At 45.6% G+C, this 71678-nt stretch overlaps 1 protein-coding gene across 3 annotated transcripts; it reads left to right on the forward strand.

Annotated features, from left to right (window-relative positions):
• Nucleotides 1-11658: 11658 nt before the first annotated feature.
• Nucleotides 11659-43734, forward strand: CTCFL (CCCTC-binding factor like). 3 transcript variants are annotated; one of them, XM_077160416.1, is made up of 10 exons: nt 11659-11748; nt 12310-12884; nt 13240-13465; nt 20198-20368; nt 20726-20898; nt 23106-23226; nt 23876-24025; nt 25911-26071; nt 37044-37161; nt 42294-43734. In XM_077160416.1, the coding sequence occupies exons 2-10, from the start codon at nt 12321-12323 to the stop codon at nt 42455-42457; spliced, it is 1848 nt and encodes a 615-aa protein (XP_077016531.1). In that variant the 5' UTR covers nt 11659-11748; nt 12310-12320; the 3' UTR covers nt 42458-43734. The 3 variants fall into 3 exon arrangements, with proteins under 3 accessions (XP_077016531.1, XP_077016535.1, XP_077016544.1); XM_077160420.1 differs by having other exon boundaries at nt 42297-43734; XM_077160429.1 differs by having other exon boundaries at nt 20726-20859.
• Nucleotides 43735-71678: the final 27944 nt, after the last annotated feature.

Raw genomic sequence — 71678 nt, forward strand, 5'->3', positions numbered from 1 at the left:
GAGCTGTCTATTTCAGAGATTCACCTTCCACCCTCAGGTAACTTATCACGGAGATTCCTTCAGTCAAGAGAGTTCCACTCTCAAGGGAAATCTGGAGACAAGGTGCTCCATAGAATGTCTTCTCCCCTAGAGGTGTGACACCTTCCCACTCCCCCCAGTGCTAGGGTACATCTCTGGGCTTTCACCATCCTCCAAGAAAATTGGTTTATCCTTTCTCCCCAGCTCCCCATGGACTCATGCAGGCTCTACCTAGGCTTATTGTCCACTACTCAATTAGCTCTTTCCTTCGTTCTTTCCTTCACAAATATTAAGTCAGCCCCTCCCAAGGACAGCACACTGTGATGGCCCAGAAGACCCAAACATGGAGAGTCAACTGTACTTGCCCCAAAGGAGGGGCATCTCAGCAAGCATCCCACAGACACAGAAGACCAAACAATCTCTTTTCACAAGTCTTCTTACCAACCTAAACCTATCCCGGATTCCAAATGAAAACTGACTTCTCCATTTCCCAGAGTGGTGATTCTGAATCTTAATTTTGGAACATGTATCAATAAAAAGCCAGAGGTACTTTTGGCAGTAAAGCTAAACCATGAATATGCTTTTAGCTTCAGTTAGGGATTCTATTTTATATTGTTTTGTTTTGGTATACAGCCTTTATAATTTCTACAAATCAAGAAGTTAAAGAAATGTTAGATGCTTAATATGTTAAGCTAATATAGAGAATTATGCTTATGGATCATCTGAGCCCATTATATTTATTTTGAACCCTCAGCTCTTACAATCAAGTAAAATTATTGCATAAAATTATTGCCCAACTATTTGTTTGGATTTGCTCATTCAACAGACGTGTGTAGAGTGCCTCACACATGTCACATTGATTGAGATACTTGGTAGAGATGGAACAAACAGTAGAAAGAAAAGCAGAAAGAATCTTTGCCCTAGGAGAGCATATATTTTAGTTATATTTAACATAAAGACCATGAGTCTTCAATTTTTTGAATTTTTGGTGGAGATGCCCGGAATTTTTAAATGCTGAGAAAAAACTCAAGCTGATAAGGAAATGGAGGATGCAATTTTAAATAGGGAAGCTGGGCAAGGGCTCAGAAAGAGGGGAGTTGAATAAAGATTTGCAGGAGGGGAAAGAACAAGCTGTGCTACTATGTGGGACAATAACATTCCATGCGAGGGAAGGTCAAGTGCAAAGTCCCTGAGGCAGCAGCTTGCCTGGGGTGTCCGAGGAACAACAAAGGGCGTGTGCTAGGGCAGGGTGAGAAGGGTGAGAGGGTGAGAAGTCTTAGAGGAGAAGGGAGGGGAGGGGGCACTCTCATTCTCATGGTCCCTGAGGGACATTATGGAGGCTCTACATGGGGAATGAAAGTGTCTTGAGCAGAGGTGGCTTGGAGCCAGGGAGTAGGGGAGGTAGACATGATCAGGTTCTAGAGACATTTTCAAGGTAGAGCTAACAGGATTTGCTGAAGGCATGGGTGCAGCTGGGAGAAAGAAAAGATACTTCTAAATATTGGACTGGAACCTCTGGAAGGATCCTTATTAAACTTGATGGGAAGACTAAGGTGGAGCAAGACTGGGGGAAAGGTCAAGAGTTCTACTCAAGGTGAGGTATGTTTACCCACTGGAGGAGACAGGGAGTAGGCAGATGGATGAAAGAGTCTGGAGTCAAAGGCAGTGCTCAGACTGGAGATGCACATGTAGGAGTCATTGTGCACACACAGGGCACTGAAAGTGTTGAGATGGTATGAGGTCACCAAGATCGCCTTCCTGAGGGTCAGGAAGAGGAGGAAGGACCATACAGAGTGGCAGAAGACTAAGCTGTAGCCAGGAAGGAAGAAGAATCAGACCACGTAGGTTATCCAAGATGTAAGCTGTATTAGTTTCCTACAGCTGCTGTAACAAATGACCACAAACTGAGTGGCTTAAAACAAACAAATGAACTCTCTTACAGTTCTGGAAGTCAGAAGTTTAACACAAGTCAGTGGAGCTGTGTTCCTTCTGGAGGCCCTAAGGGAGGTTTTCTTGACTTTTCCAGCTTCTTTAGGCCACCTACATACCTTGGCTCATGGATCCCTCCTCCGTCTTTAAAACCAGCAGTATAGCATCTTCCAATCTTATTTTCTCTTCTTCAGTCATCACAGTACTCTTTCCTGACTCTGACTATTGCTATAAAAAAAAAAATGGGTGGCTATACTGGGTCACCCAGGTAATCCAAGATCATCTCTTCATCTCAGGGACCTTAACTTAATCATATCTGCAAAGTCCTCTTTGCCACTAAAGTAGCATATTCACAGGTCCCAGGGAGTAGGATATGGACATCTTTGGGGGCCAGTACTCAGCCCACCGTGCAAGTGAAAAAAGCATGTGAAAAGAGGAGCGAGTGACCAACAGCATGGCATGAGAGCAATGCAGTAAATGCAAAGCTAAGGCAAGCACTGAGAAGAGAGCAAGGTTCCAGCAATGTGGGGTTCATCAGTGGCCATGACAAGAGCAAAAATGGAACAGCTTCTGCATAAAGCAGGACATCCCCAAACTGTCCTTTAGTGCTGGACACTGTCAAGTACCTATACAACTTCAGGTTTTTATACTAAAATTAGCAGCCTCTCATTAGCATCTAATTAGGAACGATTAATATAATGATGCCAACAAATTTAGTCCCTTTTCTAATGCTAAACCTACTTGAAAAATATAAGACTATAACACATTGTTCTATGACAGAAGATATAGGGATGTCATTTTTTAAAAGGAAGATTTAATTTTACAACTAGCAAAAGAAATCTAAAAAATAAAGATTGAAAGACTTGCAGAATTCCAAGGACACTTGAATAATTTTATAATAAATAACATCTGTTGCATAAATAAATGAAAAAATAATAAAATAGCTAACATATACTTCACATCTACTATATCCCAAGCACTGTTACTTTTAAGTACTTGGCATGAATTATTTCATTTATTCTTACACAAATATCGCATATATGTATACACACATATATATTCATATATATAATGAAATTATGCAGGTAATTATTCTCAGTGTACAGGTACAAGAAAATAGAGATTCAGAGAGGGTGAGTGACCTGTTAAAAGCTACACAGCTGGTAAGCTGAATACCACTTTTACTACCCTGGTATGCTGCCTCCTGATGCTGAATGGCGTTAAAAACTTGGGCTGTAGAGACAAATGAGGCACCATGCATAAACCTCAGACTTTAAATTTTTGATCCTCCCCGAATTTTCCCCAACAACAAAAAAGCAGATCACCTGGCATTCCAGGTCAAGATGGCGGCTTAACAATGTGTGCATTTTAGTTCGTCCTCCAAAACAACTACTAAATAACCAGAAACAGTACAGAACAGCTCCTGGGGCCACGTCAGTGACCAGACACACAGCATACCCCAAATTGGACCAGCTGGACCGGCTGCAAGCCCCCACAGAACTGTGAGTTCCCCAAGCCGCAGCAGCTGGCGCCCCTCCCCCACAGGCTGTTTCCCAGAGGGGAAAGGAAAGAGATTTTACCAGCAGCAGGGACTGAGCATAATCAAACGCCAATTGTGGAATTAATTAACAAATTCTGACTACTAAAAATAGGCCCCCAGCTCAGGGGATCCTGGTCAAAGCGGAGATTGCTCATTTTTGCCCCGGTGCCAAGGGGGCAGGGCTGACGGAAAAAGGGAAGAAAAAAAAAGAAGGAAACAGGTTTTTGTGGCTGTGTTTCTACAAAGGCTTCACTGCCTTTGGATAGAGTGGCACTTCTCAGGCTGCAACGGCCCCAGGCATAGGCAGAAGTGAGCTCTTTTGGGGGCTTGTCTGGAGCCTGTGCCTGCCCCAGGGGAGGGGTGAAGCCCAACCCAGGTGGAATCCCTCCCTCAAGGAATTCAGACACCAGGGCTTGGTAATTTGAAGCTATTAAAACCAGCCTACAACCTCTCCTCTGTCTCCACTAAGCCTCCAGCAGGGAGAGTCCACCAAAGTTAAAGGTACCGCATTATCTTACACTGGTGGGACCTGCAGGCAGACGAGCGCCACATACTGGGCATGATAAGAAAAACAGAGTCCAGAGACTTCACAGGAAAGTCTTTCAACCTGCTGAATCTCACCCTTAAGGAAAACCAATGCAGGTGATTCTTTCCACCTGATAGGAGGCCAGTTTGGTCTGGGAAAACCCAGCTGAGGTATATAATATCTAAACAGACCCTCCTAAGCGGAGGGGGTGGGGTGGGGGGAGGCACCATACAAGCAGGGCAAGAAACAAGAAAACAAGAACTGAAGAATTCTCCTCTGTTAAACAAAACTTAAGCTAGAGGTCCAGATAAAGCTGAACTGAATGTCAAAGAACAGATAGACAACAAATTTATCCAATAAGAAAACCCTAGGTAAAAGAAGTGCAAGCAATCTCCAGAATAAACTAATTAAGGTAATTAAATGCCTAGATGCCAGCAAAAAATAACAAATCACACTAGGAAAATTGAAGATATGGCCCAGTCAAAGGAACAAATCAACACTTCAAATGATATACAGGAGCTGAAACAATTAATTCAGAATATACAAACAGACATGGAAAACCTCATCAAAAACCAAACCAATGAATTGAGGGAGGATATGAAGAAGGCAAAGAATGAACAAAAAGAAGGAATGGAAAGTCTGAAAAAACAAATCACAGAACTCATGGGAATGAAAGACAAGGTAGAAGAGATGAGAAAAACAATGAAAACCTACAATAGTAGATTTCAAGAGACAGAACATAGGATTAGTGAACTGGAGGATGGAACATCTGAAATCTGACAAGAAAAAGAAAATATAGGGAAAAAAATGGAAAAATATGAGCAGGGACTCAGGGAACTGAAAGACAATATGAAGCGCATGAATATACGTGTTGTGGGTATTCCAGAAGGAGAAGAGAAGGGAAAAGGAGGAGAAAAACTAATGGAGGAAATTATCACTGAAAATTTCCCAACTCTTATGAAAGACTTAAAATTACAGATCTAAGAAGTGCAGCGTACCCCAAAGAGAATAGCTTCAAACAGACATACTCCAAGACATTTCCTAACCAGAATGTCAGAGGTCAAAGAGAAAGAGAAAATCTTGAAAGCAGCAAGAGAAAAGCAATCCATCACATACAAGGGAAGCCCAATAAAACTATGCGCAGATCTCTCAGCAGAAACCATGGAGGCAAGAAGACAGTGGGCTGATATATTTAAATTATTAAAAGAGAAAAAACTGCCAACCAAGAATTCTATATCCAGCAAAATTTCCTTCAAAAATGAGGGAGAAATTAAAACATTTTCAGACAAAAAATCACTGAGAGAATTTGTGACCAAGAGACCAGCTCTGCAAGAAATACTAAAGGGAGCACTAGAGACAGATATGAAGACAGAAGAGAGAGGTGTGGAGAAGAGTGTAGAAAGGTAAAAAGAAGGAGAATCAGATATGACATATAAAATCCAGAAGGCAAAATAGTAGAAGAAAGTACTACGTGTGCAGTAATAACACTAAATGTTAATGGATTAAACTCCCCAATCAAAAGACATAGACTGGCAGAATGGATTAAAAAACAAGACCCATCTATATGCTGTCTCTACTCAAAGGACATGAGGGCAAGGACACAAATGGACATTTACACACCAATGTTTATAGCAGCATAATTTACAATTACCAAGAGATGTAAGCAGCCAAAATTTCCATCAATAGACGGTTGGCTAAAAGAAACTGACATTTACATAAGACGGAATATTATGCAGCTGTAAGACAGAATAAAGTTATGAAGCACGTAACAACATGAATGGACCTTAAGGATTTTATGCTGAGTGTGATTAGCCAGAAACAAAAGGACAAATACTGTATGGTCTCACTGATATGAACTGACATTAGTGAGTAAACTTGGAATATTTCCTTGGTAACAGAGACCATCAGGAGATAGAAATAGGGTAAGATATTGGGTAATTGGAACTGAAGGGATACAGATTGTGCAACAGAATATAAAAACTCAGAAATGGATAGCACAATATTACCTAACTGTAATACAATTATGTTGAAACACTGAATGAAGCTGAATGTGAGAATGATAGAGGGAGGAGGGCTGGGGGCACAAATGAAATCAGAAAGAAAGATAGACGACAAAGATTGAGATGGTATAATCTAGGATTGTCTAGAGTGTATAATGACAGTGACTAAATGTACAAATTTTAAAAATGTTTTTGCATGAGGAAGAACAAAGGAATGTCATTACTGCAGGGTGCTGAAAATAGATGGTAATTAATATTTTAAAATTTCAACTTATGTGTGAGACTAAAGCAAAAAATGTTTATTTGGTACGAGATTTATATTTTGACTAGTGCATTTCCTAATATAACTTATGTAGATAGCTTGGTTGAATAGCATAAGTACATGGAACCTTGGGTAAGACATGAGATTTTGTTGATTTGTCAAGCTAGATGCCCCAGTGAATCCCAGAGTGATTTGCTCAGTGAGCAGAAAAGTATATGCAAAGTCCCCTTTGGGGAATGGTGAGAACGAGGGAAAACTCAACTTCCCCAAGTCGAATTCTTGATATTCTCACAAGCAGTGTGGGCAACCAAAGCTATAGACTGAGCCCCTACTCTTGGGGTTTGTTCATACGAAACTTAACCCCACAGGGGATAGGTCAAGCCTACTTAAAATTAGGCGTAAGGGTCACCCCCAAGAGAAAGTCTTTTGTTGCTCAGATGTGGCCTCTCACTCCAGCCAACGCAGCAAGCAGACTCACCACCCTCCCCCCTGTCTACATGGGACATGACTACCAGGGGTGTGGATCTTCCTGGCAGCGTGGGACAGAAATCCCAGAATAAGCTGAGATTCAGCATCAAGGGATTGAGAAAAACTCTAGAATGAGCTGAGACCCAGCATCGAGGGGTTGAGAAAACCTTCTCGACCAAAAAGAGGAAGAGTGAAATGAGACAAAGTGTCAATGGCTGAGAGATTCCAAACAGAGTGGAGAGGTTATCCTGGAGGTTATTCTTATGCATTAAGTAGATAACATCTTGTTAACCAAGATGTAATGGAGAGGCTGGAGGGAATTGCCTGAAAATGTAGAGCTGTGTTCCAGTAGCCATGTTTCTTGATGATGATTGAATAATGATATAGCTTTCACAATGTGACTGTGTGATTGTGAAAACCTTGTATCTGATGCTCCTTTTATGTACCTTGTCAACAGATGAGTAGAACATATGAAATAAAAATAAATAATAGGGGGAACAAATGTTAAAATAAATTTAGTTTGAAATGCTAGTGATCAATGAAAGGGAGGGGTGAGGGGTATGGTATTAAATTTTTTTTTCTGTTTTTGTTTTATTTTTCTGTTGCCTTTTTATTTCTTTTTCTGAATTGATGCAGATGTTCTGAGAAATGATCATGATGATGAATATGCAACTGTGTGATGATATTGTGAATTGCTGAGTGTATTTGTTGGGAATGTTTGTGTTTCTTGTAATTTTTTTTTAATTAATAAAAAATTAAAAAAAAGAAAAAAAGCAGATCACCTATAACTGCACTAAATAACGTATGCAAAGGCAAAAAAGAGTCCTTCACATTTACCCCTTTGACACTCCACCTCCCAAGCTAATTTCCATTAATGGGCTCCACCCTTCAAAATTTTTTTCCTCCAAGATGCTTATTTTCATACTCACTTAATTAGTTTAAATTTCTTTTTAATTTCCACTTAATTAATTTAACTTTCTTATTTATTTCCAAATATTTCTTCATATATAAGCAGGACAAGGTAGAGGTTATACCAATAAAGTCTGGAATGTTCTGGAAGACATATGGTACACAGTCAAATTCCCCACACCCTGCCTCTTCCCTCCTTGCGAATATTCCAGTTTTAAGAGTTCTCTCCTGTGCCTCATTTGTTCCAAAATACACGTCACCCCAGTTGGCTTCAAAATCCATGAGTCCTGCTAAAGTACTCGAATGAGAGTACGTTGTCTCTGTGATCATACCAAAGTTCAAAGTGCACTGATGTGTATCAAGACACTGTTTTCTGGCATGTTCCAAAATGGACACTCCTTTGCAACCCATTGGTTGAAATCAGAGTGATCACAATAACATTTTAGGCAAAAGGGTTAGGCGTTTATGGACTTTTAGGTACAAATACCTTTATAACAGTTCGAGAAGCCAAGCTTATCATACATGTAAGAGTGGATTAAAAAACAGTTTACATACCAGTTGCTAGTCAGGGGCCAGTAATAAATACAGAAACAGCCATGCAGAAGAAAAATTTGGTATCTACTCTCCAATTTGAATAATTGGCAATATAAATAACAAACCTTCTGGTTCTTTTTCCTTAGAATTGAGATGATTTTAGTAATGTCTACAGGTAGGTGGTACTGACATATTTTCATCAGAGCTCCCTACTAGCCTCCTACGTGTTAAATTCTCTTTATATTAGTGCAAGAAAAGACCCGTCATCCATCTTGGGAAACACATTTAGTGCCAAAATTGGGCTCTGGGCTCCCAATTACATATCAGGAAATCCTCTATGGACCCCACTTCCAAACAATGTAGAGTTAATTATTTACACCTGAGCTAATTATAAGCACCCTTAATTATAAACACCTGTTGCATGGATGGACAACAACTGAATGAAGTAAAGATTTCCTGAAAGACTTCTTACGAGGTCAGAGACAACATTTACCTGTTTAGGTAAATATCACTGTGAAGCCAAGAATAACCACTGTGACATTTATTTATGTAAGGCTGGAGGACAGAAAAATCAAACTCACCCTTCCTGTATGCTAGAGAAGCAGTAAAGAAGAATGGTTATGGGTTAACAATTTGATAAGACTTGACAAAAAGTCTCTGGCACAGGGGTTAATTGCTCTTTTCAAAACTAGACTAAATGCAAGTAACTTCCTTACACTCTATCCAAGTACCATAAAAAATGGGGATTCGAAATTTAACTGGTAGACCCTCCAGGTACAAATGGGATCACATCTCTTTTTTTCCCTATGGAATCCTTTAAGATCCACCTGCCTCTTGGAAGGAAATCCAGCACTTGTATGTTGAGGTCCCCCCCACCTCAACTATTTCCAAGAACACAGGGAGGCTTACAGCATCTGCAGGAAGGGGTCAGTTCAGGTGCCACAGTCCAGAAGAACGAGGAATGGACACACCTCGGGAGGTGGTGGCTTCTCGTGGCCAGCTGCAACCCCGAAGAGCCGGCAGTGCTGTGACCAGGCCTTGCCGTTCTGGATTCTTCCATAGACTGCCAGAGATGAGCCCACTGTCTCAGTATTAGGTTTGGCCTCAAACCAGGCTCCAAATTCAGCACTCAGATCTTTCAGACTCATCCACAGGCATGGTCCAGGATGGCAGCCTGGCTCTGGAACCTATTTCAATCCCAGCCCCCCTCACAGAGCCTGGAGGTGGGCAGTTTTCCTCCTGCATGGACAGTGGGGCTGCCTGGGCACAATTTAAAGGGGTACTACCTTTTGGGAGTGTCCCCTCCACCCAACCTTTACCTTCTGAAAGAGGCTCCCCTCGATGGTGACAAAGGGACAGCCCTTCAATGGGGGGCTCGCCATCAGCTTCCCAGATGACCTCATCCCTACCAGGGGGGCTTCCTTCAATGATCCAAGGGGAAGGATTCACAAAAGTCAAAAAAATAAAGTTAATCTTGGGTGCAACTTCCCACTTCAGAAGCAAAGTTTAGAAAACTGTAGATTTGTGGCGCCTGCTTCATCTCCCTCTTGCCCTTTGAGCCTTTCCACCCATGTCACCCCGTTCCCCCTCAAGGCCACAGCTCCTCCTGCTCCCCAATCCTTCCTTCTCTCCCTCCAAGTCTAAATCAGTTCTCCCTTCCCATGTTGCTCCTCTCACTGGCCTCATGTCCCCTTTAAGAAACATTTAATCGGTACCTGAAATGTTCTAAACATGAATTTATAATGCAAATACTAACAAAACTTTCTAGCCACACGATTGTTACAGCAATAATGCGAAATTACCCAAGAAGGCGCTAAATAGATGGTGATTGCTCAAGCAGAAAATCTCATCTAAATGATTGAAAAGAAGTTATTGTTACACACTATTTTCCCAGTGACCTTCAAATATTTATCTTCTCCTTATAGTGCATATACTGGAAAAGAAACCTCGGACTTAATGTGAAAACTAGCAATCCAAGAATCCAACTAACAAAAGCATTACTACTGGTGCACAAGGTTTCTTCTAATACTGAATTTATTGCTATCCTTTGTACTGCGGAAAATGAAAAATATATACATTTGAGAATCTACCACGTGCAAGAATGTGAGTAAAACACAGATTGCTACTAGAAGCTGTGGAGAAAGGGCAGACATTTGGAAAACCCTCTCGTGAGCATAGAAAGCTCTCTGGCTGCGGATGGGAGGAAAATCTTGACTACCAGTTGTGGGAAGACATGCTTACATAAAGGAAGGCCAAGTGAAGGCAGTTTCTCTGCCACTGTCCCTTTTCCAGCCTCCACTGGTTTTAAAGATCTATCACAGCCTCTTCCCCAAGACTGCTTTCTCCTCTGAGTGAACTCTTCCCCTTGCCCTCTTCTCTTCATTACCTCCTCCTTCACTCTCCACTTTCCCTCACTCTCCAACCTGACTTAGATGTTCTTGGGAAAAAGTGTATAAAGAGCTGGAAAAGGATGGAGGTTTTCCTGTGGTCCAGCCCTCTCCCTCACCATGTCTCAGCCCCTCTTCCCTCCATTTCTGCTCCCCAGGTTAGTTTCTTCTCTATTCGACATCCCTCCCTCCCCCTGCCACCCCACTTCCTTCATTCTGATCTCCCTGTTCCCTTTCCGTCAGTGTCTCTGCCTTTCTTGTCTGAACTCCTCTCTCTTCCGTGTTTCACTGATGCTCCCTTTCCAGCCTCAGGGTTCTTGGAACCAGGAGGGTATCTCCTGGCACCTCCAGTTCCCACCACAAGACTACTTGCCCTCAGAGCCCTCCGCATTTCCCACTCAACTTCTTTTTGTCTTTCACTACCCCACCCCACCCCTCCCCCACATTTCTCAGGCTCCCTCTGGCTCCCCATCAGGCTGCCCTTGTTACCCCCTCAGGTCTTCTCCGCCTCCACATCTCCCCCACCCCATCATCTACCCGTTTCCCTCAGGTCTCAGGAACCCCCCATTCAGGGTCCCTCCTCCCTCCTCCACTGCCACCCTAGTCCATCCTCTCTGTCTACCCAGTCGCTTTCTGGACTCTCACCCTCCCTTTACTCCCCTCGCCCTCTTTGTGAATCTTCCCCTCTTGGGTCTCTCGGTGCCCTCTTGGGGTCCCTCCTTCCCCTCTTGGGGTCCCTCCTTCCCCTCCCGCTCCTCCTCCTCCTCAACCACCTCCCACAGTTCCTACCCTCACAGCGCCCCCTTCAGGTCCCTCCTGTCCCCTCCATTTCCTCCTCATCACGCCCCCTCTAGTTAGCGTCCCCTTCTGGTTCCTTCTGTCCCTCTGCATCCCTCCTTCCCCGACCCTTCAACCCTCAGCGCCCCCTTCAGGTCTCCCCTCCGCCCCCCACCCCACGCCGTCCACCCTCCCCCTAGCTCCCCGACCCTGCCCTGGCCCCGCCCCTCGCACGCGACCTCCCTTCGCCTTTCCCTCCACTGCGCCTGCGCCCCCGCTGCCTTCACCCTCGTGCTGCAGTCGCCCGAGCAGTGTGGCTGCAGCACGCGGAGGGCCGTGGCCTGAGGCGGAGCCCACGCAGGACGGGGCGGGCCAGCAGCGAGGCCACGCCTCCCGCGGTGAGGGCCCCGCCCCGGGCAGACTCGCCCCTCGTGAGCAGGGCAATGGAGCTTGGGCACGGGACGCGAAAGGCGGGCTGGCGGGCTGGCAGCATGGAGAGACCGCAGGGGGAGGGGAAGGGGGAAGGGGGAGGGGTCCGCTGGCCAAGTCTGTGTGAGCAAAAGGCCACTAGGCCGAAAGACTGTTGGGCTCAAACATTGCTGTCTAGAATTGTGCGTTTGCTGAAAACTTGATGAGGCTCAAGTCTTCCAGGCCTGGAGTGTGCATTTGCTGAAAGTCTGCTTAGGCCCAAACCTTCCAGGCCCAAAAATGTGCATTTGCTGAAAGCCTGCTCCAGCCCAAACCTGTTAGTTCTAGAATCCTTTGGACAAAAGCCTGCTTTAGCCTAAATCCTGTTTATACTCAACCCCTCCTGGGCCTAGGCTGGGTCTACTTAGTCCTGACCCCTAAGAGGCCCAAAGCGTGTTGAGGCCAGAACCTTGCTATGGCCCTGACCAGACCAAAAGCCTGGGAGGCCCAAACCCCACGTGCCTTACATAGACTCCTTCTTTCTCGGACAGGCCAAGTCATAATGGCGGCCACAGAGATCTCTGTCCTTTCTGAGCAATTCACCAAAATCAAAGAACCGGAGTTGATGCCAGAGAGAGCCCTAGAGAAGGAGGAGGGGGAGGAGGAGGAAGAGGATGGAGTGTGCAGAGTGAAGGAGCGTGCAAGCCCCAGCGGGTTGGAGGCTGCATATACCAGTGGGGGCCTCCAGGCTGGGATCCTGGAGGGAGAGCTGGAGCTGATTCCCACTATCATGGAGGAGAGTGATAAGCACATCCTGACTCTACAAACGGTGCATTTCACCTCCCATGACATGGAGCTGCAGGAGATGGGCTGGCTGGCACAGCACCAGGAAGGGCTGCAGGTGATGGTGCAGCAGGCCGAGAACGAGGTGCCATCGCTGCTGTGGCTCGGTGAGGCACCCCAGCCCACCCTGCACCAGTGTGTCACCCTTAACATCCAGGAGGAGATGTATTCGCTGCAGGAGATAGAGGTGACGCAGATTCGCCTTATGGAGGAGAACAAGGAGGTGGCCAGTGAAGACAGTAAGTTCGCAGAGAGCCTGGCTGAAAGCCCCGGACTGATGGAGGTAGAGTAAATCTGATACAGGATGGGGAAAATGAGAAGTGTTATTTTTAAGTTACCCTTTGTGCAGTATTACATGTGGGCAAGCTATTTTGCACTTTAAAATTAAATGCAGTAAAAATACTTCCCAGGAAAATCCTGGGAGACTGTATGTTCTTTTGTTAAGTCTATAGAAAGTTTACAAATCAGAGTACCACAAGGTGATGCTAAGTATGCTGGTTTCAGTGTGTACTATTGGGCACTTCTTTATTTTTTTTTTTTTCATTATGGAGTCTATTGTTTCATCAAAGGAAAGTGTTTAATGAGTCTTTAATTAATGGTATTGTATTTGTTTGAATACTTTTTTTTTTGTTTATTAGATTGAGAAAAGTCAGGAGGACCAGCTATTGGTCAAAGGAGAAATTGCTGAAAATACAGAAGAGCAGCTCTTTCTTTCTATAGAGCTGGAGCCAGGAGATGACGGAAGAGATGAAATTGCTCTGGCAGTTTCAGACTTAGACGTGAAAAAACAGGAAGATGAGCCTTCATCCAATCAAGCAAATGTTGAAAAAGCCAGCGCTACAAAAACTCGAAGAAAGGCAAAGGGTAGGCCGGTTCATCTGGTGTAAGAGACTGTGCATAAAACTAGGCCACTGGTTTTCTTTATGGGAAGGGGCTGGTCATTGAAGTTTTAAGCGGTTGCTTTCAAAATGTCTGGAAATGGGAGAAATTTTAAACTAATTTTTCTGTTGTGGATCAAATGCAAACGAGTTTTTCATTTTGCACACAAATGTTTTAAAAGCATAATGGAAACACTCCCACAAAGTGTTGTACAGGTAAATAGGGGTTTGAGCCCTGGCCTCTGCTCCCCAGTTTACAGTCCCATGAGGCTGTGGGTGATGGGGGGAGCCCCTCACGGAGGCGAGGTCTTGTTTGGGGACTAGAGAAGGAGCCATGGCTCCTTGAGGAGGCAGTAGAGGTGGCTTCTGGGAGAGGCAGTGTCCAGGGGAGGCCTGGAAGAAGATGAGGAGCCCACAGAGAGTCGGGATCATCCTTCAGGCAACCAGAGATGGCTAGTGCAGTTCCGGAAGTGTGTGGCTTCATACCTGGAAGTGGGCAGCTCTGCTGTGGCTGGCTGGGGAGGTCGGTGCTTGGAGAGGTAGTTGGTCAGATTAGGAAAGACCTGGAGCCCATACTAAAGCTCTTCTGTCAGCCCAGGTTATCTCCCAGCAACCCACCAGGAGAATTTGACCCTTAGAAATTATTTGGGGGGGGGCTTATGTATTTTTAAAATACATTTTTATTTCGTTTCCTGCATATTTAAATCGAGTGAATCCCCCCTCAAAATCCCAGTTTTTAGCTCATTTTTTTTACAAGTCACATCTGTCTGCACAAGGGCACACCCGCCCACGCGCCTGTGCCTGGCAGCGGGAGTGGAGCAGTGGGACCAAGGCTCAAGATGAGTTTTTGCCTACATAGCCTGACCCACCAGCAGCGTTTGCATTTTGAGCTTTTTTCTTGGCCGTTGAGGATTTAACTTAAACACTTATACTTTCTTACTTTGTTCTCTAGCTGCACATGTGCAAGATGGGCCATGGTTTGAGATGCAGTAAAACTGGGGACAAGGCCGGGAGAATGTCCCTCTCACAAAGCTGTTGAGCTCCTGTGTTTGGACATGAGTGTGTCAGTAAATGTTTCCCGAACGATGTAAACAGTATAAGGATGTACACACTTGGAACCAGTTTCCCCTTCAGCTTTAGACTGGGGAAACCTCTAGAAACCTGGCCGTATGCTTATGGGGACTCTGCAGTCCTGGGGTCAGATCTCTTTGGCCACCTGGGTTGTTGTCTCAGCTCGCCAATTCAGCTTTTGCTCCATGCAAAAGGATTCTGGGAGAGAAATTTATTGGAGAAAAGTACAAGACTCAGTAGTGTACAAGGAAAGGGAAGTCTCTAGAGCAGCCTCATAAAATGTGAAGGAAAGGAGAGACTAAAGTCCTCTGTAATCCCTCCTCCCAGATATAACCACTCTTAGTGTTTTACTGCAGCTTTTCCAGTCAAAAAGATTTCCTTCTTCAAGCACAGTGGCCCGGGCACTGTCTAAATTGCTGGTAACTGCAAGGAACTTTTGCATGTTATTTTTTCCGAGCTCTTTGATTGGTCTTCACATTCCTACATCCTTGCTATTGTCTTAAAACAAAGCATATAGGGATTGTGGGTCTTTTGTAATATAAGACATGAGGATCTGAGAGTGCTTGTGATTGGCTTGCAAAGTGGTATTGTGCCACCAATCTCCATAGTCTGACCTTGTAAAGTTTTCACTAAATTGCTTTTTAGACACATGTATACCTTTTTAAAGTACTGAATTTACCAAAGATAAGTCTCATGTCACTCAGTGTCAACTGATAGTGTACAGATGCCTTGTAAAATATCTTATTAAAAGTTAAGTGACTATATATTGTTAAATGACATAATGCAAAAAAGGTTGTGATTATAAAATATTAATAAAACATACATAAGGAATAAGAATAATATAGAGCGGTGCAACGGTGACTCATGGCAGAATTCTCGCCTGCCATGCTGGAGACATGGGTTCGATTCCTGGAACCTGCCCATGCCAAAAAATAAAGAAGAAGAATACAGCAGATGATGCTTCAGTGCACCTCGGACTCAGTCTGGAAAAGAATTTACCTTTACCTTTGAAGTACTCTCGATGCCTTCTTTGGCATGGGTAAGAGGGCAGAGGGGAAAGGTGGTAAAAGGTAGATACTACCCTTCCCCTCTGCCCTCAAGTTGTATGTTCATGATTTTCTTGCTCTTTATTATTCCAACACAAATGCTTGCGTCTAGATATATTTTGTTAGATTTGCTATTGTGTTCGAAACTCATATAAATGGAACCATACTGTGTGCATTCTTCTGTCGCTGTTTTCTTCATTGACTGCCATAGCTCTAAAATCCATCCATTTTGTGATGAGTGGTTTTAGTTTCTTTTATTTCCATTCCCATTACTTTATGATATTTCATTCTCTGTATCATAAGTTACTCATTCCGCTGTCGGTGGACATTTGGATTGCTTTTAGTTTTTGCTAGCATTTTCCGAAGCCCGTGTGCAGGAGTCCTCCTAGGGTGCGGCCTAGAGACGGCTGGGCACCAGGTGTGCAAAGCGCTTTCTAAAACCACTGGCTCTCGCCTCGCACCGAAATTGAGAGCTTTTGTTTGTTGACTGCCTGGTGGGGTGTTTTCTGTGTTGTGTTTAGCCATTTTTCTGTTGGGCTGTTGGTGTTTTACTTAGCAATCTGTAAGAGCTCACTACATTTTCTGGAAATTCTTTGTTCTTGTTCTCGTTGTTGTTAAGTTATTTGTGTTGCAGATATCTTTTTCCAGCCCATGGCTTTGCTTTTTACTCAGTTTATGGTGTCTTTTTTTTGGGGGGGGGGGGGAGCATGGGCAGGCGACAACTCTGCCACTGAGCCACGATGGCCTGCCCTGTTTATGGTGTCTTTTGATAAAAAAAAAAATAGGAAGAAGAAGAAGTTTCTCATTTCATGGTAGTATAATCTATCAACGTTTTCCGTTCCGGTTCACTTTTTTTTTCTTCTGGTATCTTGTTTAAGAAATCTACCCTTAGCTCAAAGTCATAAATGTATGATTCTATAATGTCTTCTAAAAGCTTTAAGGTTTTGCCTTTCATACTTAAATCTTTATTCCACCTGGAACAGATTTTTGTGGGGAAATGAGGTCCATATTGTCAGTCTGTGCTTATTGTTTCTTTCTCAGTCAATATTGCCAGAGGACTGTCTATTTTATTAATCTTAAAAAAAAAAATGACTTCTGGCTGCTTGGTTTTTCTCTATTGTACATTTATTGCTTATTGCATTGATTTCTGTGTATACCTTGGGCTCCTTCTTTGAGGTTAATCTGCCATTTTTTTCTAACTTCTTAAGATGGCTACTTACTTGGCTCCTTAATTTCCAGCCTTTCTTCTTCTCTACAGAAGCACTTAAGACTATAAAATTCTTTTAAAATATGTTTTATCCATATGCCACCAATATTTGATATTTTATCATTTGTTTGTTTTGACTTTCTAAAATTTTATTATGATTTCTTCTTTGACTCTTGATTTATGCAAGTGTTTCTTACCTTTCAAACACATGGGATTTTTCTAGTTAACTTTTATGTTATTGATTCCTAACCTAATTGCATTGTGTACAATGTGCTGTGTATCCTTCTGTTTTAGATATATCTTCCGTGAACACCATATAACTGTGATTTCTTTTTAATTTCTGGCTGACAGCCTTTGCTTCTATTTGGAGTATTTAGTCACTTGACATTTATTATGTATCTGATGATATATATTATATATACATACTTGTGTATGTATATATTGTGTGATATATAGACATATTTCTTAAGATGAAATTCATGTAAAAAAATCCATCATTTTTGCCACTTTGAGTGTACTGCTCAGTGATTTTAAATATAGTACAGAGTTGTGCAACCATCATTGCTATTTAATTTCATAACATTTCATCACCTCAAAAAGGAACTCCTTACTCATTAAGCTGTCAGTCCCCACGTTCCCTCTTCAGGTCCTGGCAACCACTTGTCTATTTTCTGTCTCTACAGATTTTCCTATTCTGGACATTTCACGTAAATGGAATCCTACACATACAATATGTGGCCTTTTGTGTTTGGCTTTTTTGACTAAGCATAATGTTTTCAAGGCTTATCCACACTGTAGTATGTATCAGTGTTTCATTCTCTTTTAAAGCTGAATGACATTCCCTTGTACCAATGAACCATATTTTATTTATCCATTCATCAGTGGATGGACGTTTGGGTTGTGGCCATTTTTTTGTCTATTATGAATATGCTGCTCAGTTAAATTTTCTTCATGAGTTTTTCTTCTCAATTGACCTGTCTTCAGGTTCACTGATTCTTTTCTTCTGTCTGCTCAGAATCTGCTGTTGAGCCCCTCTGGTGAATTTTTCATTTCGTTTATTGTGTTTTTCAACTCCAGCATTCCTAGATGGTTCCTTTTGATAATGCCTGTCTCTGTTGAAATTCTCTATTTGGTGAAGCCGCATTCTCATGGTTTCCTTTAGTTTTGTAGGGATGATTTCTTTGAATATTTAAAATTGTTGATTTGACGTCTTTGTCTAGTAGAGACCAAATCCAATGTCTGAAGTTCCTTAGAGATTATTTGTATTGTTTGCTTTTTTCCACTTCAGCCGTATTTGCTTGTTTCTTTGCATGTTTTGTAAGTTTTTGTGGAAAACTGGACATTTTTAATATTGTAATGTGGCAAATCAAGAAACCAGAGTGTCCTCTTCCCTAGATTGTTGTAGTGAGATTGTTTGGTGGTGTTTCTGAACTAATTTTGTGAAGTGTATATTCTTTGTTAGTTGTGGCCATTGTCTGTTCTGTTAGCTTAGTGGTCAGCTAATGATTGGACAGGGATTTCCGTAAATACCCGGAACCAAAAGAAATCCCCCCGTCTCGGCAGAGGAGCTGTGGGTCAGTGTAGGGACAGACAACTCCACCTCACCCTTCTCTTCCTGCTTCCGCAGAGCCTCAGGGTCAGCCAGAGGTGAGAGCTAGAGCCTTCCAGAACTTTCTGGAGCTTGCACAGAGCCGTGGGCCTTCTTGATTTCCAGAAATATGTCAGCTTTTCAGAGTCCTTATTACCTAGTCTCATTTCCAGACTTTCTTTGCAAGATTTCTCTTCGCCTGATGTTTGCCCCACCTGTCATCCGTTGCCTGTGAATGTGTCTGGTGACCACCTCCACAGCCCCCTACTCTCCCCTCCCCCAGTAACTTCTTTAGCACTGGGCAGGTTCCAGGTTAGGGGTGATAAAGGCAAGCCCTTTGAGCCAGTCTTCCAGGGAACCAACTGACTGGTCAAACTCAGTAATTTTTGGAAATGAGGTCTGTTCTGCTTCTGCCTTTACAATTCGGAATGTGGATTGTTATTTTCAAAGCCATCATTGAGCTGGGGAGTGGAAAGTGAGAATTGGAAGTTAAAGTGCTGCGAAGCTCAGTTTTTACCAAGATTCAGTGATTTTGTTGTTGTTTATTAAGCATTCTCCTAGTTGCTACAAGCTTTGATTCATATGCAGAGCAGGAAAAAGTTGATTCTGATAGTTTTTGCCTGTTTTCATTGCTTTTATGGAGGACAAACCGTTGGAACTCTACTCTGCCCTTCTTGCTAATGTCAAAGCTCCATTCTGTTATTGATCATTCTATAGTCTGAGGTCTTTGCAGGCCTAGTTCTCCTGTTTGCTTTTTGCTGCTGGTTCTTGCTTGTAACACTTTGTTATTTATTATGAATCTTTTGTTTTTTTTAACTTTATCTGTGGCAATTTTATCTTTGAAGCCTGGGATGAAAGCAGCTTCTCTGAGGGATGATTTGTATTGGCTTCTGCCAGAGACTGACAGAACCATCTTAAGAACCACCTTGGAAATGTCCACTGGGGCTTCAAACCTTTGGAATCACCGTCACAGGGGAGAGTTTTCCCCTGTTCTGGTTCTAGATCAGCACTGTCCAATAAAACTCCCCATGACAGTGGATATGCTCTACATCAAGACTGTCCAGCTTGATAGCCTCTAGCCAGATGTAGGGTTTTTTGTTTGTTTTTTGGGGGGGGTTTTTTTTGGTTCATGGGCTGGGAATCAAACCTGGGTCTCCCACACAGAAAACCACACATAGCTTTTGAGCAATTGATATGTGACTTGCAACCAAAAAACTGAAATTTAATTGCATTTAATTTTGATGACTTTAATTTCATATTTAAATAGCTACATGTGGCTTGTTGCTACTGTTTTGGACCATGCCGTTCTAACCTGCTTTCCTTGCAGTCCTGGGGCTGGGGCATGAGGTGCTGTCGTGGGGGTAGGCTATCTTTAATTCACCTTTATACTAAGAGCAGTGCATCCCATTAAGGCCCCATCTTAAGACGACTCCCTTCTTGGACTCCCTGCTTTGGAAAGACGCTGAGCTTTGACTTGTGTCCGCCTGTGATCTCCAAGGCACTCTAAAACATTAGGAGGCTTTTTACCCCTAGCATTTTTATTCCGTGTTTTCAGATGGTCCACGTGGCTAGAAACTGATGTCAACCAGTGTTTTAGCAGTGAAAATGTGTTGCTTGTTGTCCAAGAGCATTTTGTCCTGAGCTGCTTAAATCAGCTCATACATAGACATCGTGTTTTCTGTGGTTCCCACGTTAAGCTAAAAAGGGATGTGTCAGGTCACTTCCATTGGTTTAAATGGAATTTGAACAGTTTCTTCCAAAGAGAGATTTTTATAAACATATGAACTCTATGTCTTCTTCCTGTAGGATCAAAGCAAACCTTCCATTGTGATACCTGTGTATTCACCTCTTCTCGAATTTCAAGTTTCAAACGTCATATGAAAACTCACACCACCGAAAAACCACACATTTGCCACATCTGTCTGAAAGCGTTCCGTACCATCACCCTGCTGCGGAACCACGTCAACACCCATACAGGTGAGCGGGCAGGGCCATACAGGTGAGAGGGCAGGGCCATCCAGGTGAGCGGGCAGGGCAGTGCACATCCCTTGAAATTTGTACGTTAAGGTTTAGGCAGACTTTGAATCTACCAAGTTCTACATTGAAAGAATGGCTAATATACACTTTAATTTTATCTTTTTTTCCCTTGAATTTTGCTTAAAATCCTTGAAGTTTACCAAGATTTTCTCACGTGCATCTGTGATATTTGTGGCGCAAAGTCTCTTTTTAATTGCAAAAGCATTTTGAGACTTCATGTAGTTATAAATTTCCAGGATATATATATATTTTTTGGTTAGAACTTGTTTTAAAAGCATAAAATTTGTGTTTTTACAGGTACAAGGCCATATAAGTGTGGTGACTGTGACATGGCATTTGTCACCAGCGGAGAGCTTGTACGACACAGACGTTACAGACATACTCATGAGAAGCCCTTTAAGTGTTCCATGTGCAAGTATGCTAGTGTGGAAGTAAGTGCACACTTCCACACACAGCTTCCCACAGCCTCTGTGAGTCCTTACAACAAAGGTCCTCTCAATTTATGGAGAAACTGCTCTGCAGTGTTTTTTCCTAAAGACATTATTCATACAAAATTGATGCAGGAAGTAATGCGTATTCTGTTTTCTAAATTTGAAATAGGAAATTGGATTTCTGTTTTTCTTTGATTACCAGATAATGAAAGCAATACGTAAAGGTGTACAGATTGCAAGTAAAATTACTTGTGTCCAGGAAATAATTCCCAGATTTGTTGCAAAGTTCTACCTCAGCCGCTTACGTAACACTCTCTCCCACGGAGTCGAAGTGTGTTTGTGTTGACGGAAAATGCAGATGCAATCTGAACTTTTGCTGAGTTCTTTTATGCTTACCTCAGTGCCAATTAGTCAGATACAAAGCAGCTTTCTTGAAAACTGAGGCACAACTATTTTCCACCCTTAATTACAGCGAGACTGTCCTTTTCAAATTTCGGTTATCACTAGTCACATGGTCATTGTGACTAGATCATTTTATTTATCCCTCCTAATGGGTCTGCTGTATTACTCTAAATGAAAGGATGGTAGAACCCTGTACTTTATTTATAAATTTCTGTTTCCTACCAGTTAATTTTTTTATGGTTCATTGTTTATAGGAAGCAGGCAAGATCCTCGTTTTGAGCCCAGTTGGAAAGGAATAAACCTAACCTCAAATGGAACTAAGTTAGAGGGGACAGCTGAAGTTTAAATATAGTAATGATGCAACTGCATTTCATAAATTAGGGCATTTCACAGACAGGGTCAGGATTTCATTCCCGTATTTTTTTCCTGTCATTGCTATTTTTAAAAATTATTTCTCATCTGTGGTTAAGGTCTTGACTGTATTATGAGACTAGCATGTGAAGGTGTCCTGCCAAGTTTTCACGTAAAACTCTCAGGCCTATTGAGACTTTCTACCCTTCTGCAGTCTGCAACTTGAGGGGGTTGTTTGTCTTGGCATGGGACCCTCTGCTGCTGCCGTCCCTGTCCCCCTTTCTACAGTTTCTGTCTACTGTAAGAGAGCATAGGCTATTCCCTGCCAGCTGTCTACTCTAAGAGGGCATAGGCTATTCCCCGCCAAGCCGTCCATCTACACACAGGCTGGCAGGGGATGCCACTGGTGCATGCACATCACTTCGGAAAGCTTTAGAGCTGCGGGTCCCGCCTCGGGCAGCCGCCCAGAGGGGGTTTATGCGTGGCTCTGTTTAGTCCCTCACACCGCTTTACTCAAGCGCTCTATGCTATAGTTTTAAAAAACCCTTTTGTTTTGCTTTCCAATAGACATGAAGACATCTCCTTTTCTTCAAGTCTTAAGTTGACCTTTTCAGTTTGCATCTTGTTTTCCCTTCTAAGTCTTCTCTTTCTCTTGAACGTTCTTCAGGCTCAAGCGTGCCTGTTGTGTGTTCTGGAACCAGAACCAAGTGTAACCTCGCTAAAATCACGAGCAGGACCACTGAGGGCTTTTCTAGTAACTGTAGCCCAAGGACAGTGGATTGCCTTCTGTTTCCTGCTAAAAGCAGAGAATGACCTGCAGTAAGTGAGTGTCCAATAAGAATTGTTCTAGAAGGATATAGAAGAACCAGGGGAAAAAATGGTCAGTTGCTTGTCTTTTAACTGATTATCTGGAAAATTCAATCAAGTTAGAATTTATTTTCTCTACTTAAAAGCTAGTTCTTATCAAGAAACCGCTAACACTTGGTACCTCTGCTTACTATCAAGACAAACCTTCCTCAAGGCACAGGCCATTGTTCTCTGGGACAGGCAGGTTGGGGCCCTCAGGACTTGTACCTTATGTGGATAGCCCGTCCATTAAGGAGCTGATGTGTCAAGGTACTCCCTTTATCTATGCAAAAGAAAATTTTCTAACTTCTGTGTTTTTTGCAATATGATACAAACGCCACAACATTTCTAACGTATGTTGCCTTACAAAAAAAAAAAAAATCACGTATAACACTGAGCAGCTAGATTGCAGTTCTCCCTTTGCAAAATGAAGTTGAATATGAATGTCTCTTGAACCTGCTGTTCTTTAGAATCTTATGCACATCCGTCGAATGATAAAACCACCTGCAACAGAAAATTAAAATGGTGACTTCCCTGATTTTTCGTGCGTGAAATCTGCTCTGATTAAATACATTAAAATCTGATTACTAGAAATATTTCATAATGCTGATTACTTTAAGGCTCAACAACTTTCATTTGTTCGATAGGCAAGTAAATTGAAGCGCCACATTCGTTCTCACACCGGGGAGCGCCCTTTTCAGTGTTGTCTCTGTAGCTATGCCAGCAAGGATACCTACAAGCTGAAGCGCCACATGAGAACCCATTCAGGTAATGGCTTTTCATGTTTAGAATCAAATAAGTAGATGGTATAGTTTTTGTTTTTTTTTCAAGTGCCAGAGCTTTTAAAACACAACTCTGCAGCGGCAAAATTAAAATTTGAATATAAAAAAATTTCTTTGTGCCATTGGACCTGGGGATTTTCTTCTATACTTCAACATTTATTTAGCATTAAAGAGGCCACATAAATGCTTTGCTCTCACCCAAACCGTTACAAGCACCCACTGTAAGGTATTTGCTTCCATAGGTTTTTCAGATATTCATGTCAACCCCTAAATTAATCGTTCAAGGCAAAGTAAAATTTGCTGGTTTCTGAATGCGCTCGCTTTATCATAGGAGATTGTGTATGCAAACTTCTCGGTTCTTTTTACAACCCCTGGATATGAACTTTTTATCTGTCTGGAACTGATGAGGTGGGAGGGTCCCAGGCCTTAGAAGGTCACCCGTCTGGGCACCGCTGCCAGTTCTGTACTTGGCGTCTGCTGGATTTAGGAGGATTGAACTACTTGGGGGGTTAAACACAGGTGAGTGGGGTTGGAAAAAGGGCCCGGGGCACAAGAGGAAAGTTCTCAGCGACTTGCCAGGATCCACCTGGACAGGAAGGCCACTCTGGGGGTTGCTTTTGTTGCCCGCCTGCCAGGGGAGAAGCCCTACGAGTGCCACGTGTGCCACGCGCGCTTCACCCAGAGCGGGACCATGAAAATCCACATTCTGCAGAAGCACAGCGACAACGTCCCCAAGTACCAGTGCCCACACTGCACCACCGTCATCGCGAGAAAGAGCGACCTGCGTGAGTGTTTTGGCTTCATGGCCTTACTTTTTCTGCCGCCCTGGCCGGGTGGCCCGGCCTGCAGCCTGTGACCTGGCAGCGTTTTGAGTTTCGCGCCTGCAGGGCCGCGGTTTCCCAGCACTTCTCTGTGGGAAGTTTTCTTCCGAGGTCCTGTGGTGCCACCTGGTGGCTGCACTGCACAAGTGCATTTTCATGGCATGTTTCCAGAGCCCTGGCCTTGCATTTCCTCCTGATACCTGTTGTCGTGTGCTCCCACAGACTTGTTAGCTCATAAAGCACTTTTATGAGTATTATTTTACACCACATGAGATTAAAGTTAGATAAGGAAACTGGGGCAAAGAGACATCGAGTGAACTGGCTAAGAATACATGATCAGGAGTGCTGGAGGCAGCCAGATTGGAGGGTCTGCCTTTTTATATAGCATTCCCTCCAGGGGTACTCAGCAAGCATTTCTTAAGCACTTGCTGTGATCCTAAAAGGTGCCAGGAGCTAAGGGTATAAAAATAAGAACCAAGGCATAGCTGTCCTTTAAGGAATGCCGTTCAGTGAAAGATGCAGGCATGTGAAATGAAAAGCTGTATTAACATAACATAAGATCCACTGTAGAGCAAGAAGGGAACACAAATATGACTCTGCTGGTCAAACTTAGGAGTTTGGGGTTTATTCTACCTTCAAGAGAAACCAGCCGATACTTAGCATGGGGGAGTGATAGGAAAGGAGTGAGTGAGTGACTTTGGAACCTTCGGATTCCTGGGCCTCCCTTTTCCCATTATCATTTATTCTCTTTCCAAAATAGATGATGACATTGTGATATTCAAAATATGTTGACAAAAACTCAAATTCGCCAGTTTGCCCAGAGAAATCCTGAAGAAGAGTGCACCATTCTGATACACTTGTGAAGTGCGGAGGTGTTTATCAAAGTCCTACCTTTCCTTTTCCATCTTGAACATTCTGTCATTGTTACCATAACTACCAGCACAAACACGCCCCAGCACGGCTTCGTAGAGCACAGGGGTCATGAGTGAGGTACCAAGAAAGGATATAAGATTTTGGGCACATGGCAAAGTAATATGGCCTGTATCCCATCCCAGTAGGTGGCACGTTTCATATTCCCCCATCACAGGCTTTGTATAACACACTCAGTTTTCCCTCCTGTTAATATATGAGAAATCAAGCCCTTTGAATGACTGAGGCAGGATGTGTAGGGTGTACCTCACTCCAGAATTGGCTATTTTTATTTGGCCTCTTATGCAAAGTCTCACTAAGCTGCTGTGCTTCGAATCCTGATTGGGCTGAGCAGAAATGGTTCTGGAGCTTGTCCACTTAGACCAACCCAGAGCCTTGACTTCTAATAGAATGCCTGGGCCTTTTTTTTTTTTTTTTTAGCTGTTAGTCTTAAGGCTAAAATATAAAGGTTGTATCTTTGTTATGTAAAACCACCTTAACATTATCCTGAAAATCCACCCACACTGTGGTAAGGTTCTCAAAGTGCTTTGTTAAAGAAATACTTTAACACAAGTCCAATCTGACTTACATTTACATAAAATTTAACTCCAGATTGAAATGACATTGCAGCATACTATTCATTTGTAGCAGTAGGTCTCAACAGTGACAATTTTACTCCCCAGGAGACATTAACCAAAGTCTGGAGACATTTTTGATTGTCACAGCTGCGGGGGACACTTCTGGCATCTCGTGGGTAGAGATCAGGGAGGCAGCTAACCGCACTGAAATGCACAGGAACTCCCCCCCCCCCCCGCCATAGGAATTAGCTGGCTCCAAATGCTAGTAGCACCAAGGTTGAGAAACCCTGATTTAGGGAGTTGGGGAGCTCAGCCTAACAGAAAGCACTGCCCTTCAAGCACATAGCATGTCCCTGTTTTAGGTGTCCATTTGCGTAACCTGCACACATACAAAGCTACAGAGATGAAGTGCCGCTACTGTCCTGCTGTCTTCCATGAACGCTATGCCCTCGTCCAGCACCAGAAAACTCACAAAAACGAGAAGAGGTTCAAGTGCAAACTCTGCAGCTCTGCCTGCAAGCAGGTATTGTGCTTCAGTTAATTGGGGGAGGTTGTGGGAGGCAGTGGTATGTGGAGTAAGGAGGGGTTGGAATGGGGTTCTCTGTCACTCTGAGAATATTGGGGAAAAAGTCATGCTTTAATAGACCATTCAGAATAACCACACATAGCCAGAAGTCAATACTTTTAAAGAAATAATTCTCCGAGTACGGTTCACAGACCCACATGGGCCCATGGGAGTGGAACGATTGTCCTGATAACGCCAGGACGTGATGTGCCCTGTGCGCCATGGTGACATGGTGACACTTGTGCTGATGGCGCGGGAGCCGAGGTGGCCCCTGAGCACGTCAGTGCTGTGGCCGTAGCGCCAGACGGGACCGCCGTCACTGTGTCTTTTACTCTCATACGCTTGCAACAGAAGCGGCAGTTCTACTGAAGAATGTTCTCGATGAAGCCGTACAAGTCCTTAGCTTTGTTCAATCTTGACCCCGCATACGTGTCTTTTTCCTACTCTATACGATGAAATGGGAAGTTCGCATGAAGCAGTCTTGGCATCTTCCAGAGCCCAGCGGTCATCCCTGCAGGATTGTTTGAGCTTAACCAGAAAGCCCCATGTCCTGGACCCCCATTTCACAGAACCCCATTTTTACCGGAAAAAACGACTGGCAGACAGACTTGGCTTACCCAGCTACTGGTATTTGACAGATGCTCTCTTGGAAAAGAGCAGAGTGAGCCATTACTACAAGGAAATATTCATTCCATGATAAATTTCAGCATTTAAGAGAAAGTCAGAGAAAAGACAAAAAAGAAAAGGGAAAGAATTTTGGAAAACTTATAACTGCTACTGTGAACTTAATGGCTTTCTGATACTTAGACATTTCTTATGAGAGGAGGTAAAAAAAAAAAAAGCGACTTTTAAAATGTTGTATAATGAAATGAATCACAATTCAGAGGTTCTCTGTCACTCAGTAAACTGATGTTTTCCAAATGACCAATGCATAATGTTATAAGTTCAGGCTTAGGTAAAAGAACCATTCAAAATACATGACAGACCAACAGATTTTAATGTGAGAGAATACAGAAGTTCATTACATGGCTTCTGAATCCCCATTGCAATCAACCTTCAAGACACTACCACTTGTCACCTTTAGATGTAATGTCAAAGAGGAATGTTCGCAGTTAGTTGAAAAAGCTCTCCAAGTTCTTCCTTTTCCAACTACATATCTGTGAGGCCTTATTTTCTTCATATACTTCCAACCACTTGCCCCAGAAGACTGAAGGAGAAGCAGAAATGAGAATCCACCTCTCTTATTTTTGGGGGTGGGGTGGGGTGCATGGTCCAGCAGCTGTCGTATTTTAATAGGGTTGCCAGATTGCCAGATTTAGCAAATAAAAGTACAGAGGACTCAGCAATTCCACTCCCCGGCATGTATATCCAAAGGAATTCAACTCAAACAGATACTTGTATATCAATGGCCATAGCAGCATTATTTACAACAGCCAAAAAGTGGAAACAACCATGATCCATCAACAAATAAATGGATAAGCAAACTGTGGTATGTACATACAGTGGAATACTATTCAATCATTAAAAAGAGTGAAGTTCTGATGCATTCTAAACGTGGATGAGCCCTGTAAAAATATTATGCAAAGTAAAATGAACATGACACAAAAGAACAGTTTTGTATGATTTTTCTTATTCTAAATATCTAGAAAAAATAAATTCATAAAGACAGAAAGTAGATGAGAGGTTACCAGGGAATGGGGGGGGGGGGGATGGCATAGTTATTGCTAGTTTAGTACAGAATGTAAGTTTTAGAAATTTTGAAATAAGTTAAAAAAATAAAATAAAATCAGTGATGAAGGATGTGGACTCTGGAGCCAAACTGCTTAGTTGGAATTATCATTATTTTGCGATCTTGGACAAGTCATGTGGTCTCTGGGCCTCAGCTTTCTCATCTGTAAAATAGGGTGATGGTTATAGTATTTGCATCATAGGTTTCAGGGGGACTAGAGGAGTTAGCACGCAAAAAACCCTTAGATCAGTGCCTGGTCTGCTGTAGGCACCAGGTAAATGTCAGCTGTTCCTGCTGCTGAGGACAGAGGTGCTGGTGGGCAGGTGGCTTAAGTAATTGGAAGAGTCAGCCAGGGGAGAGAAAGGGATTGGGGCTTGAGCAAGGGTAGGTAAAAAATTTGTGAGAGAAAGCTCCGAGAGCCCAGCTGAGGTTGAAAGCAATAGATTTCATTTGTTATAAACACACACAGGTCACCCAGTTAAATTTGAAGTTCAGATAAACAACAAATAGTTTTAAAATATATGTATGTCCCATATATTGCAGCCTGTGTTTTACTAGCCACCTTATTTATTTAGCCAGACATTAAAAAAGATTTGTAGAAATATAAAACAGTGCCATTTTTTTCTCACTAAAAATTTTGTTTTGAAAACTAGATAATATTTTCTACAGGAGCATGTTATTTATGTTAACATGTAGTTGGTTGGTTGTTATTTTTAAATGAATTGATAAGTATTTTTTTAATTCTTCAGTTTTAATTTTTAAGATGGTAAGTATTAATAGATTTCATCTCCAAAACAAAAGCTCTTTGGAATCCTCAATAATTTTTAAAAGCGTATAGAGGGGGCGGGCCATGGTGGCTCAGACCCGGGTTCGATTCCCAGTGCCTGCCCATGTTAAAAAAAAAAAGCATATAGAGGTCCTGAGACCAAAGTTCGAAAGCCATGCTTTGAAACGTTGTGTAGATGTTTGCCCCTGCTTAGAAAAGGTGGAAATCTATACTTACTTGAAGTATGGGCTACAAATAGTAAATACTTTGAATAGAAAAGAGACATTTTTTTTTCCAGAATAATTTTTAATGGAAAAAAAACCCTACAAAACAACAATAAAGGTTTTATATCTATTCAAAAATGATATAAACACTAATTACATTTAACAAGATTCATGATATAATTATTTTGGGATAAGGTTCAGACTAGAAGTTGGGCAGGTATACTGTGTAAATGAAAATATTCATCATTTGATTACATGGAGGTATCTAAAGATGAGTATAAATTTGGAAAGATAAAATTAAAAACAAGATGACTAAAAACGGAAAAATACCAACAAGGCTTAAAATAACTGAAAATACATACTTCTCAGAAATAAGGTTGAGGATGTGAAGAAATAAGGTATGGGGGAGTTCTTGTTTACTACACTATTGGTGGTTGTATTATTCAGTATCTCAACCTAAGACTATTTCATTTTGGTCCAACATCCAAAAGAAGGGAAACAGTTTGGAACAGCAAAAGTTCACTACCAAATGTTAACTTTTCTTAGCAACCATCTGTATTTTCTCTTCTAAGCAGAGATGCTTTGGACATGAACAGAAGGAGATAGTGGCAGTATCCTCACTTTTCTGCATAGGTGTGAGAAGCTGAAGACAATTGAGAACCAATGCTGCTCATGCTTCAACAATCACATGAATCTCTGCAGTCTTATAAAAATTCAGTTCCTGATTTAATAGGTTTGTGGAGGGCCCTTTGAAATTGCCTTTCTAGCAAGCTCTTAAGATGTGTGAAACAAAGGGCATATGTACCTCACACTGAAAGTTGCAAGGTCGTGTTTTGGTCTCCACTTTTTTATGGAAGTGGTTTTCAAATTTTTTTTCCTTTTTTTTTTTATTAATTAAAGAAAAAAAAGAAATTAACACAACATTTAGAAATCATTCCATTCTACATATGCAATCAGTAATTCTTAACATCGTCACATAGATGCATGATCATCATTTCTTAGTACATTTGCATCGATTTAGGAAAAGAACTAGCAAAACAACAGAAAAAGATATAGAATATTAATATAGAGAAAAAAATAAAAATAATAATAGTAAGAAAAATAAAAAAGAAAAGGAAAAAGAAAAAAAAGACACAAACAAACAAACAAACAAACAGACAAACAAAAACCTATAGCTCAGATGCAGCTTCATTCAGTGTTTTAACATGATTACTTTACAATTAGGTATTATTGTGCTGTCCATTTTTGAGTTTTTGTATCAAGTCCTGTTGCACAGTCTGTGTCCCTTCAGCTCCAATTACCCATTATCTTACCCTGTTTCTAACTCCTGCTGGTCTCTGTTACCAATGACATATTCCAAGTTTATTCTCGAATGTCGGTTCACATCAGTGGGACCATACAGTATTTGTCCTTTAGTTTTTGGCTAGACTCACTCAGCATAATGTTCTCTAGGTCCATCCATGTTATTACATGCTTCATAAGTTTATTCTGTCTTAAAGCTGCATAGTATTCCATCGTATGTATATACCACAGTTTGTTTAGCCACTCTTCTGTTGGTGGACATTTTGGCTGTTTCCATCTCTTTGCAATTGTAAATAATGCTGCTATAAACATTGGTGTGCAAATGTCCGTTTGTGTCTTTGCCCTTAAGTCCTTTGAGTAGATACCTAGCAATGGTATTGCTGGGTCGTATGGCAATTCTATATTCAGCTTTTTGAGGAACCGCCAAACTGCCTTCCACAGTGGTTGCACCATTTGACATTCCCACCAACAGTGGATAAGTGTGCCTCTTTCTCCGCATCCTCTCCAGCACTTGTCATTTTCTGTTTTGTTGATAATGGCCATTCTGGTGGGTGTGAGATGATATCTCATTGTGGTTTTGATTTGCATTTCTCTAATGGCCAGGGACATTGAGCATCTCTTCATGTGCCTTTTGGCCATTTGTATTTCCTCTTCTGGTAGGTGTCTGTTCAAGTCTTTTTCCCATTTTGTAATTGGGTTGGCTGTCTTTTTGTTGTTGAGTTGGACAATCTCTTTATAAATTCTGGATACTAGACCTTTGTCTGATATGTCGTTTCCAAATATTGGAAAAGAGACATTTTTGAATAGATCTTAAGCTTTGGCACTTTCTGAGGTCCGAGGGTCACATTTGTTAAAATGAGCTGGAGAGTTTCCCAGAAGAAGGCCACGCCTTGGGGGGAGGGGGTGGGCCAGCATGGGTGAGGTAGGGTGAGTGGGCGTTTGGGGGCGCAGCAGGCAGGCCTCAGCCAGCAGGGAGGCAGAAGATGCGGCCTAGACACTCTGAGCCTCCGAGCGACTTTGTCCTGGGGGGACAGGGCTCCCAGCAGGAGACCAGGTGATTCTCTCCGGGATGGTTGAGGGGATGAGCAGGTGTGAGGCAGAGGGTGTCCGGGCATTTAGATGCGAAATGGAGAGAAATGCTATATCCGCAAGGTGATTAGTATTGCAGAAGTGGCTGTTTATTTAATCCAAATAATCATAGTGTTTCCAGTAAAAACATTCCCAGTAAGTTCCAAAAATTTTTGAACTTTCACTGGACTCTAGGCATATTTTTGTCCTAATTCCCCAAAATACCTGCTTGCTCTAAAACTTTACCATAATTTTTGTAACTTCTTTACCAAGAACAGTTTTTTTCACCGTTGTGCTTTTTAATCAGCTTTAAGATTATATTTGTATTCTAAAGTAGGAGGAAAAATGTTTAGCTACTTTACGTACTTCCAACCCAAATGTCTTCTGAATCGAAATTTAGTATTAGATTTTTAAGTTTGCAAATTCTGTCTGTAAAGTAACTGCAAATAATTATATAGAAGTAGGGGCTGCTTTTGGAGGGGAAAATGATGACTGTTTTATTCCCCAAGCTGTGCTGCCATATCCCCCGTAGAACTGAAGAACTGACAGGAAATCGATGGTGTGAACTGTGCGACCTGATAGCAGGGCCTGGGTAGTTTGTCTTGTAGAAGGTCATACCTGGAGAGAGTCAGTGGAACTTTGTCAAGAATGTACTTAGAGTGACTTTGCTTAGTAGTTCACTAATCTTTGGGAAGGAAAAAAAAGGTATTACACGATACACAATGTCTAATAGCAAAATAATCCTTTAAATAGGTAAGCTAGCTTGTTTGTTTTCTTCCCTTCCCTCCTGGGAACGTCATATGCTGGTTCACATACGTACCCACACTGGAGAGAAACCATTTACCTGCCTATCCTGCAATAAACATTTCCGACAGAAGCAACTTCTAAATGTCCACTGTAAGAAATATCATGATGCAAATTTCATCCCGACTGTTTACAAATGCCCCACATGTGGCAAAGGCTTTTCCTGCTGGGTGAGCTTACTCAAGTCATAATAAATCTTCCCTAGAAAGATCCCCCTGTCTCAGAAGGACAGTGTCACACCAGGAGGGTTTAAACCCGATTGCAGAAACCTACCAGGGCATAAGACAACATCTGCAGTGCCTCAGGAGAGGTGTTTATTAATTTTTGAGGGGACGAAACTTTTGAAGACGCTCACGAAAGCATGTATCCTCCTACTCTGAAAAAGGACAGTCCTGTACACACAATCTTGCAAATCCTTCCAGGGAGTTCTCAGATTCCCTAAAACCCACTTGCAGTGAACCCCTGCTTTTAGTGTAGCATTTAAAAATTGTTCCCATGAGTTCGATTTAGGCTGCTTTGCAAAATGTCACTTAGGTGTTCTTAGATGGTGCTGTTGGTACTGTGCTAAGAAATAGATTGCTCTTTCAATTTTTTCTTGTTAGGTGATTGGTCATCTATTGCTGTAGAACAAATTGCCTCAAAACCTAGTGGCTTTAAACAACAGACATTTATTTTTCTTAAAGTTTCTGTGGGCCCAGAGTTTGGGAGTTGCTTGGCAGGGTAGGCACTGTGTCTGGCTGGGCTCTCTCGTGGGGTTGCAGTGACTTGCTGTCATTTGTGGTCACACCGTCGGCCAGTCTGCTGTCATCCCAGACCCGAGGCCTCGGCTGTGTGCGGCCCGGACGTCTCCACGCGCTGCTTCAGTGTCCTCAGCTCAGCGTGTCGGAGCAATCTGAGGGAGAGAGTGAGGGAAAAGGCGCGCTGTGCCTTTTGTGACCTGGCCCTGAAAGTGACATTAACTTCTGTTCCTTAGAAGCAAATCACTAAGTCCAGTCCACACTCAGGGGGAAGAGAACGAAGTCGTTTGTGAAGGGAAGGATGTCAAAGATTTTGTTGACAATTTTAAACCACCACATTTGGAAATATATGCTTCAGCTCAGCTTTATGCAAGTTTTGAATAATCTGAAAGTTGACTGTTTTTATGAGAGAAAATGCAATCCTTTCTCTTAACCAGAAACAGAAATGGTTTGTGTTTTCCAATGTAATGGGATGGTTCTGGAACATTAAAGAGTGCTATTAGTTCAAATTTTCAAATAAAAGAGATGGCAATGCTGCAAAAATAGTATTGTTAATATGAAGCTAATATAGTAAAAGAGCTGCCCGGTGGGGTGAAAACCAAGAAAGCAAAGAATGAACAGCCTCATAAAATACCTAAAATCAGAAGTTTTGAGATGTTTTTCTTCCATCCAAGAAAGCATATTGGTACTTTTATCTAGAACATATAAGGAGCTCCTACCACTCAATAATAAAAAAGATAACCCAGTTTTTAAAATGGGCAACTGATGGAAATGGATATTCTCCGAAGAAGATAAATAAATGGCTAACATGAAAAAATACTCAACATTGTTAGTTATTAGAGAAGTGCAAATCAGAACTACAAGGAGATACCATTTTACACCCATAGCTATAATAAAAAAGCAGACAATAGCAAGTGTTGGCAAGGATGTGGGGAACCACATGCACTGCTAGTTGGAATATAGAATGGTGCAGCTGCTTTGAAAAAAACAGTCTGGCAGCTCTCTGGTACACCCAAGAGAATAGAAAACCTATGTCCACGTAAAAAAATGAAACAAACAAAAAACAACAAAGAAACAAAAAACTGTATGCGAATGTTCCTAGCAGCATTATTCATAATAGTTAAAAAGTGGAATCTACTCAGACCTCTGTCAGCTGGCATTACACAAAAGGTGGTGTATCCATACACAAAAGGTGGTGTATCCATACAATGGAACATTAAACAGTCATAAAAAGGAATGAAGTACTGATTCATGCTACAGCAAAAATGAGCCTTGAAAGCATTATGCTAAGTAAGAGAAGCCAGACACAAAAGGCCATGTATTATATGATTCCATTTACGTGAAGTATCCAAAGTAGGCAAATCAGTAGAGGCAGAAAGTAGGTTAGTGCTTGCCAGAAACTGGCAGGGGGAGTGGCTGCTAATGAGCATGGAATTTCTTTTTGGGGTGTTGAAAATTTTCTAAAATTGATTGTGGAGACGATTACACAACTTTGTGAATTTACTAAAACCCACTGAGTTATACAGTTTAAATGGGTGAAACATATAGCATGGAATTGTTTTAGTTTGCTAGGCTGTAGAAAGTTGATACCATGAAATGCATTGGCTGTAACAATGGGAACTTATTAGCTTACGCACTTACAGTTTTGAGGCTGAGAAAAATATCCAAATCAAGGCATCATCAGTGCAATGCTTTCTTCCCAAAGGCAGGGTGCCGGCAACCCTTGGTTCCTCTGCCACATGACAAGGCACATGGTGGCATTTGTTGGCCTCTCCCTTCTCTTCTGGGCTTAGCTGCTTTCAGCTCCTTGCTTCCGTGGAAAGCTAGCTAGCTCTCTCTCCCTCTGTCTCTCTCCCTCTCTGTCTTTTTCCCTCTCCCCAATTGCATTTATAAAGGACCCCAGTGGGCGGATTAAGACCCATCCTGAATGAGGTGAGACATACCTTAATTTAAGTAACCTCCTCAAAAGGTCCTATTAACATAGGCCCACACCCACAGCAATGGGTTAAATTTAAGAATATGCCTTTCTGGGATATATAACAGCTCCACACCATCACATGAACTATGTCTCAATAAAGCTGTGTGTGTGTGTGTTTAAAGAAAGCAAATCTGGATACTTGATTCAAATTTACTTTTTAACTAGATGCTTTCCCCTTAAGATCAGGATAAAGGTAAGGCTGTCCCCTCCTTACTGCTCTAATTCAACATCGTACTGGAAGTCCTAACTAATGCAGTCAGGCAAGAAAAGGAAATAAAATGTACGCAGATTGAGACGGAGGAAACAAAACTGTCTTTGTTCACGGATGGCATGGTTGTCTATTAAGAAATATAAATAAATAAATAAATAACTCCTGGCACTAATAAGCAATTGCAGCAAGGTTGCAGGATAAAAGGTTGATATGCAAAAGTCAAATGCTTTCCTTTATACCAGCAGTGAAAAATTGGAATTTGAAATAAAAAACACAATACCATTATATTACAATGTGCAAAAAAAAAAATACCTAAGTATAAATCTAAAAAAGTATGTATATATTGTATATAGATCTATATGAGAAAAACTGCAAAGCTCTGATGAAAATAATCAAAGATCTAAAAAATTGGAAAGATGTTCTGTGTCCGTGGAAAACAAAACTCAGTATTATTAACATGTCAGTTTTTATTCTAAAGTTTATATGAAAAGGCAAAAGATCCAGAGTAGCCAACACGAAAACAAAGAAGAACAAATTTGAGGACAGCTACTGCACAGCTTTCAAGACTAAACTGTAAAGCAATCAAGGCAGTATGAACTTGATTAAAGAATAGACACACAGACCCATGGAAAAGAATAGAAAGTTCAGAAATAGACCCACAAAAATGCAGGCAGCTGATTTTTGACAAAGGAGCAGAGGCAATTTAATGGAGAAAGGACAGCCTTTTCAGCAAATGGTGTTGGAACAACTGGACATCCATGTGGAAAAAAATTTAACCTTTTCATAAAAATTAACTCAAGATGAATCCTAGACCTACATGTGAAATGCAAAATGATGCACCTTCTAGAAGAGAAAAGCTATGTGACCTTGGGGTTGGTGATTACTTTTTAGATGTAATGCCACCAACACAACCCACAGAAGAAAAATGGTTAAGTTGGACTTCAATGAAATTAAAACCTTCTGCTCTGCAAAAAGCAAAGAGAATGAAAAATCAGGCCACAGACTGGGAGAAAATATTTACAGAACACATATCTGATGGAGGATTTCTTCCCAAAATATACAAAGAGCTCTTAAAACTCAACAGAAGTAAGAAAACAAACAACCCAATTAAAAGTTGCAAGAAAGATCTGAACAGAAACTTCACCAAAGGAGGTATGGAGGCGGCAAATGATGCTCACCATCATATGTCATAAGGGAATTGCAACTTCAAACAACAGTGAGATACCACCACACACCTATTACAATGGCTAAAATCTAAACCACCGGCAACAGGAATCGACGGAGAGAATGTGGAACAACATAAGCTCCCACCCACTGCCGGTAGGAATGCAAAATGCTGTAGCCACTTTGGAAGACAGTTTGGAAGTTTCTTCAAAGTCAAACATACTCTGTAATCCAGTAATCTCATTCTTGGTATTTACTCAAATGAGTTGAAAATTTATGACAACAGAAAAACCTGCACTCAAATGTTTCTGGCCTGTTTATTCATAATTATCAAAAACTGGAAGCAGCTGAAAGCAAATGCAAAGACACATCACCAGGATTTAATTTTGCATATGAAGTTTTCAAATAGTGAAAATGTTCTGACTTGTTTTAAAGTGTCCTGAGCGCGTATTTGTTTATAAGACTGTATCACTGTTGGCCTAATGAGGAACCCTTTGACTTCCTTTTCATTCTGCATACTGTGAGCAATTTTCATAACTTCCATCCAAAAGCTCCATGCACAGTAGATTCAGGAGAGAAACTGTTTGGGCAGTAAAAGCTCTCTGGTATATTATTCAATTTTCATAAAATTGCCTCACAGGCTGAATCTCTGGTCTAACATCCAGCCTCACTTTAGAGAGTAAAAGCAATCTAGAAAGATAGATTGTGGTTTTTTTCATTGACTTCTATTGTAAAAAATGTTCAAAGCAGACCGGTTTATGGCTAGAACCAGACACAACAGAAAGCATTGCGTTTAGATAAATGTCCTCTTTTGGGGCAAAATTATACAAGGTACATGTGAACCACTTTTTTCCCAGAGCCTGTTCCTCTAACCATGAATTTTTAAAATGCATTCTTTTGGTGACGCTGACTTTCTCCATCTGTTCTTTGTGGTGTTTCTCCAACAGAATAACCTGCACGAACATTCAGAGAAGTGTGATGCGGGGCAAGAAAAGCCTGCTGCGTCGGGAAGAGGAGGGACAGTGAAGAAGAGACAGACGGCCTCGAGAGCAGGAGAGGAAGACGGTACCTCAGCTCCTATGAATTAGCTTTTAACTTGGCAAGAATTTCCCAGTCACACAGGTTTCAGGGTGCTGACTGCGGGCTGCCGTGCGGCTCCACCTGTCCGTGTCCCAGGGCACGGGGTGGGCTCGGTGGGGCCCTGACTAGGTTACTGGAGATGTGGGAACAGTTATCAGCTCACCGTTCAGAACTGCAGTGAGCTATGCGTGCACACACACGCACACATACAGGCGTGCACACACACACAGGCATGCACACACACACACATTCACATGCACACACACGCACATGCACATGATCGTGCAGGTTGCCCGTGAGACATTTTAGCAAGGTTGGATGTCCTCAGCCCTGGCTGAAGGGAGCAAAGGGGAGTTCCCAAGTATGTGCAAAGGTGGGTGTCCTTTGCACTGTGAAGGAGCAGGCTGCACCCTTGCGCGGGTGCTGCTTTACCTGCTCACTTCCTTTCATCTGAGACTCTAAGAGAGCATGACTGGGAGCCGCACAACCTCACAACAAAAACAAACGGGAATGTTGGCACATCCTCCTCATTCTTCAGCGATCACCCGAACTTCTGTCCCATCCTCCATCCTTGACTCACAAGTGTTCCCAGGAATAGCCCTCAGCCCTTTCCTCCCTCCAGAGTTGCCAGATAAGATAGAAGGTGCCCAGTTAAATTTGAATCTCAGATAACAGTTTTTTTGCTATAAGTATATCTCGAACACTCTTGGGACACACTTTACTAAAAAAATGATGCATTGTTTATCTGAAATTCAAATTTACCCAGGCGTCCTGCAGTGCTCCCCCTTTCTCTTTGTGCAGCGTTGGTTCTGTGGCCCCTCATTTCAGTAACTCTGGCAACATGCTCCCCTCTTCTTCTTTGTCTGCACCTTACCTTCTGGCAAAACTCCAACAATGGATATGCCTCGGGGTCTGCTTTCTCCACTTCTCTGCCTGCACAGCCAGGCTCTCTTAGTTTTCCAGGGCTGCTATGACAAAGCACCACAAACTGGATGGCTTAAGCGAAAGAGATACACTGTTTTGTGGTTTTGGAAGCCAGAAGTCTGAAGTCTAGAGAGGAGAATTCTCCTCGCCTCTTCCCACTTCCGGTGGGTGCCTGCAATCCCAGGGCTTTGGTCCCTGTTTCGTCACCACATGGTCTCCTCTCTGTCTCCAGTTCTCCCGTTCTTATATGGACGCCAGTTAGTTGGATTAAAGACCCACAGTACTTGGTTTGGCTTCATCCGAACTAATCACCTTGTCAATAGTCCTGTTTGCAAATAGGGTCACATTCATGGGATCAGGACTTAGGGCTGGAATGTGGCTGGTGGGGGGGGGAACACATTTCAGCCGATAGCATAGGTCCTGTGGGCAGAGAAGCTGGCCGGACGAGGGGCCCTGGTCAGCGTGCAGCCATCAGCTCAATTAGAACTTTCCAGAACCTTAGCCCTATAGGAGTTAACAGTTTCAGGGGGCACTCATGCGCCCAGGCTCTCATCTGCACATCTCTTTAGTTGACTCGCAGAGCAGAGCAGCCTGTCTGGGCTCCCAGGCTGGGGTGGTACGGCGGGGGCCTGAAACAGGCAACCTGGATTGTGTTTTCCTCTTTATGCCAACATTTCCTCTTTATGTCGTAAAACATAATTTTCATTGTCTTTTATGGAGAAAAGGGCCCACAACAGTCCTGGAAGGAGCTGCCCCTCCCTTGAGGCCCTGTGTCACCTGCAACAGCTTTTCCTTTTCCTTTCTCTCTTGTCCCTCAGTCAGTCCTTGCCTGACTCCCCGTTTTTCCCATCCTTGAGCCCATCTCTCCTCTTACTCCTCCCTGAGTCCAAGTTGCGTCCTCACTTCTCACCTCCTACCCATGCCTCAGCCCCTTCCGTCTGTTTCTCTCACCAGAGCCGGCTGGAACACCCCCCTGCCCTTTTCCACGCTCTCTGGCCATCCCGCTTCCTGATCAGCCCCTCTGTCGAGCTCCTCGGCTCTTACAGTCCTGGCACTCCTCCTGCCTCTCCAGCTGCCCTTCTTTCTCCTGTGCAGCCTCATCCTCCTGCTCCTTCCGTCTCCTGTCCACAGGTGATGCCCCCCACACCACACCCTTACCCACAGCTGTCCCATAGCCACACCCACACCTGGGCCATAGCCACACCTACTCCCCCACCCTCACCCCTGCCTTTAGTGTCTGCCCGTGGCCAGGTCATTCATGGCTGGGGACTCCAACGCCAGCCTTGTTCCAAAGACCAGGTGTGAATGTTCAGCCTCCTGGGGAGCATCTTTCCTTGGCTTCTCAAACTCAGACTCATCTCTCCCATCATCTGGGTTCTTTCCTGCGAACCAGATCATGCAGGTATGTTCTGTGAAGTCCAGACCTTGGCACCGGCACCACCTCTTGCCCTGCTCGCCCATGTCTTCAGATCTTGAACTTCGCTTCCTGCCATCTCTGAGTCGTCCCTGTCTCCGTTCTCACCCCTCAGGCCCTGATACCATCTTGCTTGTCCTCAGCATCCTCACCCCTCAGCTGTCTGTGCCTCCCTCAGCAGCAGAGGGCCTCTCCATCCCACTTCCCGTGCTGATAACATCCTCCCCAGCTCCCCACACTCCGAGAGTTCCTCCACACTCCAGCCACGCTGGCCTCTCCCTTGGCCTGGAATTCTAGGCGACTCCTGCTCATCCTTTTCTCCCTGAGATCTCAGCTCTTGCCCCGCTTTGTGTCTGTGCCTTTCCTCTGTAGAGCACAGCCTGGCTCTTAGTTTCCCATTTATTGGTTCGGTGGTAAGTGTCCGTTTCCCACCTGGACAGTATATGCTCCTCCTGACCCGGTTGGCTGGTCCCAGCCCCTGGCACCGGTCCTGGTGGCAGCAGCAGTTCCCTCATTCCCTGCTAGTAGAATAAACAAGTGAGATGGCAACTAGTGAAATTCAAGTTGTAATCTTTCAATCACAGTGGAAGGAGATCCCAAGGCCAGATAGTGAGGTTCCCAGCTCCAAGTGGGACAGATCCTAAGTCTGTAAAAGCATGTGACGTAGGCTCATCAGGCACCCAGCCTTCCCTTGGCACCTAGGTGAAGTGCTTTTTTTTTAAAAAAAAAAAAAAAAAAAGCTATCTTTTAAATCTTTTAAATAAAGCACTGATGGGGTGCATGGGTCGTTCTGTGGTAGAATGCTCATCTTCCACGTGGGAGACCTGGGTTCGATTCCTGGACCACGCACAAAAGAAATAAAAAGCAGCCCCCCAAAACCTTTTGCAAATTTCTATCAGAATAAGAGTAGCCTTTAATGGAAAACCAAGTAATCTGGGATATAAAGGGAGGGTGACACTTCTGCTGTGGGGAGGAGAGCTTCCACGTGGTGTCCCCCACCAGCGGCCAGAGGGCAGCACGCTGCTTCTGCTAACTTGGCCAGACATCCGCCAGCTGCGCCTCTGCACCCTGACACTGAAGTTAGTGAAAACACATTGAAGAGGTGAGAGGTGGGTCCCAGGTTACGTCTTCTGTCCCTTTTACTTACGATTGGCTTTGCGATGGGAGCATGATTTAGATGTAGATGAGGAAAGAAGGCACCCAGAAATGCCGGCTGCACTGAACTTCACCATATTGGAAGAGCAGAAACGTGTGTACTCTGATAGGCTTAAAGTTGAACACTATAAGATTAGACATATTAAAACTTTTTTTCCCTTTGTGGATGAGAGACTGTTGTTTCAAAAGCAAAGTAGGAATTGAGACAAGTACACATATACCTCAATTTGTATTTCTAGGATTTTTTTAACCTACACCATCCAGACGACTGTTGTTTGTTCGTTTGCTTGTGAGTTGGCATGTGTTGCCAGTTCTCTGCTTCATCTCAGCCAGCCGCTGTCTGAGACACTGGCTTGGTGAATCTCGTGTTTACTCTCATGGCATAATACTTGGGTCTTATGGTCCCTCTCCCCAAAATACATTGAGGAGACAGGCAAAAAAATCTTCAACTTTGTACTAATAGGAAGTAATTTTTTTAACTGAAGTAAAATTCACATAACATGAAATTAACCATTTTAAAGAGAGCAAATCAGTGTCATTTAGTGCATTCATGACATTGTACAACCACCACGTCTGTTTGTTCCAAAACATTTCCATCTCCCACAAGAAAACTCTATCCCCAATAGCAGTTCTCCCCATTCCCTCTCCCCCCTGCCCCTGGCAACCGCCAATCTACTTTCCATCTCTGTGCATTTAACTGTCCTGGAAATTTTATATAAATGGGTCATGCAGTGCATGACCTTTTGCATCTGGCCTCTTTCCTCAGCAATAATGGCTTCAGGGTTTATGTGCGTTGCAGCATGTATCAGCCCCTCACTCCTTTCGCAGCTGAGTCCACTGCATGAAAAATCACATTGATCTATTCATCTGCTGAGGACAGTAATTGCATCCTTTGATGGCGACTCTTTGCCTCACCCTCCATGGGCATCCTTGGGAAGTAATTAGAAAAGGGCGGCAATTTCAATGTGAACACGTTTGCGGTGGTCTGTTTTTATACTTCCTAAGTTTAAGCTGTGCTGACTAGTTATTTAGCTTCTCAAGGTGGGCAGGGATGTCTGATGCGTTGCTTGACCCATAGGAAGTGCTTGGGATTTGTTGATTTCTGAGTAGAGAGATGCCTGTGAGCCGCTGGCTTTTCCCATTTCACTGGTGGTGTCCCATGAACCCTGAAACAAGACTTGAGTGAGCAGCTCGGCCCCTGTGAAAGTCTGTGGGATCCACATTCAACTTATGGCAGCAGTTACCAAGAGACATTTGCCAATGCCTTGGACACGTTTGATTGTCACAATTCAGGGGTTCAGAAGGGGCTACTGGCGTCAAGGAGGTAGAATCCAGGGAAGCTGTGAAACATCCTACAACGTACAGGACAGCCCCCAAAATAGGGACTGATCCTGCCCAAAATGTCAGTGGTGCTGAGAAGAAGAAATCCTGACTTAGAGCAAGTGGTTAAGATCAGAATGTTTATACTGTCCTATAGAGTGTATAAAATATAAAAAGTGCCTTTCTAAGATGCTTGCAACGAAGTTTCACATTAAGCAGTTGTCACCAGAATATATTTGCATGGTCTATCAGTTGTGATTTCCTGGCTTTTTAAAGTTTGCTAACCTGGTTCCTTTTTCCCAAGAAGCTGCTGCCGAGCAGGTGTTGGCCGCAGAGGTTTCCACTGTGAGAGAAGAGCAGTACCCAGAACACATGGTTCCCATGGACTGCGGAGAGACTGCGGCCGGAAGTGGAGCCCCAGAAGCAGGCATGACCTGTGAAATGATCTTCAACATGATGGATAAGTGATGGAGGCCGAGGTCTCATTTGGGGAGGGCTTAGTTCTTAAAGCAAGTTAGAAACTTTCTGCACCTTCTTTAAAACAATTCAGTTCATGATAGTGGGTGGTCATAATTTTCCCAAAGTTTGATGTAATGTTTGAATGGCTTACCTAAGTGGGGCTACATATTTCAAAAAAGCATTGCAGGTGTTTTATAAAAGACGTAAATCTTGGATTGAAGGATAACCCCTCAAACCTATGAATTCAATTGGTGCTGGCGCGGTGGTTCGCAATGAATGAGCCATGATTTTGGATAATAGTCATTTCGATAGCAATACAGACCAACAACCTACTGCATAAGCAGTCAAAGCTAAAAACTTTTAGGTTGAATTGCACACACCCATGATATTTCAAAAACTTTTATGATTTTTAAACATAAAAGACTAATTTTATATCCTTTTTATACAAATGAATTTTCCATGAAATATAAAACTACTATAATATTTTAATCAGTCCTAAATTTAACCAAAAAGATATTAATATTATTTTTTTAAAAACCTAAGAAATGCAAACACTAGGCTAGAAGATAATGAAATCTATTTTACTTTGGTGTATCAACAAGATTAACTTTTATTATTTGTAATCTCTCTTAATTATGTTCACATTTGGCAGGTAGGCAGTCCCCCAGTTAGATTCTATTATTGCTTAATAGTGTATCAGTTCACAGACCTTTTGTTTTGGTAAAACTATTCTGTTTATGTTTTTAAAAATAATTGGCAGAGTGAGAAGAAACATAAAAATTGATAATGAAAACGTATACGTGGGAAGGATTTATGCTTTTTTGTAATGTCCTATAATTAGTGAGAATTTCTCTTTTGGTAGTTGAAAAGATTCTTTCTCCCCTTTAGCAGATTGTGAAATGCTTCTTCAGCACTTAAATGAACTTGGTCCCTATCTTTATAATGAACTAGATTTTTATTTTCTTACCTAAACAACTGCTTTTTGATGTGAACTTCTCCCCAAATTTTAAAATCATTGATAGAGCTTAAATTCAATTTCCTGAAATTTTGATTTGTCCTTTTTAATACCCCAATTCAGAAGCCCTGTAGAAGGTTAACACTGGGACGTGATTTCCCAGCTGAAAGGGCATTATAGCCTCTTCATGCCAGGAAATTTGTGAAATTCGTATAAGACTTAAATCCTGTACTCTGTTGTATGCTACTTTTGTGACTATTTGAATCTTTATGATAGTTTCTTATTTTTTTTACTATTGTTCAAGATGTTTTGCATAACTCAATAAAATGAAATGCCTTCAAATTGCTATCTTGATTATATGTGAATGATGATCTTTAAAAAATGTCTTCTTTGCTTCCAAGCTGATAGAATTTTTTTTTCTGCACTGACAAAATGAAAGTTTACTTTAGGATTACCTCTGTAGAAAATAGATCTGAATGTTTGGCAGCCTTAAACAGCATATATATATATATATATGTTTTATTTTCTAATATTTTAAAATTGAAAATGGGCAGAAATGTGATATTTATAGTCCAGTTCCAGTCTGGTTAAAAAAAAAAAAAGAACAGATAATATAAGAAATTTGTTTGAAATCAAGCCCAGTTGGTATCCAAACATCAAAAAAAAACCCCGAAGCAAACTTTAATCAGTAATTGAGTGTTTTGCATGTGTAATACCTAGATAGGATATGATATAGAGTGACCATTATGTGGCCACCCTGCCTGAGAGAGGGTGAAGCTCTTCAGCTCCTAAAGGGAACTGCTTAAATGCATTTAAGTCGCAGGTACAGTGACAATTGTCCCCAGAAGAGGGCAGTAGTTTCTTTCTTTCCAAAACTCAGAGAAATGCGAGCTGCTTCAGTTTCTGTAAATAACGCAGATAGAGCAATCTCTTGGCAATTCAGTTTTTTAATTTTGTTCCAAAACCAAATATTGGTAAACTGTGGCTTGTCTATAGTAATAGCAGGCAGATTTCTTTCACCTGAGGTGGCTAAAGAAAGGGGTGTTTTGAGAAGCTTTGGTGGGCACTAAGGGTGAGTAACCTACGTGCAGAGAGCGCTAGCTTAAAATAGTTTGGGGATCCAGCAGTAGATAATTCTGGGCTGTACACTTTTTGCACAATTTAACGACTTTGTTTTATTTTTTTGAGGGGTGGGTGAGTGTTTAAATTGCAACAGCATTTGACAACAGTTGTACTATATAAAGGATGCTTTTTAAATAAACCCAAGGCCAGGCTGCTAACAGTCTGCTATTGTTTGAAGTTAGACATTGAAACGATTCGCTAGTACAAAGGAGGTGTGTGGGGGAGGGGGGCCAGTCCTATGAAACTGCAGTAATTAATTTATATTACAAAATTTCAGCAGCCTACCTTTTGGCTGTGGCAAGGATTTCATATTTCCCAGATACTTTTTTCCAGTATAAATGCTTTATTTTTCCTGATAATCATTGGTTGAGTCGCCCCTGTGCAGGTGTGTTTTGTGACTCTCTGTCACTAATGGGCAGGAACATCTACACTGTGACACTACACTTAAAGTCATAGGACAATTGACTCTTTCAGTGTTTCCCCTGCTGCTGCAGTTTATTTTTAATTTCGTGCTTAGGATCACACAGCTCTTAAGTGGCAGCCTAGTTTACGATGCCCCTTGTCATAGCTTTTGCATCATTGTCAAGACATTCTGAATATGAACTTGGTCCCTGTAACTCACTGGCTTTTATATTATACACAACTTAGGACTTCAAAAGAAATCTGAATCTTATTTTCCGCGCAGTACAGATGTAGTACCTTATATCTGAGCCCTGCTGGATGAGACAAAAAGTCCAGCACCGAACTCCTGATTGCTTTATAGTGGAGAGAAGCTGACCACGAGAGGTCAAGGAGAAAGGCTGCACATAGCTGTCATAGTGAAAGATCTCTCTTAGGAGCAACTGAATGAGTCAAAACAGCCTGCTGCTTTCGTTTCCTGCTAATGAAGTATGACAGTTCATCCAAGTCCGAAGATTACTGGTTAAAAGACTCATCCAATGAGGATTATAATTATACCCCAAGGCCTGAGCTTATTAAAAGCTGTAAAGTAATAATAGAGAACAGTACACCAAAGAAATACTCTAAGTCAATCGGCATCAGTCAGTATATTCAATAGAAAAAGCTTTGTTTTGTCTTGCTTTTCCAAGGGAGCCCCCTTTAATGGCTCTTTGAAAACATTCAAGTACTTACTTGTTTGTGAGAAGAAGCTTATCTGCTATTTCAGAGCATGAGAACTGTTTTCTCCCTTAGAAAAATGAGCCTGAAGTTCTCCCAGCATTGAAATCACCTATGAATACTGACAAAACAATGTTAAAAGGCATTTGAGGATTTTTCTGAGATAAGAACAGCCATTTGGTCAGTTAAATAACTCATCTTGAGGGGAGAAAGAACGTTTCTTCCAGAGGCACACGCAGTTTTGCTGCTGGTATAGAAGGATTTAAATCCACAGCCCCGAGAGTTCGAAAGTCGGTTTAAATGGAATGCAGGAAGAGCTATGCTCGGTCTCTCTTGGCCACAGAGCGTTGTTAAGCAGACTGCAGGCCAAACTGCTGACCCCGTGTCTCTTCAACTGTGTGCCTGGGATTTTAGGACATGATCCCCAACACACCAGTCTACAGTGCAACACAATAAATACTTTTTAACCCACTTAATATTTGATCGAATTCCCTCAGATGTCAGATGGGCCAAAACTAAACACAAATTATTTTTAAGGAAATTCTTAGGAAAGCAGTAGAGGGCAAGAGCTACCGGTTTGACCCAGGGCCTTTGCAGGGAGGTGAGTGATGCTGGGGTGAACTAGGTCCTGGGGTAGGGCAGAGATGTGACCAGGTGCCATGGACGGAGAGAGAGCCTGGCTTCTGACTGGGACGTGGGCAGCAGCTCTGGGAGTCCACAGGTGACCCTCCAGATCCCTGGGTCCAGGCCACAGTGGCCTCACCTCTCCACTGGGCGCACGTCGCTGGCACTCCACCTGCCTCTGCTGCTCTGACCACAACGCAGTTGACCTTCCCTTGCTGCTCATCCCCTGCAGGGTGGAATTCCAGCTCCCATCTGATGCCCAAGCGCATCTCGACAGTAGTGCTTCCCAGACACCTGTGGGTGTCGGGAATATCCAGGGAGCTTGTGAGAAACACAAGATATTCCTGAACACCCCCCAGGCACCCCAAGTTGGAATCTCTGCGAGTGGCTTTTCTTGTTAAGTCTTATAGAGGGTGTTGTTGCAAAGCTTACTTTGGGGCCCCCTGCTCTCCTGTCTGTGGATTTCTTTCCTGATTTCATATTGATGTGGGGAAACTTGAGCCTTTCAGTAGCCAGATCCTTAACATTTTATTCTGGGTGATTCCACCCTGAAAAAACCAACCCAGCACCTGTCTTTGTGGTAGCCTGTAATCTATCATTTGGTTCCAGAGGGACTGAAAGAAGGCAGAGCCTCTGGAAATGCCCAGGGACCGGCAGGCTGCTCTCTGCCAGGCTCCCTCTCCCCGCCAGGGCCTGGCCATGGGGGTGGCACATGTGGCTGAGATGGAAACCGGTGGGACAGCTGCTCTAGGGGACCGGGCCTGCTCCACGGGATACCAGGGGATGCGAGAAGATTCTAGATCTGACACCTGCACAGGATTTAATAATCCAGTCTGGACATACCGCAGGACTTATTTACAACCTGGAAACTCACTCGTCTGATGAGGCAACCTGATTCTGCCCTTTAATAGGGAAATATTCCATTTTGGGTAAGATAGACCTTTATTTTTTTGTGTGGGTACATGGTCTGGGAATCGAACCTGGGTCTCCCGCATGGAAGGTGGGCATGCTAACCACTAAACTACCCACGCACCCTAGACCCAGTTTTTGAATAACAAAAGTCGGGTGCTTTTTAAAAATTATTTGTACCACTTACTGAGATAGGTAGGAGGAGTTCAAGTGTTAAACATGAATGTTTGTGTGAAGATACATACTTGCTTATATCTCTCAAAATGTAAATTTTGTTTTAAAAAAAAAACTCCATAAAGAATCAGAAATTAGTCATGAGAAGATGGGGCCTTCAACTGTAGGCCAAATGGAAATCAGTTTACTAATCACAGCTTTTTATCTAAGTGAAAAGGCTACAAGAAATAATTCTTACTGCTAGTTTTCAGCAACGCATTTTTTGGGGGGTAGGGGAGTTTCTTCCCTTTTTTTTGAGGCGTAATTTACATACAGTAAAATTCCCCCCCTTTTAGTGAGCTGTTCTGAGTTTCGACGTGTGAGCACAATTCATAACCAACACACAGAACCGCTGCCTCGCCTAAACTTCCATCACGCCTTCTGTAGGAAACCACTACCCTGCTCCCTGGCCCAGCTTCTGTCTTTTTCTGTCCTTCTAGTTTTGCTTTTTCTAGAATGTCCTATCAACAGAATCCCGGAGCATTTGGTCTTTTGAGCCTGGCTTCTTCCATTCAGCTTGGTGATTTTGAGCTTCGCCCATGAGTTTGTATGTCTCAGGCGCTCTTTCCTTTTTCTTGTTGCATGGTGTTTGCTTGTATACGGATATGCCAAAATTTGTTTATCCATTTACCAATTCAAAGACACTTGTGTTGTTTCCAGTTGGGAGGGATTATTAACGAAGTCGTTATGAACATTTGCATACAGGTGTTTGTGTAAATATAACTTTTCATTTCATTTGAATAAATACTTAAGGGTGGGATTGCTGGGTCACAGGGTAAATATATGTTTAACTTTATAAAAAATGATGGACTTTTTCAAAGCGGGTGAAGCATTCTGTAGTCCCACCAGCGAGTCTCAGAATTCTGGTGGCACAGCTTCCTACCACCACTGGCTATTGTAAGTCATGGGTTTTTTGGTGTGATTTTGTGGGGTTTTTTTTTTTTTAGCCGTTCTACTAGGTGTGCAGTGACATGTCATGGTGGTTTTAATTTGCATTTTACTCATGACCTGTGATTTTGAGAATCTTTTCATATGCTTATTTCCCATTCATCTTGGTGAAGTGTCTGTTCAAATCTTTTCATCATTTTTTAATTGGGTTGAGTTACTTACATATTCTGGATACAAGTACTATCAGGCGTATGTTTTGCAAAGATCTTCTCCTGTATTTACTTTTTGCAAAGATCTTCTCCCATATTTACTTCTAGAAGACTTAAAGTTTTGTCTGTGATGCATTTTGAGTTAATTTTTGTTTGTGGTGTAAAATGTGGCTTGAGTTTCATTGAGTTTCACACATGGACGGCCAATTTTTCCAGCACCATTTACTGGAGACCCTCTCCTCACCCTTGCATTTCCTTTGTGGCTCTGCTGAAAGTAAGTTGACCACATGTATGGGGGGGGGTCTATTTCCGGACTCTCCTCTGCTCCACTGATTTAGCCCTTCATCAGTACCATTAGTAGTTCTTTTGATTCGCTTGTCTTTTGACAGTGGTTTTTTCTGTCTTTCTTTTTTATGTATCTCATAATTTTTGGTTGAAAGCCAGGCATCACGTGAAGAACTGTTGAGACTGAGATAAATGGTATTTACGCCTGGACACGGGCACCCTCTTCTGCTATGCCTTTAGCATGGGAAGATAGAGTCAATCTAGTAAGAAACTGATCTTGGTTTGGGTTTTATGGTTGCTATGTTAGCTTCAAACAGGGGTTGACAAACTATAGGTCATGGGCCAGAGCCAGCCAACCATCAGTCAGCTCTAGTCATGCCCAGGAGTTCTTTACTCGTGCAGGTCCCCATTAGGTCTCCAGTGATTCATTTAAAATTCTAGCTGAAATCTTAATACCTGCTTGTATGACAGTCCTGGCTTCCTACTGTGCTGTGCCCCAGGTAAACTAGAGCCTGTGTTCTTATCTCATCGGAGGCGCCCCCTCCTTCCCTAGATTCCAGATTAGTTTCATCTCCATGATAGGGTGAGCCAAAAACTAATCTCCAAAAGATATCAAGCCCCTGGAATCTGTGAATGTGGCCTTACTTGCAAAAAAAAAGGGGTATTTGCAGATGGAAGTAAGGTGAGGATCTTAAGATGACATGATCCTGGGCTACCCAGGTGGGCCCTAAACTCAATGGCACTGTATAAAAGACATACATAAGAGAAGACAGAGAGAAAGAGGTGGCCCCGTGGCCTCAGGGCAGAGGTGAGAGTGATGCAGCCACAAGCCAAGGACTGCAGCTGCCCCTTAAAGCTGGAAGAGGCAGGGAACAGAGCCCCCCAAGGCAGCACTGCTCTACCCAGCCTTATCTTAGACTTCTAGCCTCCAGAACTGTGAGAGAAGCAGCATCTGTTGTTTTAAACCACCATGTTGGTTACAGCAGCCCTAGGAAACAAATAGAGACTTCTTCAAGAGAAGTTAGGTTATTGAGGATTATCTGGCCTTTTCTTTATGTTGGAATGAAAAAGATGCTCTTTCCAGCTTTCTGCATCCTAATCAAAAGCCAGATGTCTAATGCACCACTTTTTATATTTTATTTGGTTGTAAAATCTTTAAAAGGAAGACTTCCATTATATTCAACAGCAGTTTCAGATTACCACTTGTTTTTCAGTATTTTTGCTGCTTTCATAGCAGTTAACGTTTATCAACCATTTACTTTACACCAGAACCTTTGCATGCATCATTGGACTTAGTCCCCATTGCAGCCTGTTATGATACCCATCTTACTAAGGCAGAGACCGAGGGGTAGAAGGCTGAAGTCCCTGGCCCCAGGTTTCATGCTCATGCACAGTGTAGTAGGGACTTGACCCATGCCTTCACCTCGTGCAGAGCCCAGGCTGGTACCCGCTGTGTCCTCCGGCCCTGCTGCCAGCGAGTATGGGGGCCCCTCAGCTATGCAGCTAAGGATAAAGAGCTGGGCCGTAGGTGAAAGTACGGGCTCAGCACTGGGCTGGGAGCTGGTGACAAGTACCCTGGGCCTCTCAGAGCCGCGGGATCACCTGCTGTCACAGAGAGGGCCAGTCACAGACCTTCCTCTGGGGTGTGGCATTAGCAATCAGTAAATGCTAGCTATCAGGAAATCATTATTTTGAATAACCCAGGCAGCATCGACTTCCAACTCCCGCGGACTCTGCCCCAGAAAGCACACTCAGGCCACGCTGGGCAGCGGACCCCAAGGGGCCTCCCCTGGCCTCACCAGTTGGACCCACGTCAGCTGAGTCTTTTGTTAGAACCGTCCACTGTTTTTGAAGTTTCCATTTTTAAAACTTCCAGTTTAGTTAAACAAAGAATGACTCACTCCTCTGGGCAGAGAACAGGAGAGAGGCAGGTCCCACCCTCGGAGAGGGAGAAGCCCTCGGGCGGCTGCAGGACCACAGAGCTGCCCTGGCCACTGCTGGCCTGGGTTGGGACCGCCCGGTTCTGCCCCGTGTGTCCTGGCCACCAGCAGTGCTTCAGAGAGGCCACCAAAAGTGACAGAAGACACACCAACATCTGCGCAGCCTCTGGGCACGTGCCAATTTGGGTGCTTTCACTGGGTGTGGGCAGAGAAAGCGAATGACTGCAGCCTCCAGCCCTGAGCCCAGCACTCCCCAGTGGCCCAGGTTTGAGAATGTCCCTGGCCTCGTCCATGAGGGTTGCCCGCTCTGCTTGCAGCAGTGCTGCTGACCTTGGCTCATAGGCCAAAGTAAAGGTCACCTCATGGGAAGTGCTGTCCAAATTCTCCAAGTCTTTTCAAGAGACTCCCAGTACTTTTGATTTCCGTAATCTCAGAACTTGCTTCGCTGAAACAGAGCTTAGCAGTCCCACCCATGTAGGGACTGTTTACACATCCAGACACACCCCAGTTCTTTGATAATTAATGAAAAATGGCAAATGAGCCCACTCTCCCAGAAGCCACCCAGCCTCTGCATAAGTGACTCTCAGCCTTTCCTTGGACATAGGAAGAGGAAAAAGGTGTCTTTTCTTTGGGAGGTGGCAGGGAGAGGAAAGAGGTGCCTTGTTAACACTTGCATTTTCCAGCAGGCTGTGTTCCAAGTTGGAGAACCCCAGCGGTACATCACCTCAGAAGAGAGGCCAGCAGCGCATTTGTGTTCAATGTTTCTGGTGCAGATACAGCAAAGATAAATAACCGCAGGAGTTAGGAAAGGGTAGTGATTAGGAAGTGATGAGCTTTGATATTTATTATCTTTGTTTTTAATATGATGCATTTAATAATAAGTCCATGTAATTTTATTTTTAGCAGTGGCCATGTTTAACAACCAATACGCAGAGTTGCTGAAAATTTAGCCATTGGCCACTTCCTGGGCTTGCAGAGACCCCATCCCGATTCACACTGGCTCAGACCCACAGGGAATGAACTGGCTGGTATAACAGAAAATTCCATGGGATGCACGGGACCCCAGTTTGCCCTCCCTCCTGTGGTAGTTAGATTCAGTTGTCAACTTGGCCAGGTGAGCGTACCTAGTTTTGTTGCTGCGGACATGAGCCAATGATACATGAACCTCATCTGTTGCTAATTACATCTGCAGTCAGCTAAGAGGCATGTCTGCTGCAATGAGTGACGTTTGACTTAATTGGCTGGTGCTTAAATGAGAGATCTCAACGTAGCACAGCTAAGCAGGTTGGCATTCCTCATCTCAGCACTTGCAGCTCAGCCCGGGCCCTTGGAGATGGAGAAAGAAATTACCCCGGGGAAAGTTGTTGGAACCCAGGGGCCTGGAGAGAAGACCAGCAGAGACCATCCTGTGCCTTCCACGTAAGAAAGAACCTCAGTGGAAAGTTAGCCTTTCCTCTGAAGAACCAACAAAATAAATCCCCTTTTATTAAAAGCCAATCAGTTTCTGGTGTGTTGCATTCCAGCAGCTAGCAAACTATGAACACCTCCTCTTGGCCAGGTTCCCCATCCTTGTGGCACAGGGGCGGCCAGTAGTTCCAGGCCTGCAGCCACCTCCTCTGCAACCCCAGCAGAGGGTCTCAGACCCCTCTGCTGCCTGCGCTGTCCACCGTCCTCTCTGTGAGGCCCACAGCCAGCCTGGAACCAGGGATGCGGGGCTCTGACGGCTCAGGGGCCGGGGGTGAGTCAGCAGCCAGGGACCCGAGGGCAGAAGGCAGTATCCCTGGGGACCTCTGGGCAGCATCAGGGCAGACCCCTCTGATAGCATATGTCCACCACATGGCCACGGAAATCCCATGTAGACATTCGGGCTGAGGCTTTTCAATCTTAAGATAATTTAAAACTTCGGGGGGCTTAAGGTTTTCAAATTTCAAAAGTAACACATGCTTGCTGTAACCAGGGAGAAAGCAAACATGAAGCTTTGCAAAGGGCAAGGTTAATTATCTCCCCAACCCCCTCCATCTGGCACCCCCATTCCCCCACCCTCATCCTGCAGGAGAGTACCCCTGATTGCAGCTATGGGAACCCCTCCCACCCCCCTCTGCTCTGCGGTCTCTGACGCACATGCACTCGCAGGCTATTTTGTTTTAGCTGACATACTCAGACCTCACACGTGACTCGGCAACTTGCTTTTTTCTCACTGAAAGATAAATCTTGTACTTCCCAACCAGCCCCGTGGATGGAGACCTGCAAACATTAGGGTTTAAAAATAAAATCTTCCTTTGCTCCAGCTCGACCGGCAGCTGGGGGCCTTTTCATTCATTGCTCCGATGAGGGCATGGAAGTGAAAGGCCTCTTGAGATTTCTAAATTTGGTCAGAGTGTACGCGGCTGTGCAGAGCGTGTGTGCTAAAAATACCAGCCCAGGTCTGAGGTGAGGCTGCTCGCCAGTGCAGGGGTGGCGGGGAAAACCGCGTAGTGGTGCGCTGGGGTCCTGGGCAAAAGCCTCTGCAGCCTCCTGCAGCCTCCTGCAGCCAGCCTTGGCCTCTCCACACCGACCTGGTCCAGGCCACCAGGCCACCTGGATGGCAGAGTCACCACCCGTCTCCAGATGACCAGGCTGACAGGGGTGGTTTCCAGAAACTGCCCCCAATCGGATTACCTTTCCCCTGTGGTTGTGCTGCCCAGTTGTTCAGTAGCACCCGCACTGATAGCTACTTATTTTCTTTAAATCAACTTACTTTAAAAACTCCAATACACTTATTTTCAAATAAAACTTCACAAAACCACAGAAAATGGAAAACCAACATCGCCTGTCGTAATTAATAATGATAATAGCATTATCATTGACATCCTGAGCATCTGCTCTATCAGGCACTGTTTTAATACTTTACTACATTATCTCATTTAATCCTTGCAGCAGCCCCATGCGGGAGACGCAATGCCAGTCCCTTCCTACCAAAATTCCCCTTTTTATGGATTAGGGAAGGAGGCATGGAACGGCAGCAGACTGAAATAGACCCATCGCTGTGAAAACCACAGACTGGGACTTCCTAACTCGTCCTGGTACATGTGGGAACTCACCTATGGTAGACTTTGAATCTCAGTTCCCTTTCTGCATTTGCTTCATTCATTCATTCCCTTGCTCATTCATTTGACAAGTGTTCTCATTGCACCCCCTGGGCAGCTGGGCTGGGAGGGGGCACCCTGCCCTCTACCTGATAATGGAGGTGGTGTCATGTGCTCCTGCCTCAGGCCCCCCAGTGCTGGACCGAACTTCTCACCGTGTAAGGATGAATAGGGGCTACTTGGGATAGGAGAGGATGGCAACCCAGAGACACTAAAAAGGGGTTAGCGGAAGTTTCATGCCTTCCTCAGATACCCCTGTTAGCATATTGGAAGAAAGGCTCTGAACTCAGTTTCCTGCCAGAGTAAATGCTCAAAATGTGTCTGATGCTGCTGATAATGATGAGCATTTTTCCAAGTAATAGTGGTTTTTCCATTCCCCATGGCAGCATTGCAACGTTTATTTTAAAAATGTATTTGATTTTTTAAAGTGCGTTAAAAAGTGGCACACTTGCAGTGAGTTTGAGCTAGTAGCTGTATTATCATCATTGTCACTGTTAACACATGTCCTGGCGTCTTACAAGCACACGCACAAAATTAACCTGCAGCTTCCCTTTTGTCTTAATAAGGCTCTTTCTTTTTTTTTTTTAGAAAGAGGTGGAAACCCTCAGCCATTCTTTGAGACTACAGCAATTTAGTTACTTATGGGGATTTAAATTCTTTACCAAATGGCAAAAGCAACCTAATAATGAGCAGTTTTCTAAGTAGCACAGCTCACAGCGTGAGACTCTCTAAATCTGATTTAACGTGCAAAACATTTATCTTTCACGACTGAAGTTTCCCTTAGCAAAGCAGTATGACTTTGCAAGAATGTCCCTCTGGAGTAACCAGCCTCATCTAGAAAAAGGTTAATTTTTCCTCATCTCTCCCCACCTCCCGGTGTGTTTAGCACTTGTGAAAATTATGGTATAAATGAGAAAAGTGGGTGTTTGGGGGAAAATTAAAAATCCAAACTATTGTTTAATCGTGTAACAGAGGAAAAGGAGTGACTTGGCCTTGATCTCATCTCCGACCTCCTGGTTTTAAAAAATGGCAAACTGGCTGCTGCTGCTGAGCCTCGGTTTCCTCGTCCGAGAAAGGGGTTGACCTCTCTGTGCCTCAATTTCCTTCTCTGTAAACAGGCTACCTCTTGGATTCTCTAGACCTTGAAATGAGATAATTCAGGGAAATCTGCTGACCGCAGGGCTCAGTGCTAAGCAAATCTTTTCTATTATTATTCTATTGGCGTCCTTAGGTTTTAACACAACCTTAAGCAAAAGAACTTTCTTCTCACCCAATTCTGAAGGCTGGAAGTCCAAACTCAAGGCTGGAGGCTCTAGGGGAAACACTTTCTTGCCTCTCTCCTAGCTTCTGGTGGCTTCTGGAATCTTTAGATTTCCTTGGCTTGTGGGCACCTCACTCCAGTCTCTGCCCCTGTCTTCACGGGGCTGTCTCCCTCTCTCGTCTGTCTCTTCTCTCCGTACAGGGACACCAGTCACACTGCGTTTAGAACCATCCTCGTCCAGTGTGTCCCACCTTACCCTGACCTCTGCAAAGACCCTATTCCCAGGTGAGGTCCCATGCACAGGCACTGGGGTTAGGACTCCAGCACATCATTCATCCCACAGCAATTATTATCTGCAGACCAAGGGTAAGCCCACCACTGTTGGTCTGAGGGTGACAAGGGATAACATCAGAAGGCATCTGTCCTTTAGAAGCAGCTCGAGAAATTTGGACCAAACGGTGAAAAGGCATCCACAGGGCTGGGTGGTGGCAAAATATGGGATCAAAGCCATCAGGATTGTTAGAGCTCTGTAGGGAGTTCAGCAGGCAGCCCGGGCTGACAACAGACAACCTGGAACTTTTCTCAGTGCCAGGGCTGGGGAAGGGCAGGGTGCAGGGAGAGGTCTGCAGGTGAAGAGCTGTGGAGAAGACGGCCCCAGCTGTCTCAACAGAGGGGAAGAAAAAGCGCATGTAGGACCATTCGTGAAACGTGTGCAGCTGTAACAAGGGGCCACCCCTGCCCACACATCCACTTCTAGCTGCAGACACCTGGGGCTGCCTACCTCCTGCCTGGGCACTTTCCAGGAGCTTCCAATGCTCAGGCAAACCTGCCCAGTGACTGGTGTGGACGCTGCAGCTCCTTCTCCTTCTCTTCGCATTCCCTCCAGGTGTGGGCTCCTGATCCCCACGGAGTCCCTCCCTGGCTGTTTGAGTCACCCCAGTTTCTTCTGCTCTTTCTCCCAGTGATGGGGAAACTACTGGCGCTGCTTTCACTTCTTTGGGGAGGCACCCCTATCTGAGAATCCTGGAGACTCAGATGATAGGTCAAACAAGGATGTGAAAAACATAGAGGACAAATGGTGGTCTGTGCTGTGGAGGAGAGGAAAGTGGTGATGGGGGACGGCAGCGCTGGAGTGGGGAGGCCGAAGCAGCCGTCTTTTTTAAAGGGTGAACAAAGAATTTGATGGGGAGTGTGTCATGTGAGAGAGAGATGCTGGGCAAAGGCAATAAATAGCACGTGCAAAGGCCCTGTGGTGGGAAAGTAAATGCCACAGGTGTTATAGCAGCACACTGCCCTGTAGAGAGTAGGGCAGCCCCTCCCACTTCACGGGTGTAGAGGCTCACAGGAGCTGGGTAGCCAGGCCAAGTTCAGCTGATGAGAAATGAAGATGAGCTTTGAACCTGAGTCTGTCTGAAGGGGGTTCATTTTATTCCTCTCTACAGCAGTCTAGCTTGGTTTTCTTCCTCAAGTTATAAGCATCATAATGAACACTCTTCAGTGGGGAGTTTACTTCCCACTCGCCCTCAGCCCTGCAGGCGAGGGGAAGAGGGTGGAGAGGGTAAGCCACTTGCTGGGGAGTAGAGGAGGCTGTGTGGACCTCCGCTCTGCCCGCATCACTTCCCATCCACTCTCCAGGTCAATCTTGCGTTTGTTTATCCAGTTCCCCCTGTGGGGAGGGTAAGCTGGGCTGTGGAATTTTCCTTTATTATCCCATCAGGAGGAGCCTATGGGAGCCTCCCTGGTTCCACCCAGCGCGTCTTTCATCATCTTCGAGGGCTTCTGACCAAACCTCCCCAAGGGGAGGGTCCCAGGTGTTGGGGTAGAGTTTGGGAGGCCTCAGAGACCCCATCCAGCCTCAGGTGCCACCACAGAACTGGGGGGCTGGAGAGTGGGGACCAGCGTTAAATGTGTTGCTGGCTCTCGGGACCCCTTTTCCTCTTGGGAATCCCCCAGCTGGGATCCCAAGGGCAGGTCCCACCCTGTGGGTTACCCGGGATGAAGGCCCCTGGCCCAGGACCACCCACCAGGAAGGGCCCCCAGGGGCTGCGGTGAACAAGGTGGGGGGAGCGGGAAGGCTGGTCCACATTGGCCTCAGACGCAGCCCCAGCCCCGCTGTCTGCTGTGGGCTCTGGACATCAGAAGGCAGGCCGGGGAGGGCCCCAAGCCCGCCGCTTCCACGCCCCTCCCCAGCATCACGCAGAGGACAGATGTCCACCGCCACCCTGCTGCCTCTGCCTCACCTGTTCAAGGAAAAGGAGAATGAGGGCGGCCAAGAAATGTAAGTCGTTGCCACAACTCCCACTCCACCTGCAGGTTACACTCCAGGGCCAAAGGGCTAAATGACCCACTCCAAACCCACTGGGCGCCAGGCCCGCCCTCGGCTCTCCTGGAGATGGGGGCGGAGGCAGAGAGAGGGAGACAGAGGGGGGAGGTAAAAGGGAGCGAGGCAGGGTGGGAGGGAAGGCCGGAGGGAAAGAGGGACAGAAAGGGAAGGAAAGGAGAGTGGGAAGAAGAGGAAATGGAGGCAAAGAACAATTAAGAGAGAGAGATTGAGAAAGAAGAAAAAGGAGAGAGGGAAGCTAACGGGGAGGGAGGGAACAGAGGGAGAACCAGAGACAAGGTGGGGAGACAGAGAAGGACAGAGTGAAGCAGGGAGAAAAAGAAGGAAGGAAGGAATTAAAAAGAGAAGGAAGGAAAAGTCAGCTAGGTCTCTCCCCCACTGCCCCTGGGGATTATGGCTCCCTTCCAGCCCTTGATAGGGGGTCCCTAACTCAGCGCCTTGGAGGGACCCAAGTGGCTGCAAGCTTCCCTTCTGGAGCAGGTGGCAGGTGGAATGGGGCAGCCACAGGGCAGGGGGTAGGCCAAGGGTTCATTTGCAAATGCAAAGAGACTCCTTGTCCAGGCCGGAAGCCATGCTAGGGTCTGCCAGAGGTTGGGGCCGTTTTGGGGGCCCACTTCCAGAAGGAGGTTACCCTTAGAGATCACAGCCAGGGGGAGCCGTTTGTTCCCGGACTCTTAAACTTGAAGACAGCCTCCACCCCCACCCCAAATTCATGCCACTTCCAGAAATCTAACTTACGGAAGGCGAGAGAGAGAGAGAGAGAGAGAGAGAGAGAGAGAGAGAGAGAGAGAGAGAGAGAGAGAGAGAGAGAGAGAGAGAGAGGAAGAGAAAGGAGGACAAGAAGGTTGTGGAAATAGAATCACATGCTCTTTGGGATGGCAAGATCATATTAGGAAAGCAGGGGGTGCTAAGCTAATGTGCCCTTTGAAGACTGGTAGTACTTTAAGGTTTGTTGAACCCAGCCCTGGACTAACCCCTCCACGGCCTCAGTTAACTGAATCCTCACCTGTGTGGTAGGTCATCACCCCCATTTTACAGATGGGGAAACTGAGGCTCTTCAAAATGTGAAAGAAGAAGGGGAAACCAGGGTACAGGTCCCGAAACCTCTGCGCTCCGTCCCCAGCCAGGCCGAGGTCCCCTCGTGTGGTCTCAGGACTGTGCAGTACGATGACAAGGGTGGATGATTCTTCCTGGCACTTGAAGGTACGAGTGACTGCCTGGGGAGAGTCAAGGCAGCCCTACCGGCTCTGAATACAATACCCCATGCAGGTGGGGGCCCAGCCGGGAGGAGAGCTGGCAGGTAGCCCCCACTCCCTGTGTTCACTGGGCAATTCCTCCCCCAGGCCTAAGGACAGGTGTTGAATTACGATGGAGCCAGAAAAGAATATGCAAACTTGAGTGCAGCTGAGCTGTGGTGGGATTTCAGACCCCTTCCCTTAATGGAAAAGTGTCCTTAAACTTGCTTGTAACATGCTATTAATGGAGAATAAAAAAGAGACTGCATTAGCCTGAACGGGGCTATGCTTAGACGGGAGACCCTCTCCTCTGTGCAATGTGCAAAGATCCCCCCTCCTCCACCTGTGACCCAGCCGGCTAGCTAGCCGTGAGTGCCCTGCTTGCCCCCTGCCTGGGAGGCGCCGTCCTCCAGGCTGCCAGCCCGAATGCCTTCGGGACCCGCGGGCCAAGAAAAAGAGCCAGTGGCCCCACTGGCGGACCAGAGAGGGTCTCGTGAGCCTGGAGACTCCTCATTTCATAGGAGAAGCAAAAGACCTGGATTTTTGTGAACACTGTCCATTCTTCTTAAATATTGGCTGCAAATTTGAGATTTTTAAACAACTCCTTGGGCCAAAAAAGTCCACCTCTGCAGCTGGGTTTTTGTGCGATCTTCCGTCTCACCTCTGGGGTTAGCTGGGTTCTGAGCCTCTTGGAGCAGTGTGTCACTGTCAGCAGAGCCCCGTGGCTTCAGGAACCAAAATGGCAAAAAGCGGCTATTTTTCTAGGCCTCTGATAACAGAGGGCCGGGTGGGTGCTGGAGTGGGGACTGCTTCCTCTCCCTCCATCCTCCAGCCCTGAGCCTTTGGATGCGGGGCAGGGGGTGACTGGAGGCATTCAGGACACCCTAAGAATGTCCCCATCGGTGACTGCCTGGGGAGAGTCGGGGGCAGCCCAGCGGCCATGAATAGAATACCCCGCAAAGGGGGGAGGGGTCCAGCAAGGAGGAGCACAGCAGTCACCCCCACTCCCCAGCGTTCACTAGGCAATTCCTCTCCCTGGCCTAAGGGTTCATTTCCATAGCATTTGCATGCCGGTTGCCTCAGGGCCTCAGTCAGAAACTCATGCAAATGCGGGGTCTGAGCTCCAAGGTTAACCCTCGCTGGGTGCTGTCCCTGGAGAGCCCAGGGAAAGAGCGGGAGGTGGTGTGCTTTCCTCCCTCCAGTTCTCGGGAAGCACCCACGGTGTGCAGATACTGGGCTGGGGGCTGGGTGGCCGAGACAGCAGAGGGGGCGATGGCAATGAAGAACAGTGAGATGTCCAATACAGCCGCACTGTCAAGTCCCTTCACGGCAGGGCTGTACGGGAATGTTCTCAGCGGCTTTACTTACAACACCCCCAAACTAGCAACCATCCAAATACCTATCAGCAGAAGAGTGGAGAAACCAAGGGCGGTATTTCAGATAATACCACTCTGGACCACTGAGCAGAGATGAGAGGATATTGAGCCAAAGAAGCCAGACCAAGGAAATAGACTGTGCCTCCCAAAACAGATCACTCCACACCAGGAAAAGTCCGTGGACGGTTGGGAGGGGGCTGATACTGGAAGGGGCAGGGGTGGGTTTCTGGGGTCACATTCTCTTTCTTGATCTGGATGCTGGATAACTGGGTGGGTTTGCTTTGTGAAAATTCATTGATCTGGTCACTTACTGGTTTAGGGTCCCAGCTGCTGAAACGAATACCGCACCAGGGCTTGGCTTAAACAGCGGGGAAATCATGGCTCAGGGTTCAGAGGCTAGAGGAGGCTAGCTTCGTCCTGGGGTCCGTGTCTCTTGGCTGTCGACAGTGTTGGGGTTCCTTGGCTTTTCCATCACATGGCAATGCACATGGTAGCATCTTCTTTGTCTTCTGGGTTCTTTTGACTTCCAGCTTCCAGCCGCTCCCCACGGCTTCTCCTTACAGATCCAATTTCCTTTGCCTGTGAGGTCTTCAGCCATACAGGATAGGCCCACTGTTTGCCAATGTGAGCACACTTCAACTCATGACATCTTCAAAGGCCGTATTTACAAGGGGTCACATGCACAGCACCAGGAGTTGGGGACCTAAATATGCATTTTTGTGAAGTTCACAGTTCAAACCCCAACACTTACGATCTGTGCACTCTTCTGCAAGTATGTTTTACACTTTAATAAAAAGTGTACGTAAAACAGGCGGAGGAGAAAAAGTGAGGGGAGGTGGGCCACGCAGTAGAGTTGCAGATACAACACAGGATACCCCGTTACATTTGAAGTTCGGCTAGACAACGAGTACTTTTGTAGTATAAGTGTGTCCCGAATACTGCTGCCCACCCCCCACCCCGCCGGGTGTGTGGGCTGGCAACTGCCGCCCCAGGAATGTGGGCTCTGCTCCATCCTACTCCATCCTCCAGGGCTGAGGTTTGCAAACAGCATGTCTGATGTTTATCCCGAGGGAACAGCAGATGGGTTGTGTGGGGGTGCTACCCGGGTCGTGAACTTTAAGGCAGCCTGGCTTGGCACCGAGACCTGGAACTCCGTGCCAAGGAGAGGGGGCACCAGCAAAGCGCCCACAACGACATCTTTGTGTTCAAATGAAAACACGAAACGGGAAGGACGTAGGAACTGGAGCTGAGTCACCCCTTAGCTCGCAGGTCGGGGGGCCATCTGCAACTTCTGAGTGCTTCACAAGTATTAAACACCTCTGATAGCAGCAGCAGCATTTATGGAAGGCCTACTGTGTGCCCGTGCATGCCTAGGGGTCCCAGCACATAACACGGAGTAGGTGCTTACTAAAAACTGGCTTGACTGATCTGTTGAGGCGGCTTACCTCAGCCCCTCCTCCTACTACTTGGTTGGGGACTTTGGAGAGGCCCCTGCCTCTCTTGAGAGCTCTGGTTCCCTGTCTGCAGAAACAGGGGACTAACTACAGCTACTTATTAGATTGCTGCAGGATTTCCCACCCTTGGCATCAAGGGCATCTGGGCAGGGGGTGGGCCTGGGCATTGCAGGATGTTGAGCGGCCTCCCTGGGCTCCACCCACTTAGGTGTCAGTAGCACCCCCTTCACCTGCCAACCCGAGACGTCCCAGATGTGGCCAAATGCCCCTTGGGGAGCAAAATCACTCCCCGTGGAGAATCTTCGGGTTGTTACAAGGATTAAATGAGCTTATGAATGCAAAGCACCCAGCAAAATGGCTAACGTTTGATGCTTATTGTCGGGTGAACAACGCAGGTCCTTCCCTTAGACCCGCGCTGTGTGCCAAGGCTGGGCACACAGACACCTGGGGGTCTCATTAAAGCTCAGAATCTGAGGCAGCCATCCGGGGTGGGCTGAGATGCGCTTCTCACTCCAGGCCCCCAGTCCCAGGTGCTGGTGGTGCTTGGGCTGCTGGGCTGTGGACCACACCCTGAGCATCTGGGGCTACTCCAAGGCTACTCCACCACTCTCTGCTGCCTCCTGCCCTGGGGTACTTAGGATCCAGAGAGGAGAGAGAAAGGCATACCTGAAGGTATTTCCTGTTCTGGTGTTTCACCTTTCCTACAAGCGTCACAGTTTTCTTAAGAAATGGAGGCAGAAAGCAGCATATACCTTGTATTTGAAAAATCAAATCGGTAAAACTGGGGGCCTACAAGCTGACACCTGTTTTTGTAAATGATGTTTCATTAGAACCAGAAGAGAAGCAAGTGAGGCAGATCCCGTCTTTATTTAACTTTTTGCTATTTTGTATATCATGGTTTTGGGGGGGACATTAATTTATATTTTTAAATTATTACAATAATATAGTATTTATCTGGATGATTGAGTTTTTTGTACTTGAGGAAAATGCCTCACTTGCCTCACCCTAGCTCCGCCCTGCTTAAAGGGCTCTAGAAAAGCCCTGTGGCCAAACAGAACCAATACCAGCTCCAGAGCCAGACTGCCCCAGCTTAAAGCCCTGCTTCTGCCCCCTACTGGCCACCTGGCACTGGGTGGGTGGCTACCTGAGCTCTGAGACCTCAGATTCTTGGAATAAAACAGGGCTAGTAACATGATGACTCCTGGCAGGGTCATGGGATTAAAATCAGATAATATATGCAGAGACTTTTAGAAGGTCCTAAAAATGCTAGTTATTGTCACCTGGGGAGCAAAGGCATGTTAATTCAATGGCATAAGGGTCAGGAGGCTGCAGGAAACCTTGCAGGGGCCGAGCTGGTCACTGAAGATAAGTCTCAAAATGGATCTTCAGGAAAGGGAGGAATAAGGATGGGCTGAAAAAATCCAGAGAGACTTTCAGGCAAAGGAACCCTCAAAAACAAAGGCTCAGAGGAAGGAATGAGCAAGGCAGACAGGCCCCTGACGGCCATGTTTAGTGGGGCAGCTGCAGAGCCCAGAAGCCCTGGCTGGGAAGGTCCGACGTGTTTGCAAATGAGCAGCGGAGCTCCATTCCTGCTGTGACCCGGAATGCATCTCTGGATGCGGGCCACCAGGGGAAGTCCCAGACTGGCGTGGAGTCCCTAACCCTGGCCTGGGCAGGGGAAGACCCTGACCTGGGGGTGGCCATGGGTGCAAGAAGCCAAATGCAAAATATGGAGCAGAAGGTAACTGGCGAGGGGCTCAGAGGGAGTCAGGGCAACAAACTGGAAACTTTGGCTTCCTGCATGAGTATCCGGAACCGGAGGGCCTCCCAGAGAGGCTCTAATGGGCAGCAGGCTTGAGGCAGGCTCTGCCAAGTCATTCTCTGGACTGGAAAGCAGCAATTTCCTTCAGGAGAGACAATGCCTGGTCCGGGCAGATTATCCCCAACTCATCCCCAACTAATCCCTGGGAGGTCTTCTCTGTAATGTAGCAAGTTTCCTGGGGTTGGCACATGGTGGTCGTAGGATGCCTTCCCCTTGTGCCCAGAGCGATGGACTTGCATGGCCGGGAGCACGGTCACACAGTTCCATAGAATACCATCGTTACCACACTTAATCTGACAGCCCTGTGAGGCCGGTGCCATTATTTTTCCCTTTTGTGGATGAGTAGAGTAAGGCTCAGAGTGGGGGTGCAACCTGCTCACGCATGCGGGGTGCAGGGGGCTTCCCGCCCAGCTCCATCGCACTCCAGATCGGTGGTCCCAGTCCTGCCTTCTTCTCCACACCGAAGTCTCCTTTCAGACTCCCTTGTAGCTGAATTCCCGCCAAAGATGCTGAATATTCTTCTATACCTTCTGGGTGCTTCCACCTACAAGAACTGGAGCCATCCTCTTGGCGTCTGAAGAAATCACTTCCTCAAGGACAACATGTCTGACCATTCCACCAGTCCATCCATCAGTCGGTTCTTAAACCTGTTGTCTTTCCAAAGAGCTTATGGGGGAGGCACAACTTCCAGGAAGTCAGGCTGCGGTGTGGTTCAAAGTTTGTGATGAGGTCTGATTTCAGCAAGGAAGTTGGTCAAGTCAGATTGCAGGATCTCAGAAAAAGTTCCTCAAAAAACAGTAAGGGAGGGCAGAGAGGAGGGCATTAAACCCTCCAGGAGCAGCATGGGGGCAGGGCCGTGTCTGCAAGCTGCTCATTGCCGTGCTATCTGCAGTCAAGAGGAATTTGTCCACAACCTAAATGTGTTGCATACTTTTGAGATGGGGATGTGAGTTTTGGTTGCACAACATGGTGGAGTGATAATAACTACCGCCATCTATGACTCCTGTATTAGTTCTTTGCAGCTGCCATAACAAAGTACTACAAACCTAGTGGCTTAAAATAACAGAAATGTGCTCTCTCACAGTTCTGGAGGTCCAAAGTCTGAAATCAAAGTGTTGGCAGGTCCACACTCCCTCTGAAAGCTCTGGGGAAGGATCCCTCCTTGCCCCTTCCAGCTGGTGGTTCCTGGCATTCCTTGGCTTATGGAAGCACCATTCTTGTCTCTGCCTTGGTCTTCACATGGCCGCTGGAGGTGTTTTCTCCCCTTCTCTTAGTAAGACACTTGTCATTGGGTTTAGGGTCCACTATAATTCCAGACAATCTCATTCCAAGATCCTTAATTTATTTACATCTGCAAAGACAGGTTCCAGGTAGACCTATCTTTGGGAAAGGGGGATCACCAAACCTACTGCAGCACCTTTCCCATGTACCACACCCTGGGCAAGCTGGAAAGACTTTCCGAGTCAAGATCATTTGCAGCTGACACCGTGAGCCATTTTGGAGATCAGAACACAAGATTGCAATGGCCCAGGGACCGTGAGTGACCACGGAGCTGCTCCATGTCAGCCACAGTCGTTCAGTGGGCTTCCTCACCAGTAAAAGGGAGGAAGGGAAGGATGGAGTTTGCACACAGCACATCACTACCTATCCAAGCATCCATGTGGGCATTGCACCCACACGTCAGACTTGGAAAACAATCGGTTCATTTTATAGTTGGGGAAACTGAGGCTCAGCTGGAAGACTGCCTCGCCCAGGGTCACACTGCCTGGTAGTGGCAGACCGAGGATTAGAATGGAGGATCTGGCTCCCAGGCCCAGGCAGTCCCCCGCTCCGGAGCTGGCCCCCAGACTCACATTCACTTCGCTTTGGGCCTTGTCTCAAACATACAGCTGCAAACCCCTCGCCCACTTTGGGATCCGAGGCTGCCGAAGGAAAGCCCCAGGCCTGCAGCCCTTTCCCTCACACACAGACCAGGCTGAGCCTGCACGAAGTCACATCCAAACAGATCCGGACCCGCCACTCAGAGCAGGGCCAAGGCAGGCACCGCACAAAGGATGCCTTGTTTGCTCTTTCCTTCAGTAAGTTTATCTTCCAGGGATTAAATCTGTTCTTGGGCTGAATTAAAGTGTGATGAATGATGTTTCTTAACCCCTTGCCGGCCTTCCAGAGTCCTTTAAAATTCCTTCCGATGTGTCTGAACCCTTTCAAAATCAAACTGGCCTATCATGCAAAGGAGGGGGCACCAGAGGTGGGACAGAGAAAAGCATAGTTTTATTCCAGTAGAAATATTGGCATCTCCACTTCCCGGATTAAAACTCTGCCTGATCTAGTTTCAGAATAAGTGAAAAGAGAAGCCTACTTTCATTCAGTCATTCCAGAGGCACGTATTGAGCACTTCCTGAGGACCTGGCACTTTGTGAGCCCTGGAGACCTCGTGGACTCACCCTCTAGAAGGGAGGTGAGCCTTCATCCCCCAACCACAAAGATGACCATGGAAGCCCACAAGCCACGAAGGAGAGCTGCAGGCGCTGCAAGCAGATGTGATGAATCCCTTTGGGCAGGAAATGCTTCCTGGAGGAAGGGACATTTGAATGAACCCCTAAGGACAAAGTATAATTTACCCAGGTGAAGGGGGAAGCTGGTCTGGGCAGAGAGGAGACCTTCCAAGAGGAGGAAACAGCTCGTGCAAAGGCCCTGAGGTGGGGTTACACAGCAGGTGGACTGGACTGACCAGAGCCAGTCTAGCCCGAGGGCGGAGGCCATGGTAGGGGTGGGGGTGGGGGTGGGACATGAGGCCGGGGAGGTGGGCCAGAGCACGCACGGGCTGGGGGCTGTGGTGAGGAGCTTGGATTCATTCTGAACATAACTGGAAGCCTTGGGGCATTTTTTTCTAATTAAACTTTTTTATTTTTCAGGTAATTGTAGATTCATATGCAGTTGTAAGAAACAATGCAGAAGGATCCCCTACGCCCTTCTCCAGTTGGGAACATTTGGCAAAGCTCTTATACAATCTCATAACCAGAATCTTGACAGTGATACAAGCGACCAGCTTATTCAGATTTCTCAAGTGTGCTTGTGCTTACACGTGTGTGAGTGTGTGCATGTGTGCGCACGTGTGTATTCTGTGCAGTTTATCCCCACATGCAGGCTCCTGAATTCACTGCCAGGAGCATTTAAGGCAATGGTGCAGTTTGATTTACAATTAGGAAAGGGGCCTCTGACCTCGAACAGAGCTGGATGTGGGAGGTGGGAGAGGATGGGGAGACATGAGGGAGGAGGCTGGCCTGGGGCTCCAGTGGAGAGATAGAGATGGCCAGGGCAGGGCGGTGGTGGCAGCCACGGGAGAATCAGAGGCTTGAGGAAGTTCAGGGGGAGCAATCCACAGGCCTTGGCAATGGCCTCAGTGAGGAAAGAGGGGAGCCCTAGGACAGCCCCCAGGTCTCTGGCTTGTTGCAGGGCTGCTCCAGGCCATCCTGGGACAGACAGAGATGCTGGTGCATGAGGGCCCTTGTGGCTGAGGACGCCATGGAAGGGGTCCCTCGCCTGCCTGTCCTCCGGGGTCCAGGGTGAGTCTGTCCCCAACGTGCAACGGAAGAAATGGAAGCTCCCCTTGGACTGTGGCCACTCCAGCTCTCAGGACAGCCTCCTGCTGGAAAAGGGGACTCAGTTATTCCACCTCTGGTTGCTGGGACAGTGGGGACACGTCGTCTTCCTGCTGGAGAGCATTGCTGGTTAAATTTCTAGGTACTGGTCACTGGAAAAAGTAGTAAGTGGATTTCTAGTAAAAGGGAAAACATACAGACAGATACTGCTGAAGCCCCCGTTTCCTGACCCCAGCTCCTCACCCTCCCCAGAGGTAATTGCTAGGGTGACTTTAGTGTGGAGACATCCATGGTCCTGATATACACACACATAAACGCACACCCACACCAGCTCATCTCAGGTTGACACACATGCACACACACACTTGCACATCTGCACACTTTGGTTGATACATGTGCATACCACACACATGCACCTGCACACCTCTGGGTGATATACACACCCCCATGCATATACACATTCCTGCACACCCCTGGCTGATTCACATGTACACACACATACACATGCACAATTTGCACACCCCTGGTTGATTCTCATGTACACACATACACATATGCACACCTCTGGCTGATACACATGCCCACACACCTGGACACACACCTGCACACCTCTGGTTGATACACATACACAAACACACACATGCACACATACACACTTCTGATTGATACACATGCACACACACACATGCACACCTGCACACCTATGGTTGACACACACGCCCGCACCCATAGCTCTCTACACTTCCATATCCCTTTGTCTAAGATATCTGTGCCCCATAGAAAACATGCAATAGTGCTGATTTTTTCAGCGTTGTTCAATAAAAGTAAAAAAACAAAACAAAACAAAAAAACAACACATGGACATCAGATCCCCCTGATACAATGTGACAGGAGGGCTCGTTGCTTCCATCATATTCTTTCCCCAAACCCATAGCCCTCACCGAGCCATGAACAACCATTAGAAAGAACAGACGGGGGGGAGAGGGGCTCCCCCAAACACCCATGCAGTGTCCGCAGAAACGCCAGGACGCTGTGTGATCTCATGGAAAGGACACATAGTATTAGAAAGGCCTGGGGACAGGGAGTGATGGCAGGTGTGGGGAGGTGGGTGGAGATGGGAAGTTATTGCTTAATGGGTACAGAGTTTCTGTTCGGGATGGTGAAAAGTTTTGGTAATGGTTTGTGGCGTTGATAGCACAATATTGTGAATGTAATTGAAATCACCAAATGATACACATGAGAGGGGTTAAATGAGAAATTGTGTGTAATATATATGTCACCATAGTGAAAAAAAGTTTCTAAATCATGCCACCTGGAACCTCAGAACGGGACCTCACTTGGAAATAGGGTCTTTGAGGCTGTAAGCAGCTAGGACGCAGTCGCCGTGGTTTAGGGCAGGCCCCACACCCAATGCCACTGTCCTTTTAGGAGAAGAGGCAGGACCCCGAGGCACAGACGGGAGAATAAGGCTCTGTGGAGATGGAGGCAGGGGCTGGATGGGGCCCAGGAGCGCCGAGGGCTGCTGGCAGCTCCCCGCAGCGGGGAGAGAGAAAGGGGCAGATTTCCGTCGGAGCCTCGGAAGGAACCAACCCTGTTGACCCTTCAATTGTAGGCTTCTGGCTTCCGGAACTGAGAGATTAAATTTCTGTTTTGAGCATCCTAGTCTGTGGTGCTTTGTCCTGGCAGCACAGGGAATGAGTACCCTGTCTAAAAACAGCTCTGGGTTTTCTCCTGCAAACCCAGATGCGCCTCATTTCCCATTTCCATCCAAGGCATCTCCATCCCCAGGGGCCCCGGCCCCAGGCTCGGCCATCCTTACCTCCTGTGGTTCTCATCCCCTCCACTGCTCCCCCTGGGCCGAGGCCCCTGGTTCCTGCAGTGGCCTCCTCGCTGTGTTCCCCAGCTAGCCCTCACATACCCTGAGCGGTTACTTCCTTTCATCTCCCCTGAGACTCAGTTAAATCCAAAGTGCTCACAGTGCCCCATGGAGCCTGCCTAATCAGAGACCCCTCCAAAGCCACCTCTCCAACCTCTTGGCCCACCACACCTTCTTGCTCGTTCTGCTCTAGCCACACCTACTGCCTTGCTGCTGTCCCTGCCTCAGGGCTTTGTACCGGCTGTTACTGGTACATCCTTTCCCCAGATCTCTGCCTGTCTTGCTTCCTCTCTGGGCAGGTCTCTACTCAAATGGCACCTCCCCAGAAGGCTTTCCTGACTCTCCGTCTAAGGTAGACTGCTGTCCCTTCCCTGGAGCCCCTGACCAGCTTTAATTGTCTCCCTAACCTTTATCCCCAACAAACATAGCACATTCACCCTGTCCCTGCTGATTTGTTCCCAGCAGTCTCCCCTTTGGAACTGGAATTCCAGGAGGCCTGGTCTGTCTGACCGCGGCTGTGCCCCTACCCAGACTGCACCTGGCTCATGAGAAGCCCCCAGTAAATGCTGATGGAACAAACAAATCAACAAGTGAGCAAATGAATGAATGAATGAATGAGGAAGTAAATGAAGAACTGCCCAACTTGAGTTGCTCACAAGTGTTGCCAAGTTGCAGCTCTTGCGGGGAACAGATAAGATTGTGGTTTCCAAACTTCCGGTTCCCCTTTAGCCGCTGAAACACTCCCTGTGACCTCTGTGGCCCGGGTCTATGGCACGTGCAAAAGCAAGGCTCAACCAGACCTTTTGCAAAGAGGTGCCAGGACCGGGAGCCCGGGGAGGTCAGGCCTGCCTCCCAGTACCAGCACGGCCCATTACGAGCCGTGCAGCCGTGAGCTTGTTAATAGATCTGCGTGTTTTGGTTGCAACATCCATAAATTGGGCAGAATAAGAGTTTATCCACCTCTTCACAAGGCTGTTGTGAGGACTGAGTGAACATGTGCAGGCAGTGGGCAGGATGCAGAGAGGAGAAGGGGTCCGGGCTGGGGGTCCTGGGGCTGACTGTGGCTCTGGCTGGCTGCAAGGATAACATCTGCCGGGCCCCATCTCTGAGCCCCATCTCTGAGCTTTGTCCCACTGGGGACTGTACCCTCCCAGCAGGGTTGGGAGCCATGGCCAGGGGGTTGCAACCGCACCCCCTGCCAGCCGGCACCAGGAGAGAGGGGTCATGGGTACTTCGCAGAAATGGTGAAATGTGCAAGCCACCTTCATCCGCCGACAGTGACACCCAGCCTGGACGCCTCATGCCACCCCCTGCATCCTCCCCAAGCTGGGTCCCGGAGTGTGGGGCACGGCGGAAGCCTCTGGAAGTGGAGCATGTCGACAGCGCATTGCTCCAGCTGCTTATCTCACCCTGGCTGCCGGTGCCCAGCCCCCGGCATTTCATCACCTGCCCCGACAAGAGAGACTCCCAGGCCTGGCAAGTGTGTGCTCAGTGCCCTCAGAGGGAAAAGTCCCCTCTTTTGTGCCAGCAAACTGGCCACAGCCAAATAAAACTCAGGCTCTGGCAACCCCCAAGTGACGCAGGAGCAGGGCCGTGGTGACGGTTCCTCTAGGGGGCCCATTACCCCCTTCCCCCTCCACCCCCAGCCCTCCCCAGCCTCTCTCTGCAGCCAGGTGGTCACCCAGGAGAGACCACCGCCCCCCTCAAGGACCATCCACCCCCACCCCCACCCCCACCGTGGAGCTGATGGTCTTGAGAGGGAGAGAGAGAAAACATCTCACAAGTGCATATATAATGACAAATCCGGTAAGGGCTTATGGTGGGAAAGAACAAGAAGGTGAAAAAATGCTCCCCAGTGACTTCCCTGGCATGCATGACTCTGCCCCCTTACAGGGCAAAGGGGGTGAAAGTGGCTGATAAGCCGGGCACAAGATGAGAATTATCATGGATTAGCCAGGTGAGCCCGAAGCAACCACAAGCACCTTTCAAAGTGGAAGAGGAAAACAGAGTGAGGGCTGCATGAGAAGGGCTTGGCGACCTGAAGACAAGGGACGCCTCCAGCCAAGGAAATGATGCAGCAACTACCCAAATGAGCCGGAAGGGGATTCTTCCCAGAGCCCCCAGAAAGGAGCACAGCCTGCTGACACCAGATTTGGGCTTTGAGACCCTTTCTCTCCTGCCCCCAATACAGTGTGCCCCACCCATGGGTTTGGGGTCCTAGAGCCCAGGAGCTGAAACCACCAGGTAAATCCCACTTTGAGGAGGCCACGGGGACTGCACCTGCAATGCCTGCCCGACGGCAGAGGCCCTTCCCACTGCAGTCAATGAAGCCTGCAAACTCCTTCAATGAAATCTCTGCGGGAGACTCAGGTCACGAGGAGAGGAAGGACTGGTTGTAGGAACTGGGCACTCTGCCTCTCTCTCCAGCTCTTCTCCCAGCAAACTCTTAGCCTTGGGGTTGACCTCAGAAGCCAGTTCCTCCAGGGAGACTTCCCTGGCTGCCTCACCCCTAGCTTGGACACTCCTGCCCTGGACACCCTCCATTACAGCACCTGTCATTCTGTTGTTTCTTGTCTTTATCCCCTAAATGGGCCATGAGTATCATGGAGAGAGCTGGGTAACTCTCAAGTCCGATCAGACCGTGGTTCAACCATGGCAACAGTGTGACCCTAAAGTAATGATTCATTCTCTCGGGACTCCCTTTCTTCTTCTTTTGCGAGGACTCTCAGAGGACTGCCATGAGGGTAAGATGCTTCATGCCTGGAAAGCCACACTCACAGGTGAGCTACTGTGAACGACGGAGTCTGACTAGAGCCAGAATAAAAGGCAGGCTGGAGTTCAGGTCCCCACCCAGCCTCCAGAGATGGGCATGCTGCT

The sequence above is a fragment of the Tamandua tetradactyla genome, chromosome 1, assembly GCF_023851605.1.
Source record: "Tamandua tetradactyla isolate mTamTet1 chromosome 1, mTamTet1.pri, whole genome shotgun sequence".
Taxonomy (NCBI): Eukaryota; Metazoa; Chordata; class Mammalia; order Pilosa; family Myrmecophagidae; genus Tamandua; species Tamandua tetradactyla.

Bases quoted from the DNA above. Each gene is read 5' to 3' on its own strand.
- CTCFL (XM_077160416.1), top strand. From the start codon at position 12,321: ATGGCGGCCACAGAGATCTCTGTCCTTTCTGAGCAATTCACCAAAATC. The intron at 13,466-20,197 runs GTAGGCCGGTTC...TTCTTCCTGTAG, and splicing joins AACTCGAAGAAAGGCAAAGG to GATCAAAGCAAACCTTCCAT. The intron at 24,026-25,910 runs GTGAGTGTTTTG...TCCCTGTTTTAG, and splicing joins CGCGAGAAAGAGCGACCTGC to GTGTCCATTTGCGTAACCTG.